Source organism: Zea mays, chromosome 8, assembly GCF_902167145.1.
Source record: "Zea mays cultivar B73 chromosome 8, Zm-B73-REFERENCE-NAM-5.0, whole genome shotgun sequence".
NCBI lineage: Eukaryota > Viridiplantae > Streptophyta > Magnoliopsida > Poales > Poaceae > Zea > Zea mays.
Genome location: NC_050103.1, coordinates 13145304 through 13216119, shown reverse-complemented (window position 1 = coordinate 13216119; position 70816 = coordinate 13145304). Strand labels below are relative to the sequence as shown.

Sequence of the window (70816 nt, the reverse complement as noted above, 5' to 3'; positions counted from 1 at the left end):
CCAGCCCGCTGACGATTGGGGCCCATCTGCCATTGTCTCGTGGGTCAGCCTCACGATTATTTAGCCGGGCGCGCAGCTACTTCGTGGTGGGGCCCTTGCGCCAGAAGCGCCTTCTTCCTCGCGCGCATCCGGCAGGGAGATATCGACAGGTTGGTGGGATCCTGCGCAAGCGCAACAGAATCCGCGGGCGCCGGGGCATTGAGCTACCTCCGTCGTTCGCACGCCCTCGGTAAACCGCTCATTAACCTCCGCCGCTCACGTTGATTTGGCGCGAGCAGTTCCAATCCATCGCGGATCTCGCGGCGTGCTCCAACTCGGAATTTGGGGGTCGTCAGGGGAAGGCTTGTGCCGCGGATCACGGGAAGAGTCCGAGTCCTCGAAACCTCCGCGTCTCTTTCCCCTGCATATAAGTATCGGAGCCATCTTGCCTTCTCATGCCGCGACTACACTCCGTGCTCCCATCGCTGGCATAGGGAGGAAATCGGACCACCACTCCCGCATCTCACGCTCGTCGTGATTTGGAGTCGCGGGGAACTACCAGACAACGTGGATCTCGGACGCGTGAATCCTTGGTCGGGGAAACCTCGCGGGCTTAGGCAATCGCTCGTTGGAGTTCGACCTTCACCCCGATCCGCCCCACGTCGCGGCCAGACCTCACCGTTGTTCAATCATCGGTAAAAACCCCTTTGTTGAATTTGCTACAATCTCCTCTGCGCGTAGCACCTTACGGTTGGGAGAATAGTACACCAGTGGGAGAATCCCCACAACTCCGGTGTGCTCCGGTGTTGGCTCCACCGTGGGATCCTGGCGGCGCGACCGTAATCGTTCGTCGGGGGTAGAAGAAGCTGCGTGGACCGTCGATCTTTTGATGGATGGCTGCAATTAGAATGCGTTAACCCCTTCGCGTGAATTGATCCGAGTCGTCGATCCAGATCGTGCGGTTCCGATTTAATGCACGATACATTAAATCTGCGCCGTCAATCCTCGATCTAACGGCTGTGCCTACGTACCGGTTTGGATTGGGCTAGATCTAATCCAGGCCATTGAATCAGATCGTGCGGCTGAGATCAAACGTGTACCCCCCTCGGCCGCTACTTTGCAAAAGAGACCCCGTCTTCCCTTAAAATAAACCCGCCGTCCTCTTTGGGGAATCCTGAGTCTTGGGCAATTTTGCGTGTTAGCCCCTGCAGTTTCTGATAATAGTGCGCCCAGTCCAGTAATTAAAGAAAACAGGAAAAGAGATTTAGAAATCGATTTTTAATATAAAAATAATTGCAGAAACCCATTTAATTCATAGAAAATTCATCTTAGCTCCTTTTTAGTCCATTCCAGTTGCAAAAATTTTATATTGATATTGTTTATCATCTTGTAACCCTGTTTTGTCATGACACCTAGATAAAAATTATCCACTTGATTTATTCTATTCTAAGTGCTTAATAATTTCGGAAATTCATAACTTAACAACCGTAACTCCGAATTTAGCGGTTCTCGATCCCACGGTCTCATAGCTTCGCGTAGATTATTATTACACAGTTTATTCTTATGTTTGGTGTAATGTTAATTTTTGCCTATACAATGTTTGTTTGTATTGCTACGACTAGAGCGAGGTCATGTGTCATCTGAAGAGCAAGTTGGTACCTGGAATCTCAAGTGCCAGGCAAGTTGTGCCCTTGATCACTTCTTTTTACCCAGCCATGTTCTGATTAATCATAATGATCTGCATAGGTTAATTTTGATGGGAGCCAATAGGTTACCCTAGTTTGTCTATCTTTATACCTTGTTTACCACTGAACTCTTTGGGTAGTACTTGCTAGTGCTTTATGTGGTTTTGGGTATGAAGATATATTATTCATGATCACACTTTTATTATATGTTTATTATTACTGTTCATGATAAGATCATTATGTTAATTGGAACATGGAGCGACCACCCGGGAAAACAGTGCTACCACAAGGGTTTAATGGGACGCCCTTGGATGATTAATTAGGAAAGCTAGTGGAAGACTACCTTACCCGAAAGGGGCAAGGGCAGTAGGGGGGTGGTCAGTGTAGGGAGGTCCTTGGTTGATTTTGCTGCGATGGCGGTCAGGCAAGAACCCTGCATTGGAGCTTCCTATAAACTGTAGCGGGTTTTCTGAAGCTAGTGGAACTTTGTAAAGGCCTCGTAGTGTTACCCTACCTCGCCTCCTCGGTAGAGGTGTATGGGAAGTCGCGATCCCTTGGCAGATGGGTAACATGACTTGTGGGTAAAGATGCGCAACCTCTGCAGAGTGTAAAACTGGTATATCAGCCGTGCTCACTGTCATGAGCAGCTCGGACCCTCACATGATTAATTTATGGAACTAAATTTAATTTGTCATATGCATTGCTTCGCAGGTGATGTTGTTACTTTTGTTCTACTATTTAATTGGGTTGGTATTTACTTATACTTAGTAACTGCTAATAAAATTTTGACCAACTTTAAAAGCAATGCTCAGCTCTAACCATCCTCTTTGGTAAGCCTTACACTTCACATGAGCTCCCGCCTTTGGCGAGTTCATGCACATTATTCCCCACAACTTGTTGAGCGATGAACGTATGTGAGCTCACTCTTGCTGTCTCACACCCCCCCACAGGTCAAGAACAGGTACCGAAGGATGAGGCACATGAAGGATGCTTTGATGTGTTCGTGAGAGGTCTAGGCCGTCGTCTCCCAGTCAACTTTGGGTTGCTGGATCGTTTCCTCATATGATGTAATTATTTAATTATTTTGTATAGAACTCCTGTTATATAGTAAAGATGACACATTCGATCCTGTGCCACTATGCATCATATGTGTGAGACTTGGTCCCAGCACACCTGGTGTTTATGTTCGCGCCCGGGCTTTGGACCCCTAAAACCCGGGTGTGACAGAAGTGGTATCAGAGGAATGTTGACTGTAGGATGAAACCTAGATAGAACTGGACAACCAATACTTACTTACCTTTGCTACTCTGATTCTTTTCTAAACTTTTCTTAATCTTTTCTCATCTATTTCCGCTTTACTCTGATTACTCTTACCTTTTCCTTCTAAAGACAAATGTGGATTTCACACTTTGAAATCCTGTGCCTAAAGTGATCTTTAGGAATAGGAGACCTATTCTTAGGAACAAAAACAAAACTATTTTTTTATCTATATGCTTGAATGTTTGTTCTTATGATATTTGTCTGATTTGGATCTTCGATTGAGTGTGATGGGTTGTGGATCAATGTCCACAATTACATCTGCATATACATCTAGGCATAAAGGATAGTATTTGTAAGACAACTAGACAATCTAGATTATCCCCCTTAAAAAATCTAGCATTCCGTATCTATCTCATCTTGACAGATTCTATCTTACCTTTGGATATTCACCTCATACCAGTAGTTACCCTAGTCTTGACATAAAATATCTGGTCAAGCCCTGCCAAAGAATTTTCATTACATAACCAACTATTAGCTTATTCATTCTGCCTACCAAATGATTCCCTTGCAAAACTATCTTACCATATGTATCTAACTCAGATGGTCAATACCAGGTGGGGTGGTGGAATTGATTTACCTCCTAATCGACACACTCGATGGATATATAGACAACCCCAGTCACAGCCAGCAGAGATGAATCCTCCTAATCCTCCACCAGGCGGAGTTGACCCACTGATTGCAGCTCAGATGAGGATGATGCAGCAAATGGTGGACACTATGGCAGATATGCGCGCTGAGATGGAGCAAGAACGCCAGGAAATGCGTCAGGAAAGAGAGGATGCACGTCGGGAGATGCGCCAAGAGCGAGAGGAGATACGTCAAGAAAGAAGGGCGCAACAGCAACAACAACAAGCGCCACTGCCTCCACCTCCACCACCAGTTCCACCTCGGGACAAGCACCGAGAATTCATGAGCCACAAACCACCAACCTTCTCCAACTCCGCGGATCCGCTGCAAGCAGATGACTGGCTAAAGTCTGTAGAAAAGATGCTCAACATAGCTCAGTGCTCGAACAGAGAGAAAGTACTCTACGCATCAGGTCGTCTTGCTGGTCCCGCTGCGGATTGGTGGGATGCGTACTGTGCTGCTCATGCGGCTGTCGACACAATTACCTGGGCAGAATTCTCCACTCAATTCAGAAATTATCGTATTCCTGCTGGACTCATGAAGATCAAAAGGAAGGAGTTTCTATCCCTCAAGCAAGGAAGTATGTCCGTGAGTGAATACAGGGACAAATTCATCTAGTTATCTCGATATGCTCCTAGAGATGTTGAGGATGATGGGCAAAAGCAGGAGCTTTTTCTGGACGGTTTGATTGGACCCTTGCAATATCAACTGGTATCGCACACATTCCCATCCTTCCAAGGGCTACTTGACAAAGCTATTGCTGTAGAAAACAAGAGGAGTATATTTGGAGAGAAAAGAAGGGCTGCTAACCAAGGGCAGGCTGGAAGTAGTTCCCGTCCTCGCTATACTACCACTCCAAGTACACCAGCTAGTGGTAGTTCCGGGCAACAAACTCAACGGGCACCAACTGCTCCTCCACAAGCAAGCACCCCAGCAGGACCCGTTGCTCCTAGCACAACCACCAACAGGGCATGCTTTAAGTGTGGACAACTGGGACACTACGCCAACTACTGTCCCAATAGAGCTGCCTACACTACACCAGCTCCAATGAAACAAGGTCAGGCCTCGGTAGGAAAGAGTCAGCCCCTATCTGTCAATCGGGGACAAGCCCATCATGCAGAAGTAGAAGCTGAACCAGGTGAACATGAAATGCAAGAAGAAGAGCTAGTTGAAGATGAAGCAGTCGGTGAAGAAGTCAACGAACAACAAGAATAGAGATAACATAAACATAGATACATATATACATACTTTACTATTTGTAAGACCTAAATATTAGTTTAGCTAGTAGTAGTATTTTACTCTTTTAGTAATAATAATAAGGTCTATTGACCCTATGTTTTGCTAATGAGTTATGAATCATGCTGAGATTTTGTTTGTGCATATGTTCTGAGAACAATATGAGTATACACTTTCTTTTTCTTACAAATCTCGAGGACGAGATTTCTGTTAAGGGGGGTAGGATTTGTAAGACCCAAAATTAGTAGATTTTTTTAATACAATTATTATAGTACTTTGGGAAGTAGGTAATGAGAAAAGAAATTGGTTATAAAGACAATTATTGTTAGAGTCAAAAATGGGAAGGAGAATAAGATAGTAAAATTTAAAATGATAAAGTTTGTATTTGATTGAGACATTTTGGAAAATCTGAAATATAAAGTAGGAGTATAAATTTGAGTTGAATAATTGAACTTGGAATATAAAATGGGAAAGAGAAGTCTTCCTTCCATAAATAAATAAAATCAATAACCATAGAATCCATATCCCTAATAGAATTACATATTGAGAGTTGAAATCTGAATTTCAAACAGAAAAGTAAATCAGGTTTGAGATTAGAATAGGGATTTGAAAATTTAAATTGATAATAGAAAAGAAAAAGAAAGAGAAAAAAGAAAACAGAAAACCCCCTATTGGGCCAGATTCCCCTCACTTGGCCCATCTCCACTAAAATCCCTTCCGTGCGCACGTCTACCAGCCCGCTGACGATTGGGGCCCATCTGCCATTGTCTCGTGGGTCAGCCTCACGATTATTTAGCCGGGCGCGTAGCTACTTCGTGGTGGGGCCCTTGCGCCAGAAGCGCCTTCTTCCTCGCGCGCATCCGGCAGGGAGATATCGACAGGTTGGTGGGATCCTGCGCAAGCGCAACAGAATCCGCGGGCGCCGGGGCATTGAGCTACCTCCGTCGTTCGCACGCCCTCGGTAAACCGCTCATTAACCTCCGCCACTCACGTTGATTTGGCGCGAGCAGTTCCAATCCATCGCGGATCTCGCGGCGTGCTCCGACTCGGAATTTGGGGGTTGTCAGGGGAAGGCTTGTGCCGCGGATCACGGGAAGAGTCCGGGTCCTCGAAACCTCCGCGTCCCTTTCCCCTGCATATAAGTATCGGAGCCATCTTGCCTTCTCATGCCGCGACTACACTCCGTGCTCCCATCGCTAGCATAGGGAGGAAATCGGACCACCACTCCCGCATCTCACGCTCGTCGTGATTTGGAGTCGCGGGGAACTACCAGACAACGTGGATCTCGGACGCGTGAATCCTTGGTCGGGGAAACCTCGCGGGCTTAGGCAATCGCTTGTTGGAGTTCGACCTTCACCCCGATCCGCCCCACGTCGCGACCAGACCTCACCGTTGTTCAATCACCAGTAAAAACCCCTCTGTTGAATTTGCTACAATCTCCTCTGCGCGTAGCACCTTACGGTTGGGAGAATAGTACACCAGTGGGAGAATCCCCACAACTCTGGTGTGCTCCGGTGTTGGCTCCGCCGTGGGATCCTGGCGGTGCGGCCGTAATCGTTCGTCGAGGGTAGAAGAAGATGCGTGGACCGTCGATCTTTTGATGGATGGCTACGATTAGAATGCGTTAACCCCTTCGCGTGAATTGATCCGAGTCGTCGATCCGGATCGTGCGGTTCCGATTTAATGCACGATACATTAAATCTGCGCCGTCAATCCTCGATCTAACGGCTGTGCCTACGTACCGGTTTGGATTGGGCTAGATCTAATCCAGGCCATTGAATCAGATCGTGCGGCTGAGATCAAACGTGTACCCCCCTCGGCCGCTACTTTGCAAAAGAGACCCCGTCTTCCCTTAAAATAAACCTGCCGTCCTCTTTGGGAAATCCTGAGTCTTGGGCAATTTTGCGTGTTAGCCCCTGAAGTTTCTGATAATAGTGCGCCCAGTCCAGTAATTAAAGAAAACAGGAAAAGAGATTTAGAAATCGATTTTTAATATAAAAATAATTGCAGAAACCCATTTAATTCATAGAAAATTCATCTTAGCTCCTTTTTAGTCCATTCCAGTTGCAAAAATTTTATATTGATATTGTTTATCATCTTGTAACCCTGTTTTGTCATGACACCTAGATAAAAATTATCCACTTGATTTATTCTATTCTAAGTGCTTAATAATTTCGGAAATTCATAACTTAACAACCGTAACTCCGAATTTAGCGGTTCTCGATCCCACGGTCTTGTAGCTTCGCGTAGATTATTATTACACAGTTTATTCTTATGTTTAGTGTAATGTTAATTTTTGCCTATACAATGTTTGTTTGTATTGCTACGACTAGAGCGAGGTCACGTGTCATCTGAAGAGCAAGTTGGTACCTGGAATCTCAAGTGCCAGGCAAGTTGTGCCCTTGATCGCTTCTTTTTACCCAGCCATGTTCTGATTAATCATAATGATCTGCATAGGTTAATTTTGATGGGACCCAATAGGTTACCCTAGTTTGTCTATCTTTATACCTTGTTTACCACTGAACTCTTTGGGTAGTACTTGCTAGTGCTTTATGTGGTTTTGGGTATGAAGATATATTATTCATGATCACACTTTTATTATCTGTTTATTATTACTGTTCATGATAAGATCATTATGTTAATTGGAACATGGAGCGACCACCCGGGAAAACAGTGCTACCACAAGGGTTTAATGGGACACCCTTGGATGATTAATTAGGAAAGCTAGTGGAAGACTACCTTACCCGAAAGGGGCAAGGGCAGTAGGGGGGTGGTCAGTGTAGGGAGGTCCTTGGTTGATTTTGCTGCGATGGCGGTCAGGCAAGAACCCTGCATTGGAGCTTCCTATAAACTGTAGCGGGTTTTCTGAAGCTAGTGGAACTTTGTAAAGGCCTCGTAGTGTTACCCTGCCTCGCCTCCTCGGTAGAGGTGTATGGGAAGTCGTGATCCCTTGGCAGATGGGTAACATGACTTGTGGGTAAAGATGTGCAACCTCTGCAGAGTGTAAAACTGGTATATCAGCCGTGCTCACGGTCATGAGCAGCTCGGACCCTCACATGATTAATTTATGGAACTAAATTCAATTTGTCATATGCATTGCTTCGCAGGTGATGTTGTTACTTTTGTTCTACTATTTAATTGGGTTGGTATTTACTTATACTTAGTAACTGCTAATAAAATTTTGACCAACTTTAAAAGCAATGCTCAGCTCTAACCATCCTCTTTGGTAAGCCTTACACTTCACATGAGCTCCCGCCTTTGGCGAGTTCATGCACATTATTCCCCACAACTTGTTGAGCGATGAACGTATGTGAGCTCACTCTTGCTGTCTCACACCCCCCCCCATAGGTCAAGAACAGGTACCGAAGGATGAGGCGCATGAAGGATGCTTTGATGTGTTCGTGAGAGGTCTAGGCCGTCGTCTCCCAGTCAACTTTGGGTTGCTGGATCATTTCCTCATATGATGTAATTATTTAATTATTTTGTATAGAACTCCTGTTATATAGTAAAGATGACACATTCGATCATGTGCCACTATGCATCATATGTGTGAGACTTGGTCCCAGCACACCTGGTGTTTATGTTCGCGCCCGGGCTTTAGACCCCTAAAACCCGGGTGTGACACCTGCTACCACAACTAAGATATGGGAGCATCATCACCATTCTTCACAACATGGAGGACTTGAGTGCAATGACCCCGACCATTGTGATTGGAAAAATCACGGCCTTTGAGATGTCGCGAAAAATATGTCAGGGTGAGAAGCCAACTTCATCAAGGCCATATGCTTTTGCATGTGATGAAAGGAAGGGTAAGAAGAAGGCTTCCACTCCAAGTTCCTCAAGTGAAGAAGAGGAAGAAGAAGAAAGTGATGATGAAGAAGATAATCAACCATCAACATCATCCTCTGAAGACGAAGAAACAATCCGACGCGTCGGAAAGGTAATGGGGATGATCCGCAAGATTAATCCAATGGGTGTGCCCCTGCAGGTAGAGGATCTTCTCTTTAACATTGACAGGAAAAAGCAAAGAAAGAGAGGATGCTTTGCATGCGGGGAAAAGGGCCACTTCAGGGACAACTGTCCAACTATGGCCAAACCCAAAAAGGAAAGGAGCAAAGGCAAAGAGCTAACAAGTTTCAGAACTTGGGATGATTCTTTAAGTGAAGATGAACCTCCAAGGACGCGCAGCCACCGGTACTCATCACGCTCATCACGGTCGTCACACAAATGCCTTATGGCAAGAGGTAAAATGAGCATTCCATCCTTTAGTGATGATAGTAGTAGTGATGATGGAGAGGGAAAGCCCTCCGTAGATGAGCTTGCGGAAGCCGTTAAATTTTTCCAATATGTTTGCACTAAGCAAAAAGCTCAACTTAAAACTTTGAAAAATAAGTTGATTAGCTCTCAAAATGATTATAAAGGTTTGCTAGAAAAATTTGAAACTTTTGCAAACTTAAATAGTGAGCTATCAACTAAAATTGAGCTATTAGAATCTAGTGCTCCATCCACAGCTACCAATGATGGCCTTATTAAAAAGAATGAAAAACTTAAGGCTAAATTAGCTAGCTCCCAAGATACTATTGAAAATTTGCTAGGGAAAATGGAAATTCTTAGCATACACAATAATGAGCTAACTACTAAGCTAGAAAACATTGGTAGCACCCCAGAGGCATCTCTAGCTGAAATTCCTGAAATTATTAAGAAAGATGCTTCTACTTCCTGCTTTGATTTAATTGATGATTCTAACCCCTGCAACCAAGTTCTTGTTAAGAATATTGTTGTAGAAATATGTTCGGATGAGGTTGCAAAGGAAAATGAGCAATTAAAGCAAGAAGTGGCTCACCTTGGCAAGGCTTTGTATGACAAGAAAGGCAAAGCCAAACAAATCCGACCTCCACAGGATAACACCACTGCGGGAGTGAACAAGCCTATGGAGGGAGAAATCGTGATTTGTAGGCTATGCCACATGGAAGGCCATAAGTCTTTCCAATGCAAGGCGATGACAGGGGATAGGCAAAAGCCAACAAGCAAAATCTCCAACACCTACATCAACAAGGTGAACAAAAGGACTGCTACACCATATTTGATCAAGAAGAAAAAGAATGGAAAGGTGATAGCAATCAAGGCCAACAAACAATCCAACAAAGGAAAGGGAGCAAAGCGCATCTGGGTGCCAAAAGAAATAATTTCAACCATGAAAAGCACCAAGAAGATTTGGATCCCGAAAGGGAAGTGAGTAGTCCGAAGGACTACGGGGAATTTGGAGACTTGGCAAAGTTATGATGTATATCATGGGATATATCATATTGGATCAAGTCTATTGCCAAGTAGGTTAGTAAATATTTTGGACCCACATTTCCCCTCCCATGACTAAGGTAACTAGATTTATTGTATTTCTTATTTTTAGATATGCGTATCTATTTTTCTTGTATCTAGCTTTACCTTTCATGCCTAGTATTACATTTAGTATTTACTTTTGTGTAAATGCATACATACTAGGTAAATCACATGGTAGGATTGCTTGTTTTCAATTCTTATTTAGGAGCAAACCTACATGGTCTAAATTGCTTAGTTAAAGCAAGGCACATAGCTTATTAAACATTCCTAAATAAATGAAACCAATGCTTTAAAAATTTTACATCCTACATTTGGTATCATTTAACTTATATGTGCCTAAGTTCGGATTATAGATAATTTGCCCCTCTTGATATAAAATCAAAGTGCATGTCTCCTACAAGTATTCAAAACTTGTATGCATATCTTCAGCGGGAGGTTACTCTATAATCTAAGACTTTGAGACTAATATCCTTTTCAAGTCTATTTCAGGTGATAGTCTCATTGTAAGGAAAATGAAGTCCCTGGAGAAAGGCAACAATCTTCCACTGCAAAATCTCCAAGAGTTCTCATGTCTCACGAGCCTACCATTGGTCTTCAATTGGACTACAATTGACTTTCAATCGGTATCTTTGGGACTACATTTAATATCATTTACATGTCTTCTCCAATATTTGATTAGACTATATATTCATATCTTATACTTCCATGTTGCTATGCATGCATAAGTGGTTAAATCATATTATGTTACCTATGCATAAGGAATTTGGGTGTATTGTGGCGATTCTTTTGAGTACTATATCTAGAAATCCCCGTCGATTCCTTATTGGTACCCTTTCGAACACATCTAATACATTCCAAAATAACTCGGATTCTAACATCTTTGCCCTTGGCCATGAACCTCCTTTCCTTTTTGGATCGACTTAACTTAATTCTTATACCTATTCTTTTATTCTTCTATTTTGGATCCAAAGAAAAGAAGAAGAATAAAATCCATAGAAGTTCCTAACTAAAAATGTGATTTCTAAAGATTTTGTTGTAATTCTTCGAATTCTCGAACAAATCCAATCCAACTAATCAAATCAAGTCTTGCACCTCTAATTTTCATATGCTTTTTTCCTAAGTAGAAGATCTCTGTCAGGGGGAGTATTTCTTCATCTCTAAAAAGGGGAGAAATTTCTTTCTAATGAGAAACACTCATTTAGGGGGAGTAATCATTTGATGGTAACCTACAAGCGGTTTCAATTGGTATTCTACAATTGGTATCAATTGACAAATTCTTTGTGAGGGCAAGTCTTATTTACTTCCTACATGCTTTTAATGTCTTCCTTTACGGTGGTTGGTGCCAAAGGGGGAGAAGTTTAGGGACCAAAGCAATGAAAAATGTATCAAACACCAAACACCACCAATTTAAAATTTTAAAATCTGCAAGTGGCTTTTAAAGTGGTTTTGGTTATTTGGTCCAAAATAGGAAGTAAGTGAATTATGGAGTTAGGGGGAGGCTTAAGTCCATAATATCATATTGTGGGGACAAACATGCATCCTAGCAACTAGATTGCATATTTTTATTCAAATACTTGTATTTTTTGCTTGCTTTGGTTGTGTTGTCATCAATCACCAAAAAGGGGGAGATTGTAAGGAAAATGAACCCTAGGCCATTTGGCTTAATGAGTTTTGGTGTTTGATGATTAACACAATCCGTGGACTAATATGTTTGCTAGTGTTTGTGTTTGTAGTTCACAGGGTGCTAGAATTACTTGGACTAAGGAATTGAGGAAAGCAACACCTCAAAAGAAGACATTAAGGAGATCAAAGAAAAGTCCAAAAAAGAAGAAATAAGTGTTGCCTGTGGACTGTCTGTGCGTGGAGCACCGGACTGTCCGGTGCCACACGCCGGACTGTCCAGTGCACCTGGGAACCGCAGCCCAACGACTAGTTTCAGGTGGCACTGTGCAGACAAGACCACCAGACTGTCCGGTGTGGAGTCCGGACTGTCCGGTGTGAAAAGCCTGCAGCGCCAACGGTCACCTGCTGTGGTAGGGCAACGGCTAGGCACCGAACAATGAACAGTGCGTTGTCCGGTGCACCACCGGACAGTCCGGACTCCACACCTAGTTAGTTGAGTGAGTTTTGTAAAACCACACAACCCCTCGGCTCTTGCGCGAGCCGTTGTAATTGTACCGAGTGGGGCGAGAGTCTTGCGAGATCGTGACAACCACGTTTGTGTCACGACCGCCACCGTGTACCGGAGGGAACGAGGTCCGCGGCGTTTTGGTCGGAAGCTCGATAGTGGAGATGGCGGGGAGCGTCCAAGAGGAGCCGGAAGCGAAGCACCACTTGCGCATGGAGAAGGCCTGCGGCTCTCTACGGAGTACTCGACCGAGGTGCTTGGCCCTCGCGTGGGCTTCCCTTTGCGTAGGGGCACCAACGAGGATTAGTCGGGACCTTGCGTGGTTCCGGATACCTCGGTAAAAATACCGGCGTCATCCACGAGAGTTTGCATCTCTATCTTGCTCTTTAACTTCCGCATTTATATTAAGCATTTAAGTTTTAATCTTGTCTTTATGCTTATATAGTGTAGATTGAAACTTAGCCATTGCGGTAGAGATAGCAACACTTAGACAAAACATAGTTTGCACATTCTAATTTGATTATTTGCATAGGTTTTGCTCTAGAGATTTATTTGTGGCCTAGTTTAGTGAAAGTTTTAGAAGTCCTAATTCACCCCCCTCTTAGGCGTCACCCGTTTCCTACACAACCTTATTCAAATGTAGCAAAAACTATTTAGATAATTTTACAATATTCACATACAGGTCTAAGTATGATAATCTGAGATGTGGAAAATATAAAGAGTGAAGTGCCACATTGGTAATTGGATTCAGAGTAATAAGATTTGCCAGATACCTCCTTATTTATTCAAGTACCATGCTTAACAGACGCAAATGTGAAAATAAAGGGATGTGGAAATAAAGGAGCAGGGGCTTGGTAGGAAATCCTCTATCAGGATTAGGAGCGGTGGAACAAATTAAGCCTCTGCCATGATTTAAACTCGAGACCTCTGAATATGATACCATGTTATAGTGGATAAACCAACCAGTTCAATTCAAAAGCTTAAACTATTTAAAGAAGATAGATGGTCCATTTATACACTTCAACACATTGTACTTTGGTGTGTTAGACGATTTGCATCAGGATTGTATCTCTGAATGGCTAAAAGACGTAGAATTTTGAACCATATGGATTCAGTTTGTTTATGATGCATAGCATAGATAGACCTGACAGTAATTGACTACAGCAGGTGATTGCATTTCATCACCTTGATTTGGTACTCCTGCATATGGTCTTAATTAGAACAAAATTGGAACATTAAGTAGTAAAAAAAATGTTCAATAAGTTTTTTTAATCGTACCCTCAATGTGGTCATTGAGTCATGATGATGATGTGTAAGTGTAACAACTAATAACCTTTTTGGAAAGGAATCGACGAGATCTGCAGGCTGAATATGATAAGAAATAGAAGAACCAGTACATGCAAAAGGATCATCCTTTTGTATTTTTTTTTGTTACTTCTACTGTGCTGTGATATACAGAAATAATGACGCACTAATCCTTTCCTCATAAAGCTGCGGGCAAATCTTGAGGCCAAAAGGAAATAAGGGCGCATGAAGAAAACTGTCAGTAATATAGGTCTAGCATGGAAGGAACTGCAGCGAAAAAATAAGGGGAACACACTTTCTGAAATTCTACAATCCAATTCACTTATTTCTGAAATTCTACAATCCAATTCACTTATTTCAGACACAACCCACACCAAGTCACCTAAGATTGGTACTCTTGCCGTTCGCTTATTTCTAAAACTACATGAAACTAGAAAGAGTCTCCAGGTCCAAGGATGCTCGGTTGAGCGCTTGGTTGCATTCTCGATAACCAAAACGGCGCCACAGCATGACTAGCAAAAGTACATCATTCTGCTACACTTAGCTCCCTTTCAATCTCTTCAAGTGATCTCCCCTTGGTCTCGACCACATTCCCAGCTATGTACAGAACTGCAAGGGCACATACTGATGCAAATCCCAGATACACGTTGCTGATCCCAAACTTGCTCACGACACTCAGGAAGTACAGGCCAATGAAAAAGTTAGATACCTGAAGAAAGAAAGAATGAAAAAACAAGAAAAAGAAAACAGGTTAAGGACTCCATGGTGTATGCAAGTAAAGCCTAGCTTAATTACTTTACTATGGTAATGTTCATCATCTTAGCAGCTAGAAAGGATTCCACCGGATTTGGAAAAACGAACAAATTTAAGGGCAAAAGCTTCAAAATATAGACATTGACTAACATAAGAAAGGGGGATAAAACATTTTTTAATGGAGCGAATGGGGAAAAGGCTGAAGCATTTACTAGTAATGCATTCAAAGTTCAAACTAAACCTATCTACCAGAGCGAACAATATTAATGAAGGATGATAAGAAAAAACATGCCCGAACATTCAATCAAGAAAAATCAACAACAACGACAAACTCTTTTAGCCCAAGTTGGGTAGTTTAGAATTAAAACCCAACAAAAATCACTAAGTCAATATTTAAGCGATAGTTATTCTCCAAACGCTCCTATTCTAGGTTAAAACTTTAGGTATATTCCATCTTTTCTAAGTCTTCTTTTACTACATCATGCGAAGGACCTCTAGAAGTTGGTTAAGTGGTTTGAGTAGCATTCCTCGGTCCTGAATTTGACTGCTCATAGGAGCAAGAAGTTCTTAATATAATGCCCTAGGGTTGTCTTACCTCCCACAGGTCGAGTTTTTTCTTTTACTGCATCTTCTAATATAAACTTCAGTCATCCCCTGCCTCTCTTCCACTATCGCGCCTCAAGATCCCACTACGTGTTGTTGCCTCTAGAGGTCTACGTTAAATTCTTCAATTGGTGCTACCTCCATCCTATCACGTATATCATTGTTTCGAACTCAAACCCTTCTTACATGGCCACAAATCCAACATAACATACACATTTTTGCAACACTTATCTTTTTGAACATGCCAACCTATTTTAGACTAACATCTTGCGCCATACAACATAGCAATTAGCAAGTCTAATTTACATCTTATAAAACTTGCATTTTAGCTTCTGTGGTACCCTCTTGTCACATCGAACGCCAAATGTTTGACGCCACATTTGATTTTATGTTTAACACCTTCATCAATATCCCCGTCTCTCTATAGCATCGATCCTAAATACCGAAAGGTATCCTTCCGAGGCACTGCTTTTGAAACTTACATCTTCCTCATTTGTATTGTGCTGAAGTTACATCTCATATATTCGGTTTTAGTTCTACTAAGTAAAACATTTGAACTCTAGTCTCCTACCACAACTCCATTTATGATTTACTTCTGTTTGACTTTCATCAACTAGCACTACATCACCGGCATAAAGCATACACCAAGGGATATCCCCTTGTATGTCCCACGTGACATCATCCATTACACACCAAGGGATATCTCTCAATATGTCCCATGTGACCTCATCCACCACCCTCAAAGTTGGCCCTTAATGTAGTACTATTCTAGTCATGAAGTCATTCGCGTCTCCACTTGTTTGAACACTAGTCACAACATTGTTGTACATATTCTTAAAAAGTCTAACGTACTTCTTTGAAATTTATGTTTGTTAAAGCCCATCACATAACATTTCTTGGTATTTGTCATGAGCCTTCTCCAAGTGAATGAACACCATCACTTGTCGTATTAAGAAAATAGCTTCCATGGTTGATCTTTTAGGTATGAAACCCACTGTTATCCTAAACGGCCGTTTAGACCGTTTAAACGCTGTTTAAATGCTATTCATTAGCTAACCGTTTAGGCCGTTTAATCCCGTATAATCCGTTTTTTTTAGTCCGTTTAAACGCCCATGTAGTCCGATTAAACGCTAAACAGAGGATGACCGACTATTTACCGTTTAGCGTTTAGGATAACACTGATGAAACCAAATTGGTTCATAGAGATCCTCGTTATTCCTCTTAGATGATGCTCGATAACTCTCTCCCATAGCTTTCTATTATGACTCATCAACTTAATTCCCTAGTATTTAGTACAACCAATCTTTATCCAATAGTGCAATTACCTTATATTTTGCAAAATCATGTTTGGCAAATTATGTAGTCGAACGAGAAAAACAAAGCACGATATAACACAATGAATAAAACAGAATGTGATAAATTGGGACTTAGGACAATTATATATGTTTGGTATATTAGCGTATGTGTGAACAATCATGACTCACCCAGTGCATGCCTAGAGATAATGCGACAGCCTTGGCCCTTATTCTCGAGGCAAATATTTCAGGAAGAAGTAGCGCTGGAACAGGGCCCGCTCCTAGAGCAAATGACAGCACGTACCTGCACAGAATCATATACTCCAGTCATGTCAAACATTGAAGTTATACATTCAAATAGAATCAGAACAAACAGGATGAATCATGACAACTTACAGAACAGTGCCAACAACAGCAAGAGTACCAGAATAAGGTGCCAGAGCTTTCCAGGTGAAGGACAATGCTAGGAGTAGCATTGAAGCACCCTTCAAGCGAGAAAAAAGAGAATATGTAAAGAAGAATCCCCCATTTGCTGATTGAGAGAGAAAATAAACACATGATTTGTTGAACACAAGGGCATTACCATTCCAGAAAAGCTTGTTATCAGAAGGCTTTTCCTTCCTTGTTTGTCCATTAGAGAAGATGCAACCATAGTACCTATGAGTAAATAATAACCGCCGTCAGAAAACATATTCTGTACTTCTCTAATTGATATTAAAATCTTATTACTAATAAAAGTAAACTTACCAAAAACATTGGCTGCTCCAACAAGAGCACTAGCAGCAACATCAGATGCAATGCCTGCACTACGGAACACCGATGTAGAGTAATATACAACAGCGTTTATACCAGCAAGCTGCTGGAACAAAAACAGTGCTGCCCCCACACTCACAACTGCAAATGAGACATATATCAGAAAACATGTATTGTAGGGTCTCCACCACAGTATCGATTCATTGACGTTTTAGGTTGAATGCAATTCACATATCAAAACTTTCATCATCCATTACTTGTGTACATTTAATTGAACTACAGTTGTAAAATAACAGTTTTTATAATTGAATAATTCTGTTATGGTTTCTCAATGTTACAGAGGACAAATTAGTCATCACAATTTTGCCTTCGGGGACTGACAATGTCCAGAATATCGCTTTTTAGTGACTTGAGGAAGTATTTTAGGTTATTTAGTGCATGAAATCCAGTGTAATTGCAAATGTAATAGCATAAAATGCATTAGCATGATTATTTTCCTGATAAGTAACGAATATGCACTATTGTTTCCGTAGACACAACATGAACTAGCAATTGCTATGCACAAAGCCAGTCATCCCATTAAAAATCTTTGGGATTCTAAGAACCACAAATTTCGGGTAAAGTGATAGATATTTCCACCAAGTTATTAACTTCATTAGATGTCGGATGATGCTATCAATACAATGGTATAAGAAGAGAATAATCAGATAATATTTCATCATGCAATTGTTAGGGAACCAAATTAGCCAATTCCGAGACTGTCAACGAAAAAATACCTTTCCAGTAACGCTTGCTGAAAAGATCAAACCAGCCGGCTTCGGACTCCGAAGAACTTTGGCCACTAGCTCTCAGATCAAACATAATTTCGGTAACCATTTCTTTTCCATACAGTCTTTTTACAGCTAATTCTGCTTGAGTAACCTTTCCTTGCTGCAGTTAATATCAGAAAAGTAAATCTTGAGTATTGTGCCACAGTCTGGAGGCCAGAGTACAAATATGGTGAAATAATTTTCAAAAATAAACCTGGAATAGCCAACGAGGGCTTTCAGGCGAAAAGGCCATTCCTACAGCCAGCAGAATGGATGGAACTACAGCAATTCCAAACATTGTCCTCCACCTGATTAAATACAGTTCCAAATGACGAAAGCAATAATATAACCATATATGATAATATAGAGTTTGTTGCCATATGAATTTCATATCTAAATCTAATTTATAGGTTAGAAAGGTTGAATAAAAAAAATGTGTAGTTCTTCCACTGTCAAAATCCAAATATTGCTTCCATTAATCAAAAGGTAAAATGAAGCGGGAAAACAAATGAACAAGCAAATGGAAAACTTACCAGGCAGGATTTCCTGCCAGAGGCAATCCAGCTAACAAAGCTGCAAGAATTCCAATGCAAATAAAAAGTTGATTAACGGTACCAAGTGTTCCACGAATTTCAGTTGGTGAGATCTGCAGAGTACAGGAAATTCATTTGTTGGGGATGTTCATCAACACAGGCAGAAGTACATATCACAACAGCATTAGGTTTTGAACAAAGCAACTGTCATGTCAACGTATCACAACCTCAGATATGTAAAGGGGTACAAGAGCAGATGAGACCCCGATACCAATTCCAGCAAGCAATCGGCCAATAATCATTGTGCGGATATCTTGAGCTGTTGCACTGCATATGCCCGTGTGTCAGTTTCACAAAAGATAACAGTGTACACTTACAAGTTACAACTAAATAGTTCAAAACACACCTCAAGAATGCACCTAGAGCAAGTGGGACTGCATCCAGGATGAATGTTCTTGTCCGCCCAAATTTATCTGCCAAAGAACCCCCAGTAAAAGAACCTAGTGTTGCACCAGCCAAGGATGTGCTAACCACCCACCCTGAGTAACAAACACATGTCTAGTGAACCATATGGCAAGCACAGAAGCAACTGTTATCATTGAGTGATTATAGACATCTATCTTCTACTATAGAAAACATGACAATTGTATTTCTTGGCAAAAAAAAAAACATTACGTGGCACAATCAATCCAAATGTCAGATGTTCCTTTACAAACACCAAGAAAAAGTATTAAGTTGAGCATGTAAAAGTATGCCATACCCTGCAAGACAGCATTTTCAGCAATCCCAAGATCCTTCGCGAGATATTCAAGTGCGCCATTGACCACACTACATTCCATAACACGGATTCATGCTATTAACTAACAGTTTTTGTGTCCACAACAGAAGTGCAGAAAAGATGTAACTGTTATACTTCCAGCTCATTATTCATTTTTGTCAATTAAAATGCAGTAAATTATGCTTCATCCAATTGTGCTTAAGAAACAAGCATCTTGTAGCAGCAATAAAGTACATACCCAAGATGGTAACCAAACAGAATAGCCCCCAAACAAGCAACGCCAACATATGGCAGAACATGTCCTGAGGATTTAACTTGAACCTTCTCCAATGGAATATCTTCAGGGTCAACTGTAAAAGGATAGTCAAATGAGTTGAGAGAATGCAGAGACTGAACATCATCTGTCATTTAAACTTGCAGTAGAAAAGTGTGCAGATGAAAAACATCTGCAACACTGAAGGTGATATAGTAATCTACCCACATCACCTTCCGTTATGGGTCACACAAAATACATGGACTCCATAATCATGCAGATTCCTCTTCTACAAGTACCCGCTTTCTCTGGTTTCTAAAAAGCGACTTAATTTAATTGTGAGTGGCAATGCTCCTGCCTTTCTTAAAAACAAATATTTGCACTATTCAAAATTACAAATAAAAATTGCATTCATAGTAGAGGCATTCAGCTCAGGATCATCACCCCCACAGGGTTCAGAGGGACCATAACACATATTATGACGCCTCAAAAACCTGAATCAAATAATAAGCACGGCAGGTCCCCAACTAACCACCACCCAGGACGATCACATCAGCATATCGAGATAGTGAAAATGCACCGCGTTTCGATGAATACCCAACGCAAACACAACAACGGTGCTGAGCATAAAACATGGACTACCAAATCCATCGACCTCTAGATCCAATATCACGATCCCCTGGCAGCTGTCACAGAATCTAACTGCAGTCAGCAGTTACATTACCCCCTCTCCCGGAACCAACCCCCCCCCCCCCCCCCCCCCCCCAGCCCCAGTACCACAAGCGTGTGTTCGTGACACCAACCCCAACCGAATCGATCCACAAGTACAATGCATCAATCTTATCCGTAGCCCGAGACGCACCTGCCGCCGTGGCTTGCAAGCGCCCGTAGCGCGGGCTCGCGCGGAAGAGCCCCCCGACGCCGCCGCGCAGGTTGGCCATCTCGAGGCCGGCGAGATCCGCCGCCCGCGACCTCAGGCCGGCGCACCACCCATCGTTGCCCGTCGGCATCCGCACGCTGCAGGGGTTGACCGCCGGCAATCTCCGATCGCCGCTCCACGAAGCGACGCACCCGCCGCCCGTTGCAGCGCAGCGCATCATCTTCTTAATAACGGTGGTGATTGTTCCTGCGATCGCACACCACCACCACCATCACCATAAATAGAAATAGGTAAAAAAAAAATTCAACAGTATGGCGCTGAGTTGGCAGTGGGTAAGCGACTACAGGTTCGGAAGAGTGGCGATGCTTCCGTTTGGGGATTTCGAAATGCGATTATAAGATAGGACGACGAAGGAGACGAAGAGGACGATGCCTTCGCAAGATCCGATAGTTAAGCAGCGGATGGGGCCGGACTTCTTTCAACGCAGGAATTTCGCTGGAATGTGTGTACGAATTTCACACGATAAAAAACAGAAAACGAAAAAAAAACTCGAAATCTACTTATCTAAAGGAATCCTTACTTTTTTTTTCTAAAGGCTTCCTGCTGATGGCTACATGACTCGGAGGACTTACCGTGCTGGCAACGACATCGACGCGTGCACCTGATGAAATGAAAGGGTCCAAAAATCAATAACAGCAAATTTTAGTAGGCTTACAACACAACACTGGTGACGTGGGTGAGCCGATAGTCGGTATGGATTGGCTTGACTCGACGACTTTAACACAACACGGTGGGGGTACAGTTGCTCGTCGGATGAGAACCTCCCAGGATATTGTTTTTATGAAACCCGTCTTTTTTATCATCAAGCTCCTTCGGCGTACTTAGAACATCTACTACAATACCTTAAACTCGTACCTCAAAATTTTACTTAGCTATTTTTGTATGAAAATTCTATTATCTAATAAATATGTGACATTGATTTATGTATCATAAGTTATGATATATGTGACACTTAATACTAGCACATATTTGAAAATGCATCTGAATTTGTCCTTAAATACATGTGAGACAATGTCAATACTCAGCAGTTGTGTTTTTTTTAAAGCAAGCTTACCAAATGAGTTATTTCTGTGATCTATCATGTTTTTAGTTAGAGCTGTTAGGACTGCACACCTTGCCCGGTGCAAAACACCGATGACACTAGACGTGTCTATAGGATAAGCTGCTACGATATAACAAATTCTAGAGGATAAAAAATCATATATTTTCCTATGAGTGTCTGTTGTTCTTAAAGATTATAACTTATTAAAATTAACCCGGGCTAGTTATTATATGGTATGAGATTTATAAAAAGGTTTCCTTAAAATTTAAAGATAAAAATTATAATTGCTTTCGTTGAGAGTTGAACTCAAGACCTCCCGCTTACTAAACGGGTGCTCTAACCAACTGAGCTACGAAAGCTGTTGTTTTTCTTAAAAATTATAATTACTTTCGTTGAAAGAAATATTTTCTTCTAAAATATATTATTCTGCACAGCAAAAACTACTCCAACAATACCTCATTTTATAAAATTCAGTCAAAAAATATAGGGCACTCTCTCAAATGTCTCAAATATACTACACCGTAGTGGTCTGCCGTATAATATATGTTTGAGGCTTTACTGTCGAAGCATAATATTTTGTTGATACCCTAAATTCAATAAAATTTACTCATTTCTAAATTATAGGTCATTTTAATATATCACGCTATTGGAGATGCTCTTAGTTAATCTCATTTCTTTTTTATACCTTATGTACCTGTTTCACATTTAGTGTCGCCCTTATAATAGTCTCACCCTTCATATGTGTACCTATCATTTAGTGCCTACCTCCACGGTGGCTCCCTTTGTGTCTTCATCGAAGTCCTCTTTAGCTCCTAACTACACTATGAAGTCTCATGTGGCACATGTCTACACTCGACGGGTCATAGAGCCTTCTATGGTGATATCCTCTCCTGTTGAGTCATCTCCTTCTGATGATTCGCCTCCTACTCCCTCTCTCACCTGTTGAGCCATTTCTCATTGCTAATTCTCTACACGAGTCATCTCTTAGATGGAGCCAACGTTTTCGTCAGTCACCTGATCGATGCTCTCCATCTGGTTTTGTTGCTACCGTTCTTTTTTAGCTGACTTCTTAACATGATGATATTCTTTATTAGGAATGACAACATATGATGGCTAAGGAGATTGTTGTTCTTGAGCACACTGTCACATGAGAGTTGGTCCCTTGTCCACCACATGTTCGTCCTATCACTCGTAAGTGGGTCTATAAGGTTAAGACTCACTTTGATGGGTCCCTTGAGCGCTATAAGGCTCGACTAGTCGCTCAACAAGAGCATGGTCGACATTACAATGACTTTTGCACCTGTTGCTCATATGACCATTGTTCAAATTACTCTTCTTATTGAGGTGTTTGTTCATAAGTGGTCCATCTCTTAGCTTGATGTGAAGAATTCATTTCTTAATGGCGAGCTGTGTGAGGAGATGTATTTACAGCCACCACCTAGGTATTCTATTCCTAAGGGCATGGTTTGTCATCTTCATCGCTCTCTTTTATGGCCTCAAGTAGGCTACACGTTCTTGGTTTCAGTGTTTTGCTTCTGTGGTCACCGTCGCTGTTTTTTCTGCTAGTACTCATGATCCTGCGCTGTTTGTGAATACTTCCTCTCGAGGTCGGACTCTTCTCCTTCTTTATGTTGATGGTATGCTCATCACTGGATATGATCCATAGTATGTCACGTTTGTTAAGGCACACCTTAGTGAGCAATTTCTCATGTCTGATCTTGGTCCTCTCCATTACTTTCGTGAGATAGAGGTTTCCTCTTTGTCTGAGGGTCTTTATCTATCTTAAGAGAAGTACATTTAGGATCTTCATCGGGTTGCTATTACTGACCACCGAAGCGATGAAAACCCCATGAAGCTCAATCTTCACCTTAGTATCGATGATGGTGAGCCTCTTGATGACCCTACTCATAATCGATATATTATAGGGAGTCTTGTTTATCTATATGTCACTCGTCTTGACATTTCATATGTTGTGCACATCCTAAGTCAGTTTGTTTCGACTCCCAACCAAGTCCACTATAGTCACTTGCTTCGTCTCCTACTATATATTTGTGGGGGTCATATCTAGACTCTTGTTCTTGCCACGCATTAGCTTGTTGCAACTGCAAGCTTATTGTGATGCTATTTGGGCTAGATGTTCTATCTATTGTTTTTTTCTTGTTTTTTTCCTTGGTGTTTCCCTTTATTGCCTAGAAGACTAAGAAGCAATTAGCAGTACAGGGCTGAGTTGCGCGCTATGGCTCATGAACAGTGGAGGGGACTTGGCTACGGTGGTTGCTTGCTGATCTTGGTGTTTCTGTGTCTACATCGACTCCACTTTTGTCTGACAATACTGGTGCTATTAGTATTGATTGTAATGCGGTAAAGAATGAGCTTACTAAGCATATTGGTATAAGCATATTGGTGCTAATGCTTATTATACATAAACATAAGCACAAGTTCTTCGCTGTGTCTTCAAAACTTCGGTTGGCTGATTTCTTCACCAAGGTACAAACCAGAGGTCAACATTGATTATATATATACACAGCTCCTCATAGTGTATACGAATGCTATTGATAACAGATCCGATGTTACCAGTTGGGTAAAAGGAGCGACGGCCACAAAGATTAGGAGACATTGTTAAGCTTTAGCATGTTTCCATTATAACATACGAAGGGTAAAACAAACACGGAGGCCCTTCAACCATACATGACTCTACAAAATTTACTGCTAAGAAAAAACAAACATATCCGCAGTATCTTATTTATCCAGAATCATGCGAGCAGAAGTCCAAACATGTCAATATCTCATATACATATAGGGCAGTCAATACGCCGTTTCACCATAGGTCAACTGCGAACTCACCGACAAGCGCCTCAAGAATGTCGTTCTCGATTGCAATGCTTATATCAAATGCTTCAAGGTTTGCATCCCACCTGTCAGTCACTTGGTCCACTTCTTTGTCAGAAACTTGTCTAAGAGCAGTCCCACTTGACTCCCTCCAGTTGCTGATGTTTTCCAATAGCTGGCGCTTCAACAGATCTTTGCTCAAACTGTGAGGCAACTTCAGCCAAGCCTTGTATCCACATTTGCCAAGATTGCAGAATTTTGAATCCAGTGACTCTATAATGCAGTCAAACAGGAAGTTGGTATGTTGATACTTCTTATCTTCAGTAAAATCTGAGTACTCTCCTCCACTAAACATATCCATAGTATTTTCTAGCGTTTCAACAATGAAAGGATGGAGTGGAAGACCTGATGTTGTGCTATGCAAGAGGCTAATGCCCAGAAGCAGTTCAGCATTTGAAATAGCTTCTCTAATGCTGCAGAGCCTAGATTCCAAGATATTGAAATCATGTGCAAGAAAATTCTGTAAACATGATAACTTGTCATTGCCATGGTGTGCTTCTTCAGCATCAGTTTTCCTTGTGTCAATTGACATTGCTAAATCGACGATGTCAGACTCCAAATTAAAGAGATCTTCCATCTTGTTCTCAATTGACACAATGAAGTCTTTTCCTTCTGGAAGCAAGAATATAGAGTTCATTAATACACAAACTGCTACCAAAATAACATGAACAAAACTTATACAGTACATGCTCAAAATTTACAGGCTCATTCCTTTCTACCACTCATAATGATTCTGAACTAAGCTCTGTAAACTCTAATCAGAGCAGCCAAATAAAAGAACTTTTTTTGCTAGAAATGCCAAATTGTAGACCAATTGACAATCTGACTGACAAACACCTCGCCCTGGTGCGGTTCAATGTTAATTTTCTTAAAGGTTCGGCTCTGACAAACATGCCACTGAATTTGGCACTACAATATCCAAGACATGCTACACCTGTCAGTTTTGTGGTAGGCAGAATTTGGTATCTCATTTGATATTTTGATAATACGTTTGATAACTTGAAGCCCTGAGTAAACAAATATTACAAGTATCAGCTATAGTAAAAGGCAAGTAACAAAAATATTTACCATTCTTTTCAACTGGACTTCCTAAAGAAGTATCATTTGAGAAAGATGCTTCAAGGACTGATGTTGGACTTGGCTGATTGGGCTCATTGTTTAGCGATGTAGCAGAAGAATCAACATCTTGTTCACCCTGTACATAGAATGAAAGAGGACGTCCAAACAGTTATAAAAGAGTAGTTAATTCATCAACCTTTGTGTACAATTGTTCTGGGAGCTACCAATTTGGTAAATGGTTAATTAAGAAAAGTTGAACAGTGAAAGACGGGCAATGTAATGTTCTAAAAAAACGTGAAAAATTCAACAGTGCTCCAAACAAAAAACAACTTTGTTGATTAAGAATACATGACAAATCATATGTTCTATAAAAGTAAAAAAGGATGTGTTTGGCAGATCAACCATTCATTTGCACACCAATTTCCAATGCATTTGACAACTGTGCACAATTCATTAAAGAATGGATCATAATGATGACAGTTTTAACATCACAAGAATTTTTTGATATAATCTTTTGTGTGGGTCCAAAAATCTTCAATTTCAATTAATGCATAAGAATGCATGCAGAACATCGTTTAACAAACTGTATAAGTAGATGCATCCGCTGATAACATTAGTGCCTTACCACATAGGCATGTCATACAACACATGTTTCTTGACCAATACTAACCATCATACAAGTTGGTCCATGTAACACTACAAGCACTAAAACTAACCATGTATTCACTGACAAAATTGGAAAAGAAAAATGACATGAAGAAAAGAAAACTGTGAATCATCATGAATTCATGATCAACTATAGCAGCATTTATTAGAGAAACAACGAACCAGAAGCTCTGAATTAAGAAGTGGTAACAGTAAAGAAGGGTCCTAGCCTCCAAACTGACCTGATAGCATTTCTGAAAATCAGGTGATTGCTCATTGGAGAATATACAATGCGCTGGATTGATGCAGTCAACATTTCCATTGCAGCGTAAGGGTGCTGATGCACCAGAGTAGTTGCTACATTGGGAGATTGAAGTGCTCATGTCAGTTGCAAGGGCAGAAATGAGCTCTTGCAGCACAGGCACAGTCAATTTTCCTGAAGGTGAATCATTTGGTGTACACTCGATCCTGTCCGACATGCCAAGCTCATTGATTTTTGCTTTCAACAGCCTGCTAAATTCATCTTTCTCAGAAGTAGACATAACACAAGGTGAAGCTTCGACACATCCTTTTTCAGGAGCCGGCACTCGTGTGCGAGTTGTCTCATGTGCTAGCCTACTTGGGGATCCGCCCTTTGATAGATTGCTTCGCGGAGACGAAGCTCTGGCCACGGGCTTTGTAGATGATCTAGAAGCAACTGCAACTGCATTTCTGTCATCTCTGCTACTGATTGCTGCATCATGCCCCACCTTCCTCCCTGGTCCCCTTTTATGTGCAGATCCATTGCTTAAAATCCTACTTGTGGATGATAATCCATTTTGGCTGTTCAAATCTCTGCGTGTCATTCTCCCTTGCCCAACGATCCGTCCCGCGAGCTCTCTTATCGGACCAGAACCACCGTGTGCGACCTTCCTAGTAGCAGATACCGATTCACGAGCGCGTCCAACCAGGCGCGTCGATCCAGCCAAGCCCCCAGGCTCTGTAATCCCAGAACCAGAAACCTCCGGCCGAGTAGGTGTTGCTCGTTTGCGCAACGACCTCTCGTCTCCAGTTTGAACGGCAGCACCGCTCGATCTAACCCTGGCACAAGTGCGCACTACCTCATCTCTTACTCCACTCTCATTGTGCTTGGCATCCATATCAGAGCCCCGTTTGCTCCTGTTCCCATCCCCAAAATCCATTCTTGGCAACACTATCGTACTGGTACTGGTCGCTGCATCGGCGTTGCTGTTACCGGAAAAATGGCCGTGCCTACGCGGGACAGCAGCGGTGTCTGTCTCCGCAGGAAGACCAGGAGGCTGTACCTGTACATGTACCCGTGCGGAACGCTCCTCCAAGAGCAAGCTGTCGGAGCGAGATAGGAAGTCGTCGGCCATTCTCGAGCCTTGAAGCAAGGCGCTGGCGTGGCCATCCCTGCGGTGCTGCGGGGAAGAGCAAGCGTAGGCGAGGGCCAGCCTGGCGCTTGCCCGTGAGCCGGCGCGCGCGCCCGGGTCCAGCAGCTTCGCCGCGGCCGCGTGCACGAGCCGGGTCCGCCTCGGGCTCCGCGCCGGCAGGTCGGCCCCGTGGTGGCTCCTCGCCGCCGGCGCGGGCGCGGGCGCGGGAGGGCGACGGCTGCGGGTCTTAGGCAGCACCAGCACGACCGCCGAGTCGGCGCCGTCCGCGCGCGACGCCTCCACCTTCCTCTGCTTCTGCGGCCTCGGCGGCGCGGGCCAGGACTCCAGGCCCATGAGGCGCGCGACGAGGCCCGGGGCGGCGGCATCGGACGGGCGCGGCGGTGGCGGCGGCGGCGGCGGGGAAGCGGGAGGTGGCGGGCACGGGGGCCTGCGTGGGGAGGAGGAGGAGCGGAGGGACGAGGGGAGCAGGCGGCGCGGGGAGAAGAGCCTGCGCTTGCGGGCGAGGCGGCGGTGCCAGTCGAGGAGGTGGAAGAGCACGCCGCCGCCGCCGCCGCCGGGGAACGGCGGCGGCTTCTTCTCCACTATGGCGAGGCTGCTGCTGCTGCTCATACCGTCTCCGTCTCCGTGCCAAGTCGGCCTCCCGTCTCCGTGCCAGGCCCAGGCCGCGCAAGCTCGCTCGGGGCTCCGTCCTTTAACCGACCCGTGCTTCGATCCGGGAGCTGAAAAGTGGTGGTGTAGATGGCACGCGACGGCGGCTGGCTCCTCCTCCACCTCGGCACGCGCCGCGAGGACGAAGGTCCAGGGCAGGGAAGCAAAGCAACAGAGTCGAGCGTGGGCGTGTCGGTGGCGACCCGGTCTGTTCGCGGAGGGGTAGCAGATGACAGGTGGGGCTCTGTCGGACTTCGACTTAAGTGTGAGTGTAGCGCGGAGGAGAAGTGGAGAACGCGTCGCGAGGAAGCCCAATGTGCACGGGACGCGAAGTGGAGGACGGGGGACGGCACGGCAGCGGGCTTCACCGACGAGGTGTAGGAGTAGGAGGGACGTTGTAGACGGATGTCAGCCTTCTCCGCTGGACCGCTGCCGCTTGCTTGGCCTCCTCTGCACCGCCGGCAGTGGATGGTCAAAGCTGGCGGAGAATTTTGTGGCTTTTCAGTTTCAAAAAAATCCGGAATGGGCACAAAAGCTTCAAAAAAAAACATATAGTCCCGAAAAGCAACAAAAGTCGAAATAAAAAATTTTAAAAATCTGTGAATGACTGAATGGGCAGAAAAAGGTCAATGTCGGACCACCGACAGGGGCAGCAGACACTCGTCGGCGTCTCCGAGACTATCGCAACGTTGTAGTCATGCTAATCATGGCGGATGGGCGGATGGCGCTGTGTTTTTCATGCGTACTAGCAAAGACAGAGACAGGGACGCACATGCATACTGTAGTATCGACGACGATGCTACGGACAAGACAAGGGGAAGGGCAGGAGACTGTAGTTGTAGTCGCGTCGAGCTGAGAAGAGGTCCGCGTGCGTCTAGCCGACGGATCCCAAAGAAGGCGATGCGAAGAAAAGGAAAAAATGGAGAAGACAAGTCGGGCAGGTGACATCACACGCTAGCGCGTCGTTTTCCTCGCTCTGGCTCTGACACTCGTGTCCGCGCCTGCGCCGCTGGCAGGCCCGTGACCGTGAGGCGGACGCCGGCTGCGGCCACGGGCCAACAGTACCGGCGGTCTGTATGGCAGGAGCAGGATCCACGCTAGTTAAGCTCCTGTAGTTAACGCTTGATTAAGCTCCTGTACTTGACGCTGAGCATAATAAACTAAAACTATGGACTATAAATTTATGTTAGTTTTACATTACATAGTATCTTATATTTTATTGTAGACACTTTATGTTTATTTGATAAATCACTCCATCTAAAATAAAATGATACATAACAACAAGGTGGTGATGGATCAACTTATTTCAATCCACAAACAAAAAAAGTGAGAAGCAAAAAGATAATGGACCACCTCATTTCTCATACCAAACACCATATTAATTTCTAACTGGTATACCATCGACTGATGTCAAATAGACAACAAAAAATCATACACCGTGACCAATAAACAATATTTAATTTATATAGGCTAAACTAAAAACTTGTTTGATTTATGGCTAAATGTGTCACACTTTACCTAAGGTTAGACATCTAAATTGAATAACTAACCTTAGATAGAAAAGTTAGACAAACTCTGGTAACTTAGTGTGAACCAAACCTGCCTTAAAAACCCACAAAAGTGAAACTTTGCCATTTCCTGTTGTGTTAGATAGGCAATCAACTCTCGCAAGTTCGTTACCACTAAAATAATGTTTGGTTCACAAAATGTAATATAAATAGCAACAATAATTATTCACATTCGAGTACGAGCGACAACAAATTCTTTGAATAGGCTGATATCATTCTCTAATGTAGTATCTGATTACGGTTAAACTTAAATAAATATGGTTTAATGTTATTTGTCACCCATCACGTTACAACGTTACAATATACCCATCACGTTACAACGTTACAATATGTGAACCAAACAGCTACATCAATTGGCACCCTAATGAATTGCCAGATGGCAGGACGGTGTGCCTAATCCATATTTCCGAAGATTCCTTCACATCAAATATTTGAATGATATTTAGAACATCAAATATTTGAATGATATTTAGAAGTATTACATATAATCTAATTATAAACTAATTATACAGATAAGGACTAAACAATAAGACGAATCTACTAAACTTTAGTCCCAACAAAAAGGTAATGGTAATGTCAGTAGGCAATATTCAAGGTGAAATAAAAAACCCTGAGATAACCCTGAAGAGCAAACCGCCTAACAGATAACCTGGGATAACCCTGCAACCATGAAGAACAGAAAATTAACTAATATACAACTTCAACAAATAATATTAGTAGGCAATATTCAATATTATAAATAAAAGTTGTCAACATCTAAAGATCAAAACAGATTATAAGAAATTCTTGCTGTCACGGTACAGTTTCCATTATTTCAATAGACAAGTTACTGTAGCAAATTCATGCGTGTGGAGTCAATAATTCAAAAGAAATATGTCTTCACTCTTCGTAGTCAAAAAAACTCGGCCGGGAGGAAAAGAATGCCCTCTCAGTATTATATTAAGAAGAGATCGAAACATGGTCCCGATAAAAAAAATCTCCGAACCTTGCCCCCGTCACCACCTACTCTGCAATGACCCTGCCGGAGGGTGGTGCGCGGCACGTAACCCGGGAGCGCCCGAGACACAGCGAGGAGATTTTTTTAATCAAGCCAGAAATTAGCCCCCGAGAAGGATCGAACCCAAGACCTAGAAGAAGGCTTAACCATTACGCTAGAGACACTCAGGACCTGGAAATGCTACTCAGAAGGCTTAACCATTACGCTAGAGACCATTTCGCAGTCTTCACTAGTCAATACCCAATCAAGTTTATGGGTCAAGACAATCAATTTGATAACCATCTGCAAGTCCAAGTAAAAGCCATGACAGAAGATTCATTTATTGTGCTTTTATTAGGTGCGCTCATTGAGTGTAGCACATACCAGTTTCAGGATTCCTTGTATAATTTCATCCATCCCTTAGTTTTTTTGAACCATTGAATACATTATTATTTGACATAGCCTAGCAGCTCATCCCTATTTGAGATACCCCACTCGTTTATTGCAAACCAGAATTAAATTGATTCTATTGCTGATATATTTGCAATGAACATATCCAAAAAAAAAATCTCTCGAGCCTCCCTCCTTCCTTTATTGGAGTACTCAAAATCATACCACAACACTTCCATTCCTTTTTCGTTCTAATCTGTATTAGAAATTTTACTCCATTCCTTTTTCCTTCTAATCTGAATTAGAAATTTCTTTTCCTATGATTCTATCTCCTCCTTCATAAACTATTTACCCATAAAGCTATTAACAAATAAAGAAAAATTATAGTGGATAAACAACCAAACTGATATATAACCTTATGAACAGCAAGATACAGCTAGCACTGAGGTTAAATCATTCCACTGAACATTAACACTGCTACAACTTAGTGATACTCCAATGATAGAACAAACAATCTGTTAAACCATATGTGAATCGAGTGCATATTGTAAATAAAGGCAAGCAATTTTATCCTGGAATGATAAGATTAACCTCAATCATAGGATGGTGACCGCACAACAGATGAGTAGTAGTGTGCCTCTAGCTCCTTGAGGCTTGCTGCTGCCTCCTGCCCAATCCTCTCCAGCATTCTCTCAGTTCCCTCAGCTTGCTGACCCAGCACTTCGATCCTCCTATCCACATTCTCATTCAATGAAGCAAGCCCAGAAAAGATGGCTGTCCTCTTAAGTTCCGACACTAATTTCAACAGAGAGTCTGCTGAATGTACCTAAACAGAATAAAGACATAAGGGAATATCAGAAATTTCAAGTTCAAGAGTTGATACATGATTCTTCTTGACATTTTCACCATAGTCTAGAGTTCTGCTTTAGGTAAATAACTGACTGCATATGTCATACACAATTAAGCAAAACATTAAACATCACGTTCCTCTATAGCATATGGAAGGGGGCAAACAGTAATTCACCTGTCTTCCATTACGACGATGCCTATAGAGCCCTAAATAGGATCAATTCTAAGGTAATCATCTCTTCTTGTCATGTCTATAAGCTGTGTCTACTGTCTATCATGGAACATTGGTTCTAATTTCTAAATGCATGCCTTTAAATGAATTCCAGGTTCTCACGCCCCAGACCAGGTTTATCTTTCTGAGATAGTGCTATGTACATCTACACTTCTCCAGTTATACATAATCAGATCTTGCTTCTAGCCAAGTGGTACTTGTTTCAATAGTATCCTCGTTAATCTAGCTCCTTCATTTTCATTTGGGTGTTACCACATCCCCATGTCAGGTAACACCTATAACAGTATCACATTTTGCACTTCCACTTTCACATCACCATAGAGTATCCAATTTAATATTACAGACAGACATGCATCTTAGTATATTACTTCCGCTGATCAGACTTTTTTTTAACTTTGAGCAGCAATATTTATACCGATATATTACTATATAAGCTTAAATATAAGAGAGTTATACATATCATAAAGTTACTTTTCAGTTTTTATAATGCGTCTAGTCATGTGAAACTTGCGTTCTCAATCTATACAAAACTTCAGATACTGAAGGTCAAAGGCAAAAGAGTTTGACTTAGGACAGACCTAGAAGGACTAATATTTCACCGATCCGAGGAAGCATATCCTTTATGATTCTATAGCATGCCTATCTCAAGCAGTCAAGCTATAATAAGAGTATATCACCCAACAGCTTATATGTTGTACATGATATAAACTGATGACAGTGACAAAAAGAACAGTTGGCTGAATCCAACTCCTCCTTGTCCTGTAAATTAACTAGATTGGAGCCAAGTTGAGCTTGTCATAACTTAAGACCTGGAAGAAGCTCATGCATTGCTTTTATAGTATAGTACACTTGGAACAACTGTGCAGCCTTCTAGATTCCCATGCCCCAGCAGCATCACAAAAGTAAAGCAAAATTATTATTTCCAGACAAACGAGAAAGCAATAATCTGTTGCGTTTATAAGAATCAGACCATGCAATTACTTATCTCTCCTCTAACCCCAATTTTGGGCACTGCAAAGGCATAACAATCACGATGTTCTATACCAAAACGGCTTCGAAACCATGGTACATGTTTTTTTTGGGTGTAAAATATCCTCGCTCCAAAATTTTGCTAATGTATCATTGTATCTAGGAAATAACTAACTAGGGATGTCTGATTCAAACACAGTTTCAGAACCAAATCCGCTAACGATCGGTGGGCAGCGAGTAGGTCCATACCATGCGGGCGGCGCGCATCTCCATCTGGAAGGCCTCCTGCGAGTTGCGCACTGGCGGATCGTTGACCTAACCATGGCATTCCGAGCTAGGGTTAGTGCGGAGTGCTTCAGGCTGCCAGATTCGAGGGTGAACGGAGGCGCACGGACATACTCGGGCGATGTTGATGAGGGAGGAGAAATTGTCGACGAGGCTGGAGACGTCGGCGTCCGCCTTCTGCAGCAGCGACTTCTGCTTCTGCACCGCGGCCGCCGCGGCCGCGGCCGTCGGGCCCGGGGCCGAGCCGGGGCCGCCGCCTGCTTTGCTCATTGCGGGTGGGTGCCGCTTCGACCTGGCTGCCGCTGCGCCAAAGAGTCGCCAACCAGCATGGCATTGGGCATTGGCAGCATCCAGCATCCGTGCCAAAGAGTCGCCGCTGCTGGGAGCCTGCGTCGCCTGGGCCGCACCCCCACGCCATCGGCTTGGGCCGCCGCTGAACCTAGTCCCCTTGGGCCGCCGCTGCCCATTGGCAGCTGGGCTCTGGCCCCTGTTGCTGGCTGGCTGCTGGTGGGCTGGCCTATCCTGATCGTCCATCGGCTTTTTTTTATCTTTTTTCCTTTTCTGATTTTATGCAAGTCGTATTGGTTTCTAGGGACTAATTTTTAATCTTATATTTTATTCTATTTTAGTCTCTTGCCAAATATATTTATATTTAGCAATTTAAGAACTAAAATAGAATAAAATAAAGGGACTAAAAATTAGTCCGTAGAAACCAAACGCCCTGTTAGTTCCAAAACATAATTTCCTTATTTCATGTCCTTCATAAACTTAGGCCCTATTTTTACACTTTAAATTATATAATCTAATTAAATAAGTTAAAAAGCAAATAAACATCGTAGATTACAAGGTGAACTATATAATCTAGATGCCTAGATTACGATAATCCACAAGTAGATCATTAGATGCTTATATAATCCATAAGTTGGATTATATAATCCTAGAAATAAATAAACAAGACCTTACTATATAAAACCAGTTTCCGTCATTACCGCTGACCACATTTCGCCTCAACCAACACAACACATGCACAACAACAATTCATGAAACCTATGAGCACAAGTCCACAACTTAACTCAAAGTCAATCTAAACAACACACTCCCACGAGTGTGTTTCAAATTAATGTCAAAATCATATATTATAACATATGAATAATGTCCAAAATATGCTAATCACTTTGCCAAGCCAATCTAACGCAATGTTTCATCATACGCGATTTCACAGTTAAGTATGAGTAACTGATCTAAATAAAAGCAATATATACGTACATTTCTCCAAAGAAATTAAGAAACATATAAGACCTTGTTCGTTTCTGTCGGATCGGTGGGTCGGAACGATTCCTAACCGGATTGCTTTTCTAATTTATATAAACTTTGATTGAGTAGAACGATTCCAGGTGCAATCCGACACAAACGAACAAGGCCTAAATATTTGATCTTCCGTTTGCTCTGCCAAGCTCTGCAGTCTTCCAGCATGGCTGCCGTCTGCGCCTCTGTAATGAATAACTGAAAACTGAACAACAGCAGAAGATGATGTAGAAAAGAGACATATACATTACTAGTTACATGCCCGTGCGTTGCGACGGGAGTAAAAAATAGATACAGATCGACAGGCATCACTATGATATACAAAATACAGACAAGTACATAGCTTCTGTTCATAATCGTTTGTGATGGACGTCAAATAGCAAAATCGACTATAGAAAATGTTGGATCCTTTTCCCTTTCACAAACTATGTCTTAACAAAGTTTCAAGTCACATGCACTGCATGAGAAAAAATAAGTTACCACAGAAAAAGATGTTACAAGCATTATGCCATTGTAGACCTTATACTCGGACAAGAACATCACAAGAGAAGCAGAACAAAGCTACACGGCCAAGATCCAGAAGTAGACAATCCTCGTCGAGCTTCCATCGGAAAGTTGATCACTATACCAAACTTTTAATTCTTTGTATCATCATTATCCTCTTCCACTTGATCGACAACACGAGCATCCAACACTACGCTCGCTGCCCAGACCAGCAGCTTTGCACCTTCTTGAATCAAGCCCTGCAAGCTGCAGCTCCCTGTTGCTCAAACCTGCCCATGAAATCATCAGAGCACTCGCATGGCAGATAATTTCATTAGGTGATTTAATTAGAATATTCTCAAAGCACATTCTATTCCTTGATTTCTAGATGGCCCAACATATGGCCGAAACGGCCACGATATGAACATGTTTGGTTTGTGGCACAAGCTTCTCCAACCACAACCAGCACTGGTTCACATCAGAAATGTATGGTCCGGTTGCATTTTGGATACTATAGACTTGAATGCTTAATGGCCTATAACTAAGAAAATGTTTAAACTGGTACGATTCTGAATTCAAATAACATAGGTGCTTTTATACAACCACCTAAGTCTAGTACACTATCACAGAACTCCATAAATAGCACCTTGAATGAACTTAGAACATGCTAAAATGCACAGATATGATTATCAAATTTCCTAAGCAAAAGTACATTCATTACCTAAAAAGAAATGAAAGTCATAATATCACTAAACTACCATAATTGCATGTTTAGTAATAACATTTGGCACCAAGTCTCAAAAAGACCAATTTACAGAAACTGAACATAAGATAAGAATACATACATTACACGGGCTACTTTGGACCATGTCAACCACTTCCTGATTACTAAGATGTTCCCAGAGTCCATGAGATGCAAAAATGATGAACTTATCAGTTGGTTGTATTTGGTGGACAGTAATTGCTAGATCAGAACTAAGAAGTGGTCTCCTAAAAGTTTCCTGAAGACGAAACTTGTTGTGCAAAGGTTCTCTATTAAATTCTGGTTTCTTCATATACACATCTCCTATTGACCTTATTATCTGCAACACATGATCATAGCATGTGAGATGCAACCTGGAAGTAAATCAATTCAACAAGCAAGATTGCATGTCAAAATCTCATATGCATTGGAACCTTATTTATGTTTATGAACAGTAGAGAAGGCAATACGTTAGCTCCGAATATACGAAAATCAAGTTGTGAAAAACACCAAGCAAGTTAAGTACGAGCGGTTCGGTACATCAGCTATCCACAACTATGTGACCAACATTTTCACTCATGTGGGTGTAAAACAGAGGTTATCCATAGTTACAGAAAGTGGAAGGAAGTATGACCAACCTCCTTCAGCTCCATGCCTGGAAGAGGGTCGCCTTCTTGGTCACATGGTTGGCAGCTCAGTGACTTGTTCCATTTCCCTGTAATCATTATTTTGAGTTCTTCCGCTGCACTGTACACATACCCATCTACCTCATACCGGCCAGCCCTGAAATGTTAGGGTAAATTGAGACAAGCCTTGACAAAGCAATACAGACCGGACTGAGCAAACTATATATATACAAGGCTTCAGTTGAAGAATCCCCAAATTTGGCTCTGCCCTTGGCTAGTTTGATCAACACAATACAACAAACTGAATGGAAGAAAACAAAGCTTACCTGTTGCAAAATAAAACAAAACAGTAAAATCACTTGAGACTTCAGAGTTGAAACAAAACCTATATTCACATATGTAGCACCGATGCATATACAAATACCTTTATCAGAAACATGAAGATACGTGAATACATTATTTTCTCAATAAAAGTCACGATAGAATCCATGCAAGTTTTTTTAGAAATAAAAAAATGATGAGGCATACTACAATTCTAAAAGCAGCTGCAGTGCAGCAGGTACATTCAAATTGCCCCCACATTCTTGAAACTGTGCAGTCTAGACAGAAATGCATCAATAGCAGTAAAAAAAATAACAGAACGAGCGCGGCCACGCCTACTCCATCATAAATCACAGCAGCCAAGGCAGCATTACTACATTGGGTACATATCAGAAGAGCACCTGGGAGATGCGTACGGACACGATCTGCTCGTCCCTGGCTGTGTCCCGCATCGCCTCGAACGTCGATAGCAGTCCTGTCACCCCAAGAGCACGACACACATCACATCAGAACTCGGGATTGGCACTGCGCTGGAACGAGGATCACAGTTGGTTTTGATGTACGTACCTCCGTTGCTCTGGAGGTTGGTGTGGATGGCAGCGGCAGTTGCGGAAGCACAGTGCCTGGTCATCGGGTCGTCGTGCTTTCTGGTCCAGGCCCTATTGAGGACAACTGAAGAACAAGGCAACATCAACACCAACCATGTTATTCACGAATCACGATTCACCAATCCATCATTATGTCCCCAAGTTCACCGTCTTGTAGTTGTCCTTCCGCATCTGCTCCCACTCTCTAGTTGTCCTTCCGCACCTGCTCCCACTCCTCCCCACTGGTGGATGGGGGTGGGGCCTTTCGTTGTCGCCGAGGGCTGCTCCTCGTCACATAGTGGGAGACAAAGATCAGAAACATAAGGGAACTGTCCAATCTAACAGCTCCCTCCCATACTTCAGTTCAAAGCAATGAAGGGAATACCATAAATTATATGGATCATTGATCCCATGAATTTATTCCATGCTAACAGATTGATAAGTGAATTTGGACTAATAGAGAGCAAAAACTTGCATGACATACCTAGTAGTGAACCATGTAAATGCAGGCGGGTACACCAGCGTGAGAATTGTAGTTCCCAGCACTATATGGGGAATAATGCAGATTACGATGACATTTTAGAACCTGAACATGCTATATTAGGTGCCATCTCAACCACTCTATATGCTAAGCTATCCAATACTACGACGCATGAACCAACTGTAATGTCATAAAATTTTGGTGGTTTTTTGGGTACTCATTTTTCTTGATTAAAAAATAGCACAATATGACAGGTTGAGAAGAGACTTTAGTTCCTTAAGTGTAATAAATAGGTTTTTAAGCTTCAAGGAAGCGTACTTAAATATATCCACCATTGCAAAAGGGTTGCGGAATTTTCAGAAACTACGAGCCAATTCTCTTGTCACATTATCAGGGGCAGCAGTGCTTAAATGTCTTTGGTTGCCCAAGAGATGAATTTCAACCCTGTTAGAAGTTCCATTCTCCTACTCCTCTAAGATGTTGGTGTTGGATACACTAATGCAGCACCCGCTGAATTCAGAAGAGAACAAAAAAATGAGATAATTAGGCATCATATCATGGGTATTACAATATTACAATAGTAAGTATTAATCATCAATGGAAAAAAATAGATAAGAGTCGATAGTTAGCTACAAGATTAACATTATAGGCTAACAAGAAGATGAGGAATAGTCAAATTCATTACTCTATTTTATAGTCATGAAAAACTGGAACCCTGTTAGAAGTTCCATTCGTCATATTTTTTTTATTAAATAGCAATCGTCGTATGGATAGGACAGATCCATTTTTGCTTGACACAGGTTGTAGAAAATAAAGTTTCTCCCCCTTTAATAGTCATTGCCCCAGCTGGTCATGTGGAGTCAGTTCGGAAATGTCTGGTAAAGAATGACTATTTTGGTTTTGACACTCAAAAGGTACACAACATTGTCTGGCTATAGTCTTCATCCTAGTCCCTTCCTCCTTTCTTCCTATAATGTTCTTCTAGAACCATTCACAGGTGTGGGTGCTGGAAGAGCTGGAGCTTCCAGTTGTCAGTATATGCTCGGAGGGAAACAGAAAAAAAGTTCTGATGAAGTCTCCCTGGGAGATAATAAAAAAGCCAACAGGTTCTGGAGCAATCTTCAGCTTACTGTTATCAAACAAAATTTTGGAAACCCTCAATGAAATGGGTGTACAGTAAACACAGGTACGATCATGTGCCAGTCGTCGCCCAACTTTCTTCTCATAATACATTCAATTGCATTGACTAATCCCTCCAAGACAAAACAAAGAAGCAAGGATTAACTACACTTACAGAGGGGTACGGAAAACAATGTCAAACACTTTATTCTCATCATCATTTGACACAGACATTACTTCAGCACTCATCTATAGTCTGTCCAGAGACCTTTTCAAATCCGAGCTTTGTGGCATACTCATGTACGTCATCTGTATCTGATTATGTCAGAAGAAAGAGGTCACACATTTGATAAGCATATGACCTTGATTTTTTTTTTCAAATAGCAAAAGGATGCGGTTTGAATGATGGTTGCTTTTCAAATAGCATATTATCAGCTCCAGCAGCCTCATGTCAACACTTTGAGCAAAAATCACAGAGAAAATGTGTGATTTATGAGCGAAAAAATATTAATCATGAGACCTAAAACAGTACACAAAAGGAAACCCCACCATACACTAACCATCATTTTCATTCCAAACCAGCTATGCAGTTCGAAGTGATTCAACACATTGCGTCCATTTGCTTCCGCAATCGCAAGTGTAACCTGCAGAAATGTAGAATGTAACCCCCATCATTCAGTGAATCCATAATCCATTTCACCACAAACAATGTTACGCAAAGCTAGCAGTCACCTCACTTCCACAGGGACACATTCAAACAAGCAAGCGACATAACAAGCACTGAATTATGCAAAGAGCCGCATAGCTGCTGAAAGATTTAGTTCAGCTTGCCAGCAAAACTTTGCCAACAAAGGTAAATACACTATCCTTGTAAAATGATCCAAAATTCGAAGTAAAACAAAAAACACACTAACCACATTGTCATTGTCGGCAAAACTTTGCCTTTAAAAATTTAGTTCAGCTTGCCATCGACGGAAAAAGCTTTTCTTGCCATCAGTTGCATAGGTCCGAGAACGAAGCAAGCATCACATATCCGGCCCCATTCCTCGCTCGTCTAGTTCCTCTGTATGGAACAAAATCTTTCTGCCCGATCTTGGCTTTCTTGGCCAATTGCTTGCGATTGCAATCAGTCACACCGGACAGCAGATCGCATCTGCGCCTCTGATAGTGGGGGTGCCAAGCAGGTGCCGTCCGTCCACTGAATTAAGCCTGAAAAAGTTTCAGCAAACTTTCTGAAATCTGCGAGGGCAGCGTCGTTTCAGACATATTTCTCCACATCCACACACCACTGACGTACGACAGTGCTGCCTCACATCAGGACCTGCACTGCACGATCGATCGTGCTCGTGCTTCCAGATCTGGAAGTGAAGCGAACCCGCCCGGCAGCCCGGCATCCTCCTCCGCCTCCTCCTCGACAGCCATCACCTCCTCGCCATTCCCTTCGCCTTTGTCTTCGTCGCCGTCTTCTTCTTGTGCTGCTTCTTATTGGTGTAGAACTCGGAGGAGTCCGACGAGAAGCTTCGCGACGAGGAGAAGAAGGTCTCCACCGCCGACTCGCCCGGCCTCTTGCTGCCGTGGCCGGCGGCGCGGTGGTCGTCCTCGCCGTCGCTGCTGAAGACGTCGGTGTCGCCGTCGTCGTCGGAGCTGTTGAAGCCGTAGGGGTTGGACAACAGCAGCTTCATCCTGTTGCCGTTCTTGCTCCGGCCACCGCGAGGCTAACAGCGCGGCGGTAGGTGGAGCGCAGGCGCAGGAGCGAGGCTGGGTGAGGCTTGGGGGTGGAGGTCGATGGGAGGGAGAGGTGGGAGAGGGCGGCGGCGAGGGAGGAGACGAAGAGCGCCATGCTTCGGACGGCGGGGATGCGGGCACCAATGCTGGAATCGCAAGGGAGGGTAGAGGATGGGGAAGGGGCATCCTCGCTCTCGGCCCCCATCGCCGCCACCGTCTACCGCTGTCAGGGAGACGCCTGGCGGGTGGATTCCCCGCTTGATCTGCCAGGCGAGGCCCCGACGGTCGTCGTTGTTGCGCGGGATGGAGGAGGGAGCAGAGGCGGCGGCCACGACGCCAAGGCTGCGGGATGCGCGGGGGCGGGGGCTGCGGGATGCGCGGGGGCAGGCGGGGGCGCGGAGGATTCGGGATGGAGATTTCTGGAAGGGCTGCGGCGGCGGAGGCGCTGATTCCGGGCAGCATGCGGGGCGGGGTACGACCGCGGCAGTGGCAGAACAATAGGGTGTGCACGCCTACAATAGCTACATAATTAGTAGTAGAGATTAGAAAAGAGCTCAAAACGGTTTAATTTTTATAGACGATTTCAGTTATCAAACGTCAGTGCTATTTATAAAACCGTCAATAGAAATCATATTTGTAGCGATTGTTTCCTGAGAAAATCGCAATCGATTTCTAGTGGCGATTTTCTTAAGAAACCGCCACTAGAAATTATTTTTATCCTGATTTTTTTGAGTTTTTCAAAGGACCATCATAAAAGTTATAGATTTTTAAAAGTTATAAATTTTATAGTTGACAACTTTTTTATTTGAAATCATTTTGGCTCTTAAAAATTACATTTAAATTTGTCAAATTTAAAATGTAAATTTTGCAAACGACCTTATATGGGAAAAGTGTCAAAACAAAAGTTGTGGAACTTCAAAAGGTATGAAACTTTGTAGTTGACAACTTTTTTCATTTGAATTTGTTTACAACCTCAAACAATTAATTTACACTCGGTTGATTATAATATGTGAGCAATAAAACTGTAATATAGATACATATAGTGGTATAGAGGGTCACACACGAGGGGAGGTCATGGGTTCGATTCTCACCGGCCACGTAGCCGCGTATTTTGCGCGAAAAATGTGCCGCGACTTCGTCGTAGACGGGTGGGCGCTGGGGCCTCCCTCCCAATAATTTTTTTTTGCTATTTTAAACTTTTTTATGTTTCTTTAAAAATATTTTCACTGATGGTTCTATTACGTCGACCGTCAGTAGAAATCGAATTTCACTTGCGATTTTCTTAGCTCAACCGTCTATAAAAATCGATTTTCACTGGCGGTTCTTAGGTACCTGCCCGTAGAAAAAAATATTTCTACTGGTCCTTAGTATTGGTGATTGTAAAAAAACGCTAATGTAAATAGGTTTATAACTGTCTGTACAGAGCTTTTGTATACTAGTGATATTTGTTTCCGCTTCATTATTTTCTTTGTCTTTCTAAAGAAATTAACATTTTCTTTTTCATCGTGGTTACCTATAAATTGGTGTTGTGTTGGAGCAAGGAATATCTATCAGTGTTTGATTCCACTTTCTCACGCCACCGCTATTCCTCTGCCTTGCAAGGAACTCAACCTGCATGAACGGCCAGCTAGCTCCGAGTCTCCGACAACCACTTTAGAATTTAGATGTCTGACTGGCTAGGTAGTACTGGTACATTTCATCACTAACAAACCTACGCAACTAGCGCCCATTGTTAGCATAATAGCTAAGCAGAGTGCATGCATGGTGCTGTTCTGGCTCACACTACAGTAAAAAATATTACTAGCTCAGCTCAATTATGTGTTACCAACTATGCTTAAGAAGCTAAGCTAGTGTTTGGTCCCCTCTAATCGAGCCTCAGACCTAATGCGCTTAGCATGTGGCACAATTAAAAGGATTTTGGCCTGACTATCTATCAGATATAGAACACTGTGCCTAGTGTCTATATGTTCTTTTAAACATTGTTTTGGGGGACTGAGCTCTAATCTTGTATCAGAGTGGAAAGCAATCCACCACTTGTAAATTTCTGAATGTGCTGATTAGGTGGAGGCCACTGTGAAAGTGCTTCTGTAACTGAATTTATAGAGAAAAAGAAATAAAATGATTCGCAGTTCACTAGTCACCCCAGCTCACACAGAACCAAGATAATCTACCCTGCTGAAGAGGAACCGAAAAAGAGGAAGTGCTCACTCTGATCTCACATCCAATCAGAGCTCATCAGTGATTGAACTGAAGAAGCCATGTGGCAAAGAAGAATAGCCAGCGCCCAGCAGCTGTGGCCTGTGGCAAAGAGTAGTAATAGATAGTACCAGAAAATAGCTAGCCAAGTGAAAGGCGAAGTACATATACCAAGAAAGTGGGCAAGCTTTCATCAGACCAAATGATCAGCAGTCCACCCACCATAGTGCACTTTTTATCCCCATCTCTCCTCACCCTGATGCCAATGTGTCAGCTTAAGCATGACATCTTTCTTGTAATCATAGCACTCACTCCTAGGGCTACTACAATCTTGGCTCTACCTGTTGATCTGTGACTGGTTGGTTGGTGCCACAGGGGTCAGACCCACCACCAGGAAACTCAGGAGCAGCATTTCAGCATGATGCCCTAGGCTTATCAATGATTTCCAGGAGACATTGAATCCATTGCTTCACTTCTAGACTAGTCCCCCCCCTAAAAGAAGGGGATTGATGAACTCCTAAACAAAAAGGAAAGATGTTTGCTTCTCTAATCGAATATGTGCCAGTGCATGCAACAATGTTCTTTGGGGAAAAGGACTAAAGGTTTATTGGGGCTTGAGACATGACTACATGAGCACGTCGTGGATTTTCCTATACTGTGTGTCCTAGTTCAAACCATTTCAGTTTGACACAAAAGGGTAACACTTGACAATATTATGCCAACTTTAAATAATAAAAGGATAACACTTCACGATGTAAGATCTGAGATAAAAGCGTGTGTCTCCTCGTCTCTTTTAACCCTCTATGGGCACTCTTCTTGAGTGCCATGTGTAATCCCCCATCTCCTGTTCCTTTTTAATGAAAGGTGGGCCTATCCTCCCGTTTTGTTCAAAAAAAGAAGGATTAGACCGTATATGATGTAATGTAGATGCCCAGAACCATACATGTGCACACACGTACTCCTATATATGAATGCGCATATGTAAACTCTATTCCTATAAGCATCCCTACAAAACTGATCTAATATATCTCAAAGTTGATAGTCACCGCAGACGTATCACTGTCAACCGACACATCATTTATCACTAAAATAATAGTGTCGTTAAATCCTGAAATAATTTTAGAAACATACGAACAGCCACACCAAGTTAGGAGCTTGAACAGGTGCAAAAGAGGTGAGCTACGCTCAGTTTGCATTTGTAAAACAATACGTGATACATAGGTGAAACTTTCCCTATGATAGTTCTTCAATATACTTTATGTTGGTCATCCGTAAAAATTTCTTGAGAGAATCAAAACAGGACAACATAATTAAAGTAATATAACTCTTTTCCGTTTATTCACTTAAGAATAACATGGACAAATAAAGACGAGAAGGTCAAGACAAATAAGGGTGTTTTATGAGAAGACATGAAAGTATAAGAATCACTGTCGGACACAATTGCTTTGCTGAGTGTGACTCTCGGTAAAAAAGTCTCGGTGAACTGCACATTGGCAACGACTTCTTTGTCGAGTACTTTTTATCTGGTACTCGACAAATAAAAGTCGTTGTCACGGCACCAAGTGTCTGCTAGACTAGTGCTCGGCAAAGAAGCCCTATGAGCCTTTTGCCAGTTCCTTTGTTGAGTGCATTAGGAGACACTTGACAAAAGCTCTGTTTTTGCCGAGTACCAGCTGGACTAGCTCTTGGCAACGGGAGCACCAATGGACCCTTTGATAGTCTCTTTGCTGAGTGCATTGGTTGCTTCTTTGTCGAATACCTCAGACACAACGCTCAGTAAAGAAGCTTTATCGGTTTCTAGGTGTGTCTTCTTTGCCGAGTGTTACTTTTGCATTCATCGTTTCTTATTTTTGCATTCATCGTTTTCTATTTTTCGAGTGACTTGCAGTTTAATTCTAAATTAGCCGAAGAAATTCAATTAAACGAACTAAATCTAACAGGTATAGCAAACACTTTGATAATTGTGCCAAAATTTAACATATAGGTATACATAATGTAGAAAGACAGTAGAAAAAGTTTGGGAAAAAAGAAAAAAAATAAAAATATATTTTGTCGAGTGTCTGCTCGAGACACTCAGCAAAGAAGTACTTTGTTGAGTGATTTACTAAAGCACTCGACAAAGAAGGTATTTTGTCGAGTGTCTGCTGGAGCCCCTTTTTTGCCGAGTACTTGGCTCTCGGCAAAGAAATCTTTGCCAAGATCTTTTTATTCCGAGTGTCGTTCTATACCGAGAGCAACACTTGACAAAGTATATTTTGCCGAGTGCCCGATAAATAGCTCTTAATAAAGAGTTAGACACTCGGTAAAGAGCTGGATTTCGGTAGTGAGTGCATAAGTTATATGAACCATGTGGCATCTTTTTATTATTATTTTGAGGATCTTCCGCAGGCCTTCAACGCTTTGCAAAGAGAAAAAAAATCCGGAAAATATTCTACATTTTCTGTGGACGTTACTGTAATAGAATAACACCACTAGTTAAACCGACAGGGTTATGACTAAATGAGCTTTCATGTCGGACACTCCATAGATGGACAATCATAAATTAATAAGGTTCCAAGTTTTCTGAAGCACGTACTACTTTTGATGTGTATTATCGTGCCGTCCTCGTTCCACTGAGAGGACGCATGCCAACTCGAATGCTTGCCCAAAATTGGTATATTCTCTTGCACACCACAAAATATATATACTCCTATAGCATATTAATTGGAGTTCTCCAAAAACACACAAGCTGACATCTTTCGGCGCACAATCAAGTTCAGGAACCTTACAAAATAAAACAAGGGGCAGCCTGTGGCCCACAATCTAATCACGTTCCATCTGGGATGATAAGGTTTCTTGGCATAAAACTACATCAAGGACTCACTCAAGTGAGATCATAGCAAAAGCGATTTCAAATCTCCCCTTTTAAGATCTTGTTTGTAGTTGGGACATCTTGGTTGATGGTGACCCGCATGGGCCTCAGCCCTCTCAGGCAAAGGTTTTAGCTAGCATTTGCTCTCTTTAACCTTTATTTACTCTCTCCTGGGGGTAAGCTAGAAAAGAATTTCCGGATGCCATGTCGTGAGGGTATCAACTCAGCTAGCTATAGTTTGTTGGGAAATACGATGCTTCATCAGTTGTGTTCATTGCGTCTAGCTAGTGGTTGGGTGTCCTACTTAACAAGTGTGGTTTAAGAAAACCTTTTGTTGACAAATGCTGTTCGGTGGTCATTCAGTTTGTTATGTGTCACCTTCTTTCAAAAGCACCTTTTTTCCAAAATATAGATGAATAATACTAGCAGTGTATATATGTTTCATGTAGCCGTGACCAAATATCGGCAATCAAAATATATACACTATCCAGTCAGGATGGTGATTTTGAGCTATTTAGAATCTGTGTTATATTATATATAAACGAATGGAGTATTAATAGAACAAAGCATATTTAATTAGTAGCGCCTGTAGTAGTAGTGGTAGTAGACAATAAGAGAACGCACTACTACCTTAACATTTCGTACCATTCATGCAGCGACAAAACCAGACAACAAACCAAAAGGAACTGTACTCGTCTCACTACCGGAATCGCAGACTTTGCCGAGTGTTGCATTCTTTGCCGAGTGCCTTTTGTCGGGCACTCGGCACAGAAAGCTTTGCCGACTGCCGCACTCGGCAAAGATAGGCTCTCGGCAAAGAGACCCTTTACCGAGTGCTGAACACTCGGCACAGGGGGCTCTCGGCAAAGACAAGCTTGCCGAGTGTCAAACACTCGGCAAAGGGGGCTCTCGGCAAAGGGCCGTCAGCGGCCGTCCCAAAGCTGACGGCCGTTAGTCTTTGCCGAGAGCCAACTTGTCGGCGTTTCGGGACAGGGGGGTCCCTAAGCCGACGAGTGAGTGTGCTGCGTGCCCCAGCCCAGATGGGTCGAGCGCGTGGGCGAGCGCGAAGGGGGGAGAGGCGAGGTGGCCGGAGTCGAGCGTGAGAGAGGTGGAAGTCCCGCGGCCTTCGTGTTCGTCCCGCGCCCAGGTCAGGTGCGCTTGCAGTAGGGGGGTTACAAGCGTCCACGCGGGTGAGGGAAGCGAGCGGCCCCAAGAGAGCGCCTGTCCCGTCCTCGGTCCCGCGCGGCCAACCTTTTCTAAGAAGGCCCTGGTCCTCCCTTTTATAGTCGTAAGGAGAGGATCCAGGTGTACAATGGGGGGTGTAGCAGAGTGCTACGTGTCTAGCGGAGGGAGAGCTAGCGCCCTGGGTACATGCCAATGTGGCAGCCGGAGAGATCTTGGCACCTTGCTGGCGTGATGTCGTGGCTGTCGGAGGTGCATCGGAGCCTGGCGGAGGGACAGCTGTTGGAGCGATCGAGTCCCTGCTGACGTCGTCCTGCTTCCGTAAGAGAGCTGGGGGCCACAGTCGTCATAGAGCTTGTGGAGCGCCATCATTGCCCATCCGGCGGAGCTGGCCGGATGGGACGCCGGTCTTGTTCTCCGTGACCCGGGTCGATTCGGGGTAGGATGATGATGGCGCTTCCTGTTGACGTGGCGGGTCTGTGCCCTAGGCAGGGTGACGTGGGGGCTCCTCCGAAGCCGAGTCTGTCTTCTGTTGCCGAGGCCGAGCCTGAGCCATGGGGTCGGGCGAGGCGGAAGTCGTTCGGCCGAGGCCAGGGCGGAGTCCGAGCCCTGGGGTCGGGCGAGGCGGAGTTTCGTCGTCTTCCGGGTGTTAGCCCGAGTCCGAGCCCTGGGGTCGGGCGGAGCGGAGTTCGCCGTCTTCCGGGTGTTAGCCCGAGTTCGAGCCCTGGGGTCGGGCGGAGCGGAGTTCGCCGTCTTCCGGGTCTTAGCCCGAGTCCGAGCCCTGGGGTCGGGCGGAGCGGAGTTCGCCGTCTTCCGGGTCTTAGCCCGAGTCCGAGCCCTGGGGTCGGGCGGAGCGGAGTTCGCCGTCTTCCGGGTCTTAGCCCGAGTCCGAGCCCTGGGGTCGGGCGGAACGGAGTTCGCCGTGGCGCTTTTGGCAAGGCCTGACTGCCTGTCAGATTCACTCTGTTGAGTGGCACTGTAGTCGGAGTGGCGCAGGCGGCGCTGCCCTTCTGTCAGACTGGCCAGTGGAGCGGTGGAGTGACGGCGGTCACTTCGGCTCTGCCGGGGGCGCGTGTCAGGATAAAGGTGTCAGGCCACCTTTGCGTTAAATGCCCCTGCAATTTGGTCAGTCGGTGTGGCGATTTAGTCAAGGTTGCTTCTGAGCGAAGCCAAGGCCTCGGGCGAGCCGGTGATGTGTCCGCCATAAAAAGGGGGCCTCGGGCGAGACGGAAGCCTCTCGAGGTCGGCCGCCCTTGGCCGAGGCTAGGCTCGGGTGAAGCGTGATCGAGTCACTCGTGTGGACTGATCCCTGACTTAATCGTACCCATCAGGCCTTTGCAGCTTTACGCTGATGGGGGTTACCAGCTGAGAATTAGGCGTCTTGAGGGTACCCCTAATTATGGTCCCCGACAGTAGCCCCCGAGCCTCGAAGGGAGTGTTAGCACTCGCTTGGAGGCTTTCGTCGCACTTTTTTGCAAGGGGACCAGCCTTTCTCGGTTGCATTTCGTTCCGGTGGGTGCGCACGAGCGCACCCGCCGGGTGTAGCCCCCGAGGCCTCGGAGGAGTGGTTACACTCCTTCGAGGTCTTAATACCTCGCATAACGCTTCGGCTGGTCTGGTCGTTCCCTCATGCGAACTGGCCGTAGCCCGGGTGCACGGTCGGGGCCCAAGCTCTCGGGCTGGTATGTTGACGCTGTCAACGATTTGGCCGGAGCCGGTTTTTGCGAGAGCAGCCCCCGAGCCTCCGCACAGGGCGAGAGGACGATCAGGGACAGACTCGACTTTTTACATACGCCCCTACGTCGCCTTTCCGCAAGGAGGAGGGGGGGAGTGCGCCATGTTACCCTCGATGGGCACCGAACATGGTGTCTCCGGTGAGCTGCAAGCGGGTAATCCGAGTGGACGTCCGTGCCCCGTTCGTTGGGGGTCGGCTAGGGGCCCAGAGGCACGCCCAAAAGTACCTGCGGGTGATTTGCCGGACCCGGTCCCCTGGCGACGGGGTCCGAGGGCTCGATGCCTCCCTCCGATGGGATTCCGTTACAAGATCGTTCCCGCTGGTCTCGGAAATGTCCTAGGGTACCTCGGGAGCGCAGCCCGAGCCTTGGTTATGTATCGAACGTACCCCTGGTCATCCCTCGCTCGGTGTCTGAGGCGACTGTGAACCCTTCGGGGGCCAGCCTTCGAACCCCTGATCAGTAATGGGCGCGGAGCCCGAGTAGCCTGAGGCGGCCATGGAACCCTTCGGGGGGCTGGCCTTCGAACCCCTGACCAGTAGTGGGTGTCGGGCCCACGCGATCTGGGGCGACTGTAGAACCCTTCGGAGGGCCAGTCTTCGAACCCCTGATCAGTAGGGGGGGGCTCGGAGCCCGGTTCCTTCGCGGAGAAGGGTCCCTTTCGGGGTATCCCCCTTTCCCGGTCCCTGTTGCAAGAGATAGAGAAAGAGGAAAAAGGAAAAGGATACGAAATCGAATGACGTGGCGTACCTTTTCAGACGCGGTTATTACGGCGAATGGTGAAGCGTTGCGCGCTCCTCCCGCCAGAGGCGCCGCGTGTCCCGCCGCGGAGTTAATGCGACGGGGCGAGTGGTTGACGGGACGGCCGTTGCGCGTGCGCAATCCGTTCGAGGAACGGGTCACGAGTGCACCGTCTTCGCGCCGTGAGAGGAGGCTCTCTTGCTGTCCCAGGGTGGGACGTGAGCCTGGCTGACGACGTGACTGCTGCGCCTGCCCGCCTGCCATCGCTATTACTGCCGGCCCACTTTCGGTCACTTTGACCGACGCGCCAGGCTGGCGCTGTTGGGTCGCCTCGAGTCGCGGCATAGGCTCCGCAACCGAAGAGGCGCGATGGTGGCACAAGTGGCGGTGCGGTTGCTTGCATGCAGCAACTGGCGCGCCGGTTGCTTGACGCGTGGGCCTGGGCTTCCAAGCTGGCGTGTCAGAAGTCGGAGAAGCGCGTCCACCTAGCGCGGTTGCATGCCGCCTGCATGGCTGCCCGCCCCTTCCGCCCGTTGGTCTGGACCAAAGTGGGGGGTTGCTTGTGTCCGCTGGACGGTCGTGCGCACCACGCGCGGCGGTTTGGCTTCTTCTGCCCTGAGCCGGTTTGCATGTCATGCGGGACCCAGCCCCCGAGTCGCAGGGGAGGGCCTTGGAGCGTGTTGGAGAAGACTCAGCCCGCGGCGCCTGGGGGCGCACGTAGGGAGAGTTGCCTTTAAAAGGAGGGAGACTCCTTTCGGGAGGCAACCATGTCTTCTTCCTCCCTTATGCGTCGTGTCTTTCCATCTTCCAAGCCCCCGGATGGGGGGTATCCGCCGCCTTTCCGCCTCCTCGTTGGAGGAACGCAACTCCATGGGAGTTGGTACCTCTCAGCCATCGTTCGGCTTCAAGGATTTTCATCAGCCGGCCCGGCCGCACCCCCACGCCGGCGATCACCCAGGATGGTGACCGCCGGTTTCTGGGTGGGGAAGAGCAAGCCGGGCTGCGATCTTGGTCCCACCCTCAGCTTCAAGGATGTTCATCATCCCCGCTGGGGTGGGAGCCACGCTGAGCCGGCGCTCTACCTCCCGCGCGGGTCCGCGGGTCGCCCTTTCCCGCGGCGTTTGGGGGTGGAGGCGCTCGCTGGCCCTGCGGACGGCGCGGACTCAGACAACGTGGGGCTGATCGACGGCGGGCGTCTTCACCTCCAGCGTGTCGAGGTCATCGGCCGGGCTTCCGGCGGCCCCTCCTGCCGGAGGGTGACCGCCCGCGATTCCGCGCGCCGTTAGGGCGGCGTTCGTGTTCTGGGGTGGTCCTGCTTTTGCACCGGGACGGCGCCCTTGCGCAGAGGCCGACGCCCCACTCGTCTGGGAGGATTTGAGTGGGGATCTGCCGGGGGGCTGGTGTCCCCTGCCATCAGCGCTGAGGCGGAGGCGGCTCGAGAAGTCCTCGTCACCGACGGGATCACTGCCACCACCTGCGCCCCGGGCCACCGTGCCGGCGTGCTTGTCCTCGTCCCTCGAGCGTCGGCGGGGGTGAGGGCAAGATCGCAGCAGCGCCGGCCCAGTGTCGCCGTAGTCAGGATGGGCGGCGGCGAGCCGGCCGTCGGTCTTCTGTTGCTCCGCAGGCCTTCCCCATGGAGTGGGGTCGTTCGTACCTGCGGAGGGGGGAACCGGAGTTCCGTTCGTAATGGCACTTCGAATGCCAGTGTTTTTTGTTCATTGTGGCTGTCGGGGCCTGAACATGTATGTAATTTCGGCACGGAGCCGTGTTTTTTCCTCATTTTCGAGCACTAAGTCTCGCCTGTTGATTATCTGAACCGCTTTACCAAGCATGAGTCGCCCCGTGTCAAGGTGACGGGTGAGGTATCCGTATCTCGGAGGCGTAGGAATCCCTCGGCCCGTTCGGCCTTGTTGTCTGGGGCTCCTCTAGCTTAGTTAAAGAGACCCCTCGGCCGCCCTTCGATGGACCGAGGTCAGGGGTAGCGATATCAGTATGAACAGAGGCGGAGTTGGCTCGAGAATGGGAACCTGGTTGACCGGAGCCTAGTTGTGTTGTCCGTCAGTGGAGCCGACGCCAAAGTCGATCAGCCGAGGCCTCGGGTCGGGCTGGCGCCCTTGGAAGCTGGTTGACCGAGGCCTCAGGGGTAACCGGCCGAGCCGCCTGCTCGGGCCGGATTCCCAGAGGAGTCCCTGGACCGCGCCGCCGTCCGAGGCCGGGTCGGACTTTGCTGAAGACGCCGTCGATGCCGAGGGTGCTATGGCTCCCTTCAGCGTGAAGACCCGAGCCTGCAGGATCAGATCATCTTGTAGCGTGTGCTTTCTGCGGCCGCCGGGGCCAAAAAAACACACCCTTGCCGCGCTTGCGAAGCTGCGTCTTTTTTTTCTCTTGTTTCGAGCATCTGGACTCTGTCGGTAACAGGGATGTTTGTGTGAGCGAGAGTTGCTTCTCGCGGAAGGGACGAGTGAGGTATCCGTATCCCAGAGGCGTGGGAATCCCTCGGCTCGGTCGGCCTTGCCGCTTACGCGTACTTTCACCCGTCCATGAGGCCCTGTCCCCGACTTAGTCGAGAAAGCTTGAAGGACTGCTTGGGCAGGAGAGCTTCCAAACGTGAAGACTTGTTCGGTCCACGGAGTCGCTTTATCCGAGCGCAAGTTACTTATCGCAGAAGGTGATGAGTGAGGTATCCGTATCCCGGAGGCGTAGGAGTCCCTCGGCTCGGTCAGCCTTGGCTGCTTACGTGTACTCCGTCGTTTCCAGGATCCGCTTTCCGAAGTAGTCAAGAAGCACGAAAGAAATCCTGCTAAAAAGAGACCCTTTTTTGAGGAAAAATTCGACGCAGAGGGGGTCTCCCCCCTTTTAGCCCCCGAGGGAGGGTCGGGCTTTGCCGAGGCTAGGCCGACCCTTCCTTGACGACTAAACTTTGCGTAGGTGCGAGGTATATGAACAACTTGAAAACATCTTAAGGGTAGAAGCGACGTAGTTGTTTGATGTTCCAAGCGTTGCCGTAGATCTCGCCTTGACTGTTGGCCAGCTTGTATGTTCCGGGCTTCAGAACTTTGGCAATGACGAATGGCCCTTCCCAGGGGGGCGTGAGCTTGTGCCTCCCTCGGGCGTCTTGCCGTAGCCGAAGCACCAGATCGCCCGCCTGGAGGTCTCGGGACCGGACCCCTCGGGCGTGGTAGCGTCGCAGGGACTGCTGGTACCGCGCCGAGTGTAGTAAGGCCCTGTCCCGAGCCTCCTCCAGCTGGTCCAGCGATTCCTCTCGGCTAGCTTGGTTGCTTTGATCGGTGTAGGCCCTCGTCCTCGGGGAGCCGTATTCCAGGTCAGTGGGCAAGGTGGCTTCAGCCCCGTAGACCAGGAAAAACGGCGTGAAACCCGTGGCACGACTCGGCGTCGTCCTTAGGCTCCAGACCACCGAGGGGAGTTCCTTCATCCATCGCTTGCCGAATTTGTTGAGGTCGTTGTAGATCCGAGGCTTGAGCCCTTGTAGAATCATGCCATTGGCACGCTCTACTTGCCCATTCGACATGGGGTGAGCCACGGCGGCCCAGTCCACCCGGATATGGTGATCCTCGCAAAAATCCAAGAATTTTTTGCCGGTGAACTGGGTGCCGTTGTCGGTAATGATGGAGTTCGGGACCCCGAAGCGATGGATGATGTTGGTGAAGAACGCCACCGCCTGCTTGGACCTGATGCTGTTCAGAGGTCGGACCTCGATCCACTTGGAGAATTTGTCGATGGCGACCAGCAGGTGCGTGTAGCCCCCGGGCGCCTTCTGCAAGGGACCGACGAGGTCCAGACCCCATACAGCGAAGGGCCAGGTGATGGGTATCGTCTGCAGAGCCTGAGCGGGCAGGTGAGTCTGCTTCGCATAGAATTGGCACCCTTCGCAGGTGCGGACAATTCTAGTGGCGTCGGCCACCGCCGTTGGCCAGTAGAAGCCTTGTCGGAAAGCATTCCCGACAAGGGCTCGGGGCGCTGCGTGGTGGCCGCAAGCCCCCGAGTGTATTTCTTGCAGCAGTTCCCGACCTTCGGCGATGGGGATGCATCGCTGGAGGACGCCCGAGGGGCTGCGATGGTAGAGCTCCTCTTCGTCGCCCAGCAAGACGAACGACTTGGCGCGTCGCGCTACCCGCCGAGCCTCGACTTGGTCAAGGGGTAGCTCTCCTTGACGGAGATATTGCAGGTACGGGGCCTGCCAATCTTGATCTGGCGTGGCCCCGCTCTGCTCTTCCTCGACGTCCAGTGCCTCGCCCTCGGGGGCCGAGGGTTCCTCGGGCTGTGCCGAGGGTACCTCGGGCGCGTCGCCGATCTTGACGGAGGGTTGATGCAGATCCCGGGAGAAGACGTCTGGGGGGACCGTCGTTCGCCCCGAGGCTATTTTAGCCAGCTCGTCTGCAGTTTCGTTGTAGCGCCGAGCGATGTGGTTGAGCTCGAGCCCGAAGAACTTGTCTTCCAGGCGCCGCACCTCGTCGCAGTAGGCCTCCATCTTCGGGTCGCGGCAGTGGGAGTTCTTCATGACTTGGTCGATGACGAGCTGCGAATCACCGCGAGCGTCGAGGCGTCTGACCCCTAGCTCGATGGCGATCCGCAACCCGTTGACCAGAGCTTCGTACTCGGCCACATTGTTGGACGCCGGGAAGTGGAGGCGCAGCACGTAGCACAGGTGCTTCCCGAGGGGTGAGATGAAGAGCAGGCCCGCGCCGGCTCCCGTCTTCATCAGCGACCCGTCGAAAAACATGGTCCAGAGCTCCGGTTGGATCGGAGCCGTTGGCAACTGGGTGTCGACCCATTCTGCCACGAAATCCGCCATCACCTGGGACTTGATGGCCTTCCGAGGGGCGAACGAGATCGTTTCGCCCACGATTTCCACCGCCCACTTTGCGATCCTGCCCGAGGCCTCTCGGCACTGGATGATCTCCCCCAGGGGGAAGGATGACACCACAGTTACCGGATGAGACTCGAAGTAGTGTCGCAGCTTCCGCCTTGTCAGGATCACGACATACAGCAGCTTTTGAACTTGTGGGTAGCGGATCTTGGTCTCGGACAGCACTTCGCTGACGAAGTAGACCGGCCTCTGAACGGGCAATGCATGCCCTTCCTCTTGTCTCTCGACCACAATCGCGGCGCTAACCACCTGAGTGGTCGCGGCGACGTAGACCAAGAGGGCCTCTCCATCCGCCGGGGGCACCAAGACAGGCGCCTTTGTAAGGAGCGCCTTCAGGTTGCCGAGGGCTTCCTCGGCCTCAGGGGTCCAAGCGAAACACTCGACCTTCCTTAAGAGGCGGTACAGAGGCAGACCCCTTTCGCCGAGGCGTGAGATGAAACGGCTCAGGGCCGCGAGGCATCCCATGACCCTCTGTACCCCTTTTAAGTCCTTGATGGGTCCCATGCTGGTGATGGCCGCGATCTTCTCCGGGTTGGCTTCGATGCCTCGCTCGGAGATGATGAACCCTAGGAGCATGCCTCGGGGCACCCCGAAAACACACTTCTCAGGATTGAGCTTGACTCCTTTCGCCTTGAGACACCGGAATGTCACTTCAAGGTCGCAGAGGAGGTCGGAAGCCTTCCTTGTCTTGACTACGATGTCATCGACGTAGGCCTCGACTGTGCGACCGATGTGTTCGCCGAACACATGGTTCATGCACCGTTGGTACGTCGCGCCCGCATTCCTCAAACCGAACGGCATGGTGACATAGCAGTACATGCCGAACGGCGTGATGAAAGAAGTCGCGAGCTGGTCGGACTCTTTCATCCGGATCTGGTGATACCCTGAGTAGGCATCGAGGAAGGACAGGGTTTCGCACCCAGCGGTGGAATCCACGATTTGGTCGATGCGAGGTAGAGGGTAGGGAACCTTCGGACATGCTTTGTTGAGACCAGTGTAGTCTACACACATCCGCCATTTCCCCCCTTTCTTCCTCACAAGCACAGGGTTGGCAAGCCATTCGGGATGGAATACCTCTTTGATGAACCCTGCTGCCATTAGCTTGTGGATCTCTTCGCCAATCATTATGCGCTTCTCCTCGTCGAATCGGCGCAGAGGCTGCCTGACGGGTCGGGCTCCGGCCCGAATATCCAGCGAGTGCTCGGCGACATCCCTCGGTATGCCGGGCATGTCCGAGGGACTCCACGCAAAGACATCGGCGTTTGCGCGGAGAAGGTCGACGAGCACTGCTTCCTATTTGGGGTCGAGCCCGGAACCGATCCGGACCTGCTTGATGGTGTCGCCACTGGGGTCGAGAGGGACGGCCTTGACCGTCTTCGCTGGCTCGAAGTTGCCGGCATGGCGCTTCACGTCTGGCACCTCCTTGGAGAGGTTCTCCAGGTCGGCGATGAGGGCCTCGGACTCGGCGAGGGCCTCGGCGTACTCCACGCACTCCACGTCGCATTCGAACGCGTGTTTGTACGTGGGGCCGACGGTGATGACCCCGTTGGGGCCCGTCATCTTGAGCTTCAGGTAGGTGTAGTTGGGGACGGCCATGAACTTCGCGTAGCATGGCCTCCCTAGTACGGCGTGGTAGGTTCCTCGGAACCCGACCACCTCAAACGTCAGGGTCTCCCTTCGGAAGTTGGAGGGCGTCCCGAAGCAGACGGGGAGGTCGAGTCGCCCGAGGGGCTGGACGCGTTTCCCAGGGATGATCCTGTGGAAGGGCGCAGCGCCTGCTCGGACGGAGGACAGATCGATGCGCATGAGCTTGAGGGTCTCGGCGTAGATGATGTTGAGGCAGCTGCCCCCATCCATCAGGACCTTGGTGAGCCTGACATTGCCGACGACGGGGTCGACGACGAGCGGGTATTTCCCCGGGCTCGGCACATGGTCGGGGTGGTCGGCCTGGTCGAAGGTGATGGGCTTGTCGGACCAGTCTAGGTAGACTGGTGCCACCACCTTCACCGAGCAGACCTCCCGGCGCTCTTGCTTGCGATGCCGGGCCGAGGCATTCGCCGTATGCCCTCCATAGATCATGAAGCAGTCGCGGACCTCGGGGAACTCTCCTGCTTGGTGATCTTCGTTCTTGTCGTCGTCGTGGGCCCTGCCACCCTCGGCGGGTGGCTCGGCCCTGTGGAAGTGACGCCGGAGCATAACACACTCCTCGAGGGTGTGCTTGACGGGCCCCTGATGGTAGGGGCACGGCTCCTTGAGCATCTTGTCGAAGAGGTTTGCATCTCCGGGGGGCTTCCGAGGGTTCTTGTACTCGGCGGCGGCGACAAGGTCCGCGTCAGCGGCGTCGCGTTTCGATTGCGACTTCTTCTTGCCCTTCTTCTTGGCGCCGTGCGGAGCAGACGCCTCGGGAGCCTCTTCCGACGGGCGGCCCTGGGGCTGCTTGTCCTTTCGGAAGATAGCCTCAACCGCCTCCTGGCCAGAGGCGAACTTGGTGGCGATGTCCATCAGCTCGCTCGCCCTGGTGGGAGTCTTGCGACCCAGCTTGCTCACCAGGTCGCGGCAAGTAGTGTCGGCGAGGAACGCGCCGATGACATCCGAGTCGGTGATGTTGGGCAGCTCGGTGCGCTGCTTCGAGAATCGCCGGATGTAGTCCCGGAGCGACTCCCCCGGCTGTTGCCGGCAGCTTCGAAGGTCCCAGGAATTCCCGGGGCGCACGTATGTGCCCTGGAAATTGCCAGCGAAGGCTTGGACCAAGTTGTCCCAGTTGGAGATCTGCCCCGGAGGCAGGTGCTCCAACCAGGCGCGAGCAGTGTCGGAGAGGAACAGGGGGAGGTTACGGATGATGAGGTTGTCGTCGTCTGTTCCACCCAATTGGCAGGCAAGGCGGTAGTCCGCGAGCCACAGTTCTGGTCTCGTTTCCCCCGAGTACTTCGTGATAGTAGTCGGGGGTCGGAACCGGGTCGGGAATGGCGCCCGTCGGATGGCCCGACTGAAGGCCTGCGGACCGGGTGGTTCGGGCGAGGGACTCCGATCCTCCCCGCTGTCGTAGCGCCCCCCGCGCCTGGGGTGGTAGCCTCGGCGCACCCTTTCGTCGAGGTGGGCCCGACGGTCGCGCCGATGGTGCTCGTTGCCGAGGTGGCCCGGGGCCGCAGACGCGGTGTTGCGCGTGCGCCCGGTGTAGACCGAGGCTTCCCGCATGAATTGGGAAGTCGCGGCCTGAGGTTTCGAGGGATATCCCTGCCTTCGGGAGGCAGTGCTTTCGGCCCGTCGGGCCGCAGCGCCTTCCAGGAGATTCTTGAGCTCTCCCTGGATTCGCCGACCCTCGGTGGTTGATGGCTCCGGCATTGCGCGGATGAGCATCGCTGCGGCTGCCAGGTTCTGACCAACCCCGCTGGATGCAGGCGGCGGCCTGACCCTGACATCGTTGGCGACGTGATGCTGGAGACCTTGGGGCAGGCGACGTATTTCTCCGGCCCGGGGTTGGCCCACCCATGCCTGTCCGACGTCCCGACGGACCGGCTCAAGCGCTCCTGTTTCCTCGTTGAGCCTGGATTGCGCCTCGCGGACTTGCTCGAGTTGTGGGTCATAACCCCCCGCCGGAGCGGGGACCACAGCTAGCTCCCGTGGGATGTCGGCGCGAGGCACCGGCCTAGGGAGATCACCGTCCTCTGGCATGCCGAGATGGTTGCCTTCGGAGGGATCCCCTAGCTCAATGTGGAAACATTCGCGGCTTGGGCCACAGCTCTCGTCGCCAAGGCTGCGGCTCCCGTCGGAACAGTCGGATAGGCAGTAGTCACATGCGGTCATGAAGCCCCGCATGGCACTGGGGTTGCCAAGTCCGGAGAAATCCCAACAGATGCTGGGATCGTCATCTTCCTCGGACCCAGAGGGCCCGTAGGTCGAGACGTCCGTCAGTCGGTCCCAAGGCGACCGCATACAAAACCCCAGTGGGGTTGCATTCGCCTCAATGAGAGCGCCCGCCAAAGCGAGGTCGTTTGGCGGGTTGAGGCCGAGTCGAAATGACGCAAGATGGGAGTTAGTCGGTACCTTTTGGTCGACGAGGAGCGACGTAGTCACATCGGGGACTGGTTGCACCGTCATCTCAGGTACGAGGGCGACGTCCTGCAGGCTTTCCGCGAGCGCGCCAGCGTCGTCTTCTTGCTCGGGGTCGGCGTGTCGCGGGGGGACGGCGCTTGCCTCCATCTTGAACGCGAGGTCGACGTCCGGCGTGCCTTCCGTCGGGACGTCGGGGGCGTCGATTCGCTCGACGGCCGACGAAGCGCGGCCTCCCGCCTGGCCTTGATGGCCCCGCCTCCTCCTCCGTTGGCGGGGGAGAGAACGGAGCGAGCCCGAATGTTGCTCTTCCACCACGCGGGGAAGAGGTTGTCGATTCCGCCGCCGGCGGGCGGGTTGTCGGCCGCCATTGTCGTTGTCGCGCGGCGGTGGAAGAAGTATCATGTCGTAGCTGCCGTCGAAGGACATGAACTCAAGAGTCCCGAAACGAAGCACCGTCCCGGGGCGGAGAGGTTGCTGGAGACTGCCCATCTGGAGCTTGACGGGGAGTCGTTCGTCAGCACGCAGCAGGCCCCTACCTGGCGCGCCAACTGTCGGCGTTTCGGGACAGGGGGGTCCCTAAGCCGACGAGTGAGTGTGCTGCGTGCCCCAGCCCAGATGGGTCGAGCGCGTGGGCGAGCGCGAAGGGGGGAGAGGCGAGGTGGCCGGAGTCGAGCGTGAGAGAGGTGGAAGTCCCGCGGCCTTCGTGTTCGTCCCGCGCCCAGGTCAGGTGCGCTTGCAGTAGGGGGGTTACAAGCGTCCACGCGGGTGAGGGAAGCGAGCGGCCCCAAGAGAGCGCCTGTCCCGTCCTCGGTCCCGCGCGGCCAACCTTTTCTAAGAAGGCCCTGGTCCTCCCTTTTATAGTCGTAAGGAGAGGATCCAGGTGTACAATGGGGGGTGTAGCAGAGTGCTACGTGTCTAGCGGAGGGAGAGCTAGCGCCCTGGGTACATGCCAATGTGGCAGCCGGAGAGATCTTGACACCTTGCTGGCGTGATGTCGTGGCTGTCGGAGGTGCATCGGAGCCTGGCGGAGGGACAGCTGTTGGAGCGGTCGAGTCCCTGCTGACGTCGTCCTGCTTCCGTAAGAGAGCTGGGGGCCACAGTCGTCATAGAGCTTGTGGAGCGCCATCATTGCCCATCCGGCGGAGCTGGCCGGATGGGACGCCGGTCTTGTTCTCCGTGACCCGGGTCGATTCGGGGTAGGATGATGATGGCGCTTCCTGTTGACGTGGCGGGTCTGTGCCCTAGGCAGGGTGACGTGGGGGCTCCTCCGAAGCCGAGTCTGTCTTCTGTTGCCGAGGCTGAGCCCGAGCCATGGGGTCGGGCGAGGCGGAAGTCGTTCGGCCGAGGCCAGGGCGGAGTCCGAGCCCTGGGGTCGGGCGAGGCGGAGTTTCGTCGTCTTCCGGGTGTTAGCCCGAGTCCGAGCCCTGGGGTTGGGCGGAGCGGAGTTCGCCGTCTTCTGGGTGTTAGCCCGAGTCCGAGCCCTGGGGTCGGGCGGAGCGGAGTTCGCCGTCTTCCGGGTGTTAGCCCGAGTCCGAGCCCTGGGGTCGGGCGGAGCGGAGTTCGCCGTCTTCCGGGTCTTAGCCCGAGTCCGAGCCCTGGGGTCGGGCGGAGCGGAGTTCGCCGTCTTCCGGGTCTTAGCCCGAGTCCGAGCCCTGGGGTCGGGCGGAGCGGAGTTCGCCGTCTTCCGGGTCTTAGCCCGAGTCCGAGCCCTGGGGTCGGGCGGAACGGAGTTCGCCGTGGCGCTTTTGGCAAGGCCTGACTGCCTGTCAGATTCACTCTGTTGAGTGGCACTATAGTCGGAGTGGCGCAGGCGACGCTGCCCTTCTGTCAGACTGGCCAGTGGAGCGGTGGAGTGACGGCGGTCACTTCGGCTCTGCCGGGGGCGCGTGTCAGGATAAAGGTGTCAGGCCACCTTTGCGTTAAATGTCCCTGCAATTTGGTCAGTCGGTGTGGCGATTTAGTCAAGGTTGCTTCTGAGCGAAGCCAAGGCCTCGGGCGAGCCGGTGATGTGTCCGCCATAAAAAGGGGGCCTCGGGCGAGACGGAAGCCTCTCGAGGTCGGCCGCCCTTGGCCGAGGCTAGGCTCGGGTGAAGCGTGATCGAGTCACTCGTGTGGACTGATCCCTGACTTAATCGTACCCATCAGGCCTTTGCAGCTTTACGCTGATGGGGGTTACCAGCTGAGAATTAGGCGTCTTGAGGGTACCCCTAATTATGGTCCCCGACACAACTGCTGGCACTCGGCCACGAGGCTTCTTTGCCGAGTGCCACATATTGGGCACTCGGCAAACTGCTCTTTGCCGAGTGGCTTCTATAGACACTCGGCAAATTATATTTGTATTTTTTTGATTTTGTCTTCCAAACTTTTTGTGGTATGTTCCTACACTATGTAGACCTACATGTACCATTTTGGGACAATTGTAACAGTGTTTTCTATAGCTAGTACATTTAGTTTGTTTATTTGAATTTCTTCGGAAAATTCAGATTTGAACTGCAGGTCACTCGAAACTTGGAAAACCATGCATGCAAAAATGATATCCATGCTACTTAGCACAAGTTACGACCGATTTCAGGAGCGGACCGGAAACTTCGAGCACCATGCTCACTCAACATGACCGTAAACTTGCCATCCAGGTGTTTAAAAATTGTATAAAACAGAAACAAAGTCAGAAAATCATGAAACTTGTCCACGTGTCATGATATCATATGTAGAGGCTGTGATAAAAATTTGAAAAAGTTTCGAGAAAGCTGTAACGCACTATGTGTACAAACCTAAGAGATCCACATTGAAACTCTATGATTTCATGTGTGGTTCTCTTAGGTTTCTACACATAATGTCTCACAACTTTCTCCAAACATTCTAAATTTTTTATCACAGACTCTACATATGATATCATGACACGTGGACAAGTTTCATGATTTTCTGACTTTGTTTGTGTTTTATAAAATTTTTAAACATGTGGATGGCAAGTTCAGGACCATGTTTAGTGAGCATGTTGCTCAAAGTTTCCGATCCGCTCCTGAAATCGGTTGTAACCTATGCTAAGTAACATGAATATCATTTTTGCATGCACAATTTTCTAAGTTTCGAGTGACCTGCATTTCAAATCTAAATTTTCCGAAAAAATTCAAATAAACGAACTAAATCTACTAGCTATTGAAAACATATTTATAATTGTCCCAAAATGGTATATGTAGGTCTATATAGTGTAGGAACATACCACAAAAAGTTTGGTAAACAAAATAAAAAAATAAAAATATATTTTGCCGAGTGTCCAAGCCTCGACACTCGGTAAAGAATGCTTTGCCGAGCGCCTGCCGTGCGACACTCGGCAAAGGTTTTATAAAAACCCTAAGTCTAGTCTTTGCCGAGTGCCACCAGACAGGCACTCGGCAAAGAAGTCTTTGCCGAGTGCTAGATCAAAGGAACTCGGCAAAGTATATTTTTTAATTTTAAAAAAATCTTTGCCGAGTGCTAGATCGCGGGCACTCGGCAAAGACGTTAATTATACAGACCGACAGCCTCTTCTTCTCCTTCCTTCACCTTTCACTCTTATTTTCACACCCGCCGCCGTCCTTCCCACGCGCCGTCGCCCACGCCCTCGCCCACGCGCCGCCGTCCGGCCACGTGCCACCGTCCGCCATCGTCCGCCATCGCGCCGCCGTCCGCCATCGCGCCGCCGTCCGCCATCGCGCCGCCGTCCGCCCACGCGCCGCGCCGCCATCCGCCATCGCGCCGCGCCGTCCGGCCACGCCCTCGACCACGCGCCACGCCGTCCGCCATCGCGCCGTCGTCCTTCCCACGCGCCGTCGCCTACGCCCTCGCCCACGCGCTGCCGTCCGGCCACGCGCCGCGCCGTCCGCCCGCCCACGCGTCGCGCCGTCCGCCCGCGCCGCGCAATCTGCCCGCTCGCCGCCGTCCGCGCCGCGTCGTCTGCCCGCTCGCCGCCGTCTGCGTCGCACACATCTTTGCGCTCCAGCAGCAGGTACGTATGTACTAGCTAGATTGTATGCCCGTTCCTTTGAGCTAGGCAATAGAGAATATATATGCACTAATTCTCATTTGTTGATATACATAAGTAGTTCCACTTCACAATAAAAGATGATCACGACATGGACAATCAAATTTGAGGCTAAGAGTATTGTGAGATGAAAGTGACTTATTAGATCGAGTAGGGTGTGCACACTCACCATGATGTATTTTTTGTTGATATACATAAGTAGTTCCACTTCACAATAAAAGCGATAGTAGCACAGTAGCGCAGTACGTAGAAAGTTTCTATATAATGTTTGTGTGGCGATAGATATGATTGTGTAGGGGTCCTAGTTTTAGTTGTATGCCGATTAGATATGATTGTGTGGCGATAGTAAAATAGTTTCTATATAATGTGATGGTGGATATGGATGTCGATTAAATGTGATTGTCGGCCATCGTGCCGTTGATATATGTGTGAATGTCAGCCATCGTGCTGTTACTTTTATTTGCAGGTTTTGGAAACCTCCCCGTGCAGGGGAGGTGCTGCCGAATTTTTTTGTTGACAGACTTGTTTATTTTTTTGCAGAGGTCTTCCTAGCCGCTGCGGGTCTGCCTCGCGTCGCCACTGCACCGACCCACCACAGCCCCACTAGCCTGACTCCACCGCCACCCTAGGTATAACCTCTACATCCGCATCATGGTCGTAGATCACGTAACCCTGTTAGGCGTCTCCCGTTCGAAAGAGATACGATGTAGATATGTAGATCTTTGCATATCTACAAATGTATCAGTTTCGAATTGTCCACGTTTTTTGGACAGCCTGCGGTTGCGTAGATGGTGTTAGTTTCATGCTCTACTCCGGTCCGAGATAGAGTTTCGGCGTCACCTCCCTGTTGTTCTCCGGACAGTACACTCTCCCTGCCAGGACGTGTATCTGGAGAACAGCGGGTAGGTGCTGCCGAAATTCTATCTCGGATCGGAGTAGAGCATGGAAACTAACTCCATCTACGCAACCGCGGGTGGGATTAGGACCTATCATCACCTATTAGAAGGTAGGAACGTAGTGTACATGCATTACATGTCTATATTAAACTATACTCGGTTATATATATTAGAGGATGGAGGACCGTGAGTGGATGTACACGGGCCGCGTTCGACGTAATGATGTCACCCCAGAATGGATTAGGAAGACCGATGCTTTCGTGGAACGGGCATATGGCGAAGCTGCTAAAGGAGCTAGCCTAGTCCCTTGTCCGTGCAGCAAATGTGACAACCGAAAAAGAAAACCAAAGAAGGCCATGGTAGAACATATTTGGAAGAATGGATTTACGCCGGACTATACTCGGTGGATCTTCCATGGTGAAGCGCATCGCACGAGAGAGGAGGTGGTGAGACAACGCGTCGAGGATTACGATGCTGATGCCGGGGTAGCAGACATGTTGAACGACTATCACGAGGCACAGTTCGCCGAAGGACGTACGGAGGACGAGCCAGAGGCGACCGCAAAGGCATTCTACGACATGTTTGACGCGACACAGAAACCCCTTCACGGCAAGACAAAGGTTTCTCAACTGGATGCCATTGGGCGTATAATGGCGTTCAAGTCGCAGTATAGCATGAGTCGAGACGCCTTCGATGGTTTGTTGACAGTTATTGGCAGCCTGCTTCCGGAGGATCACGTTCTGCCAAAGAGCATGTACGAGGCACAGAAACTCCTTCGTGCACTCAAGATGACGTATGAGCAGATACATGCTTGTCCGAAGGGCTGCGTCCTATTTAGGAAAGAACACACTGAGGCAAAGTACTGTCCGAAGTGTAAATCGTCTAGGTTCATGAAGGTAGACTCTGGTGATGGACAGAAGAGGCAGCTCGACATCCCCGTGACAATCCTACGCCACCTTCCGTTCATACCGAGGATCCAGCGTCTATACATGACAGAGGAATCCGCGAAACAGATGACATGGCACAAAAAAGGCAAACGATACAATCCTGACAAGATGGTTCACGCATCCGATGGTGAAGCATGGACCCACTTTGATGCCATTCACCATGAGAAAGCCAAAGAGGCTCGACATGTTCGTGTTGCGCTGGCCACAGATGGGTTCAATCCCTATGGAATGACCGCTGCCCCATACACATGTTGGCCCGTGTTCGTTATCCCCATCAATCTCCCCCCGGCGTATGCTTTCAAAGACAGAACATATTCGTGTCGTTGATAATTCCTGGACACCCGGGGAATAAAATGGGCGTGTACATGGAGCCTTTGATTGATGAATTGGTCCGTGCTTGGGAGGAAGGGGTATGGACGTACGACCGAGCTACGAAGACAAACTTCAAAATGCATGTTTGGTACCAGTACTCCATGCATGACTTTCCGGCGTATGGGCTATTTTGCGCCTGGTGTGTTCACGGTAAGTTCCCATGCCCAGTTTGCAAGGAAGCTCTTAGGTTCATTTGGTTGAAGAAGGGTGGCAAATATTCGTCATTCGATAAACATCGACAATTTCTCCCTCCTGACCATGCATTCCGACTAGACATCAAGAACTTTACGAAAGGTGTCGTGGTGACAGACCGCCCACCTGCAATGATGACTGGTGCCGAAGTTCGCGAACAGATAGATGGTCTCGTGGCCAACCCAGAAGGTGGTTTTGTGGGATATGGTGAGCAACATATGTGGACACATAAGTCGGGCTTGACTCGGCTCCCCTATTATGATGACCTGCTCCTTCCACACAACATTGACGTGATGCACACTGAAAAGAATGTCGCTGAGGCACTTTGGGCAACAATTATGGAGATTCCTGATAAGTCAAAGGATAACGTAAAGGCAATAGTGGATCTGGCAGAGTTATGTGATAGACCAAACCAAGAGATGAAGCCGCCTAGTGGTGGTAAGACATGGAGAAGGCCTAAGGCCGATTTCGTCCTGAGCAGGGCCCAGAGGAAGGAAGTACTACAGTGGATCAAGATGTTAATGTTCCCTGATGGGTATGCAGCTAACCTTAGTAGGGGGGTGAACTTATCTACTCTGCGAGTCTTAGGGATGAAGAGTCATGACTTCCACATATGGATTGAACGAATTCTTCCGGCGATGGTTCGAGGCTATGTCCCTGAGCATGTCTGGCTAGCGCTTGCAGAGTTGAGCTATTTCTTCCGCCAGCTTTGTGCAAAAGAGTTAGCTCGGACCATGATTGCAGACTTGGAAAGGATGGCACCCGTGTTACTGTGTAAGTTGGAGAAGATCTTTCCACCCGGCTTCTTCAATCCGATGCAGCATTTGATTATTCATCTCCCGTATGAGGCACGAATGGGGGGGCCCGTGCAAGGACGTTGGTGCTATCCAATCGAGAGATGTCTAAAGACTATCCGAAAGAAATGTAGAAATAAATGCAAAATTGAGGCTTCTATTGCAGAGGCATACATACTGGAGGAGGTGTCAAACTTCACAACAACTTACTATGGTGACAAACTGCCGAGCGTGCATAATCCACCCCCTCGTTACAATGATGGCGACAATGAATCGAACCTCAGCATTTTTCGAGGGCAACTCGGAAGCGCAAGTGGTTCGACCACCAAGACCCTGAGACATGAAGAGTGGCGCCATATCATGCTATATGTATTGACCAACCTTGAAGAGGTGACGCCATACATGGAGCAATTTCTTCATGAATTCTGGCGTCGATCCAAGGGACCCAACTCCACAGGAATATGATACCCTTCTTCGAAAGGGTGCGGGAAATGGATTGCCCGATTTCATTTCCTGGTTTAAACATAAGGTATATGCTTAGTTTGTCATTTGAAGTTGCTCTTACGTGCGAATAATCTAACAATCTAGCGTGTTTGAACTTGCAGGGCCAAAGAGAGCCGTCTATGAGTGCCTAGTTGAGACAAGTAGCCAATGGCTTTGCCTATAGGGTCAGGAAATTTTCTGGGTATGACGTCAATGGATACCGTTTTCGCACAACAAGCTACGACCAAAGTCGGCCCAATCGAAAAACCACGTGTTCTGGAGTCTTTACGCCCGGGCTTGACGAGGTCGAGTATTATGGAAGAATTGAAGAAATATATGAACTCAATTTTTATGGTTCCAAACCTCTTACTCCAGTGATATTCAAATGTCATTGGTTTGACCCTGAAGTTACGAGACGGACACATTCTAATCTTGGGCTAGTCGAAATTCGACAGGATTCCACCTTACCAGGAGACGATGTCTATATTGTGGCCCAACAGGCCACACAAGTGTATTATCTTCCATATGCGTGCCAAACGAAACAACATCTTAAGGGTTGGGATGTTGTGTATAAGGTATCACCGCACGCTAAATTGCCTGTTCCAAACGATGAAGATTATAACTTAGACCCGGACACATATGACAGAGAGTTCTTCCAAGAAGATGGGCTCGAAGGGCGATTTGAGATAGACTTAACCGAAGCGATCGGAATGGAAGTAGATATTGAAATGGTTGTTGATGACGAGGATGATGAGGTGCAAAATGAGGATGACTTAGAAATATTTGAAGGCAATGTCAATGACGAAATTGCGCCTTCAGATAATGTCGACTATGAAATGGTTGATAGTGATGATGACACTTATGATCCGGCTAACCCGGACACATATGAAGATTATTTTTAATCGATGTAATGCTATATTTCATTTATTTTGCATATGTTTCTAAATACATATTTTTTATCTGTGCTTAATTGTTTACTCTTAATTGCAGGTTGTTGGACAAAGATGGTGGGCGGTGGGACGAGGACGAGGAGGGGGAGGGGGAGGGGGAGGAGGAGCACCCGTAGGACGGAGGAGGAGGCGCAGCAGGACGGCGCCGTACAGCAGCAGGTGGAGCAGCAAGCCGCTGTCGATGCGGCACAGCAGGACGTCTCAGGTTCTGGCTCCTCAGGTTCGAGGAGTATCTACCTGCGAGGTCCCGCGAGCCTCCCTAAGCGACCCATACTTCGTGACAGACGTCCGCTGATACGACCCGATGGAGAGAGGTAGGTAACTTTAGATGTTGCTGCTTTTTCATATTATATGTTCAAATTAATAATAGAAACTAATACTTCATCTTAATCACTTGGACAGGTCTTGGATGGTTTTGGAGACTGCAGGGGGTCACGGCCACAACCCCAATGGCATCCTCGGCCTTCTATGCCGGGAACACTTCCCTGGACTTGTCGAGTACGCCGTAGTGACGAGCCCAGCATACACCTTCGACCACTACGCCGTCGCCCCCGATGCAGTAGATCGGGACGACAGACAATTCAACAACAAGGCGGAGCGGGTGAAGCAAGAGCTATGGGTAAGTCTTCCTCGCACTATATTGTTTAATAAGTCGCATTTGTTGCATATTCTTGAAATAATGTATGGATACATCGTCTTTGTATGTAGGATTTCTTCAGGTGTGATGCTGGATACGAGGCCAGGGCGGATGTGGTGTCTACGACGTGCTGTAAGAAGCACGTCGTGGACATGCACTACGAGGCGCGCATCCAGGCCATCGTCACTTACCACGGCTCCGTCCTTGGGGAGAAGGTGACCAAGAAGGACGCCCGAACCATGTCGTTGACTCTGGACCAGTACTTGCAGGTAAATACAAAACTTTATTATTGGTACTAAATATGCTTATTTTTATCTTCTGATATGCGGTGTACTTATATTTTTTTTAGATGATTCCTCATTGGTGCGCCGCGCATCCTGAGTGCTGGGAGCAGATGGTGCAGAGGTGGTGCTCGGCTGAGTGGGATGAGGCGCACAACGCTAGCCGGGAACGGCGTTTGCTGATGCAAGGTCCCTCCCACCATCAAGGCAGCCGCAGCCTGGGCAAATACGCGGAAGCATGGGTACGCGCTCTTTTTATTTAGGTATATAACTTTCGATTAGACATGATTTCTAACCATCTCGTTGGTTTTCTCGCAGTCGGCGGCACATGGTGGCGCGCCTTGCTCCATGTTCTCGGCATATGCCATGGCCCACAAGGGGAAGGCGACGTCCGACGTCACCTACAACCCGGATGACGGGCCCGAGGCGTACACCAACCCCACCATCCACAGCCGACTCAGTGAGTACACCGCCATGGCCAAGGAGGTCCATGGGCCAGATTACGATCCAAGGACCGAGGACATCGACAGAGATGTCCTCATGAGGGTCGGAGGAGGCAAGAGGCATGGGCGGTACTGGATTGCCGATGGGGCAATCGACTCGTCCTCCACTCCCACTCTCTCTCAGGTGCGAGCAAGGAGCACGAGCGCGAGCCCAGCCATACGACCTCGGCAGGACACCTCACAGCATCGTATCCAGCAACTCCAGGTTATTCCTTATCTATTCATCGTTCATTGATTTTTATATATCTTCTCTTTGCATTATCGTAACATTAGGGCGAAATATTACAGACTCAGCTAGATGATGAGAGGAGGCAACGTGAGGAGCTGGAGAAGACTATGGCGGAGATGTTCGCGTACATGCAGAGCCTTGGCGCCGCACAGGGTCATGCTCCACCACCTCCGTTGTTCCTTGCAGCTGACCCTACAGAGTTCACTACTCCTGTGAGTATCAAAATTTTAGTACTGCATGATATATATTCATATGTTCTCACACATACAATCTCTTCTCTGTGCAGGGTCAATCGGCGGCGTCGAACAACCCTCATGCTTCGTCCAGCCCTTCGTCGAACCAGTCCAGATGCCCACCTCGTTGATGATATGTTTTGTGATGATCCAGTCTTACCTTTATGAGTGTTGGTGATGTTAGTTAGACTTTATCTTGTGAGATACTTGGTGATGTTAGTGATGATGCAGACTTATATCTGTTTTGTGATGATCCTGACTTTAGTGAGACTTGTGATCTGTTTTGTGAGATTTTAGTGAGACTTTGTGATATATATGGTGTTGATGATAAATGTGTTCATTCTGTGATGTGATTGATATATAATGTGATGTGAATGATATATATCTTTTGTTTGTTTGGATGGAACAACAAAAGCAAATAAAAAAGGGACATCCTGGTCACTTTGCCGAGTGTAACACTCGGCAAAGGGTCACTTTGCCGAGTGCTATGACCTTGGCACTCGTCAAAGAAGGTAACCTGGAAACCGGTAAAGCCATCTTTGCCGAGTGCTGACCATGGCACTCGGCAAAGAAGTAAACCTGGGAACCGGCAAAGCCATCTTTGCCGAGTGCTTTTGCCAAGGCACTCGGCAAATATACTGGCGAAGGGGCCCACTGGAGGGTTCTTTGCCGAGTGTCAGTCCACCTGACACTCGGCAAAGAGGCCTCCTTTGCCGAGTGCCTGCTAGACCTCTCGGCACAGGAACTGGCGGTGGGGCCCACTGGACCAGTCTTTGCCGAGGGCCTCTAAAGCAAACACTCGGCAAAATTGGCCTCTTTGCCGAGTGCCACTGTTGGGGCGAAGGCAGAGACGCCACCCTTCGCTCGTCGCCTTTCGCTGCAGTCGCTGGTTTGACGAAGACAAAACGGGCAGGGACACCCTTCGCTTCATTCAGCACCAGACGAAGGCATGCGGTGACGTCTCCCCGCGGCACGGCCTCGTCCTGCTCTGAGGCCCACGTGTGATCTGGCCCATTGTAACGGGCCCCGCGCGACCGCCGTTGTGTTACGGGCCTAGTTTGTAAAGGCATTCTTGTAAGTACAGCTTGTAACCCTGCTTTATGGGAATATTCTGGGGATAAACTAGGTGTCCGAGGGCACATGCGTCCTTAACACGAGGCGCTGGGCACTCAGATACCTATAAATACCCCCACACAGTGCCCGTGAGAGGCTAGACATTAACAGAGCTATTTGCCCCCGAGCACGTATCCCTGTTGTCACCACTGTTCATCCTTGTTGGCCTCCTTGCTGCTGAGAGCAAGTTCCAACATTTGGCGCCCACCGTTCGTGCCACGACAAGACCACCCGCGATGGCACCCAAGAGAGCTAACCCGAAGGCTGACGAGGCTGCGAAGGCAGCACTGCTGGCCGCAAGAAAGGGCAAGGCCCTCGCCCTCACCCAATCCACCCACCAAGAGCCCACTGAAGACAACATTCCCCGCACCTGCGAAGACGACACCTTCCGCACCTGCGGGCCCGAAGGACAATCGCAGCCGCCCCCAGGCTTCGCCCCAGTGGAGGGCGCGGATCTCACCGAGGACGGCGAGGTCCTCGGTGTCTCAACAGAGGAACAGTTACAGCTGCGCGCCCTGTGCCTCAAGAACCGCAATCTCCAGAGGCAGAAAGAGATACTGGAAGCCAAGCGCCAACGTGTGTCCGCACTAGCCAAGGTGCGGTAGATGATACGCGACGAGGAGCAGAAGGCCCAAGACCTCGAGCGCGAGATTGCGCTGATGCAGCGCGAAGGCCACCTCGGTCTACAGCAAGAGCCACCCCTCCAGCAGCGCGCGCAACCGGAGGACACGCGCGAAGGCCACCTCGGCCTGCAGCATGGCCCACCCCTGCAACACCGGGCGCAGCCGGAGAACCCGCGTTTCCCCCAGCATGACCACGCCTTCCAGCACGGCGCGCCATTCCAAGGGGTCA

The 70816-nt window shown here is 47.6% G+C and overlaps 3 protein-coding genes and 1 non-coding gene across 9 annotated transcripts; all 4 read right to left on the bottom strand.

Annotated features, from left to right (window-relative positions):
- Positions 1–13765: 13765 nt before the first annotated feature.
- Positions 13766–21085, bottom strand: LOC541809 (glucose translocator 1). 6 transcript variants are annotated; one of them, XM_035961569.1, is made up of 15 exons: positions 20855–20945; positions 20619–20769; positions 20257–20520; positions 19380–19491; positions 19124–19191; positions 18770–18902; positions 18591–18690; positions 18364–18476; positions 18045–18138; positions 17798–17951; positions 17016–17162; positions 16852–16925; positions 16665–16753; positions 16458–16572; positions 13766–14326 (listed from the first exon to the last, which is right to left on the bottom strand). In XM_035961569.1, the coding sequence occupies exons 3-15, from the start codon at positions 20492–20494 to the stop codon at positions 14144–14146; spliced, it is 1620 nt and encodes a 539-aa protein (XP_035817462.1). In that variant the 5' UTR covers positions 20495–20520; positions 20619–20769; positions 20855–20945; the 3' UTR covers positions 13766–14143. The 6 variants fall into 6 exon arrangements, with proteins under 6 accessions (XP_035817462.1, XP_008655612.1, XP_008655613.1 ...); XM_008657390.3 differs by lacking the exon at positions 20619–20769 and having other exon boundaries at positions 20907–21085; XM_008657391.4 differs by lacking the exon at positions 20619–20769 and having other exon boundaries at positions 20855–21028.
- A 576-nt stretch (positions 21086–21661) lies between these two features.
- Positions 21662–21735, bottom strand: TRNAT-AGU (transfer RNA threonine (anticodon AGU)). Its single transcript has one exon. It is a non-coding gene; the product is annotated as a tRNA-Thr (tRNA).
- A 2257-nt stretch (positions 21736–23992) lies between these two features.
- LOC100277355 (uncharacterized) lies at positions 23993–28291 on the bottom strand. Its single transcript, NM_001361288.1, has 3 exons — positions 26212–28291; positions 25334–25460; positions 23993–24877 (listed from the first exon to the last, which is right to left on the bottom strand). The coding sequence occupies exons 1-3, from the start codon at positions 27970–27972 to the stop codon at positions 24195–24197; spliced, it is 2571 nt and encodes an 856-aa protein (NP_001348217.1). The 5' UTR covers positions 27973–28291; the 3' UTR covers positions 23993–24194.
- Positions 28292–30039: 1748 nt separating this feature from the next.
- LOC100284536 (surfeit locus protein 5) lies at positions 30040–33615 on the bottom strand. Its single transcript, NM_001157431.2, has 4 exons — positions 33395–33615; positions 33245–33310; positions 31537–31771; positions 30040–30239 (listed from the first exon to the last, which is right to left on the bottom strand). Exons 1-3 carry the CDS (start codon positions 33548–33550, stop codon positions 31538–31540), a joined length of 456 nt encoding a protein of 151 aa, NP_001150903.2. The 5' UTR covers positions 33551–33615; the 3' UTR covers positions 30040–30239; position 31537.
- Between the last annotated feature and the right edge of the window lie 37201 nt (positions 33616–70816).

Bases quoted from the DNA above. Each gene is read 5' to 3' on its own strand.
- LOC541809 (XM_008657390.3), bottom strand. From the start codon at position 20,494: ATGATGCGCTGCGCTGCAACGGGCGGCGGGTGCGTCGCTTCGTGGAGC. The intron at 16,754-16,851 runs GTAATGCCCTTG...TCTCGCTTGAAG, and splicing joins TAACAAGCTTTTCTGGAATG to GGTGCTTCAATGCTACTCCT. The intron at 14,327-16,457 runs GTGAGTCATGAT...TTCTTTCTTCAG, and splicing joins TATCTCTAGGCATGCACTGG to GTATCTAACTTTTTCATTGG.
- LOC100284536 (NM_001157431.2), bottom strand. From the start codon at position 33,550: ATGAGCAAAGCAGGCGGCGGCCCCGGCTCGGCCCCGGGCCCGACGGCC. The intron at 33,311-33,394 runs GTATGTCCGTGC...TGCCATGGTTAG, and splicing joins CCCTCATCAACATCGCCCGA to GTCAACGATCCGCCAGTGCG. The intron at 31,772-33,244 runs GTATGGACCTAC...TATTCTGTTTAG, and splicing joins AGATGCGCGCCGCCCGCATG to GTACATTCAGCAGACTCTCT.
- LOC100277355 (NM_001361288.1), bottom strand. From the start codon at position 27,972: ATGAGCAGCAGCAGCAGCCTCGCCATAGTGGAGAAGAAGCCGCCGCCG. The intron at 25,461-26,211 runs GTCAGTTTGGAG...TTCTATGTACAG, and splicing joins ATTTTCAGAAATGCTATCAG to GGTGAACAAGATGTTGATTC. The intron at 24,878-25,333 runs GTAAATATTTTT...TCTTGCTTCCAG, and splicing joins AAGTCCAGTTGAAAAGAATG to AAGGAAAAGACTTCATTGTG.